Genomic DNA, 72,089 nt, shown 5'->3' on the forward strand with positions numbered 1-72,089 from the left:
CGCTTTGTTTGACTGCAGCCAATTTGGCTCCCGCCACTGTTTTTCATATGGCCTATTGTTGTACTCTCTCTGAGAAAAAGAGTCACCAGCGTTTGATTTATAAGGTGTACGATCGCATCAGTGTGATTACATTTTTGAGAGCTTGACATTGTAATGATGAGTGAATGGGTCATTGCATTTATATAGCACTTTCGTAGACACTCAAAGCGGTTTATAATGATGATGTGAACATGGCTGCGCGTCATTGAAAGACATTGCATTCTAGAATATTTTGTTTTCACTTGCGCCCACATTTAAATACGTGGAATGCTTACCAGGGAGGGACACAAAATGGCCACACTGCAAAATGATTGCAGAGGGTATTGTGACATCACAAAAGGTAAACTTCTACCTTAGTGCAGCATAGCTAAGAAGCATAGCCATTAAAGGAACACGGCAACATTATGGGAAATGCGCTTACCGTCTTCTCCAGAGTCAGACAAGAAGATAGATACCGATTTCCTCTCTGTGCATTCAGTAGAAAGCTATCTGGCTGCAAGCTAGCCTAGCTTAGCACAAATGAATGGGAGTAGATACGGACCAGCTAGCCTAGCTGTTGGCCAAAAACACCTCTTTAAAGCTAGGCTAGTGGTCCGTATCCGCTTCCAATAATCTGTGCTAAGCTAGGCTATCTTGCACCCGGATAGCTTTCTACTGAACTCACAGGAGGAAATCGGTATCTTCTTGTCTGACTCCGGACAATGTCATAATGTTGGCATGTTCCGTTAACACTTAAAGAAAATCATTAGCAAAAAAAACACGAGGGGAAAAGACTTCTTGGCAGCAAGAAGACAGTAACTGCATTTTAAAACCCACTTTATTGACAGCTGCTTGCCCTCAATACAATGCAATGCAACAAGATTTGAGGTGCTGAGCAGAGGAATAGATACGGCAATAAATACAGTACTGACTCGCCTTACTGGCCATCTTAATTCACACCCACTGTAGCCCCCAGGTGAACCCTCAAACACACCAACCAAGAAGACATTGAAGACAACATGGAGCCAAGGTGTTCTTGTCCACCTTAAAACTTAAATAAAGTTATTATTATTATTATTATAAATCATAACCGTCATGGATCACCGTGGACCGATATGCACGGCACTTGAATATTGTTTGAAGAAAATCGAAGCCATTCCTTCCAGAAAATGTATACAACATCTGTCATCCTTTTTTGTCAAGGTCTGATCCTCCCGCCTGGTGACTTGAGAGAAAGGGAGAGTCTGGAAGCGGAGCGTTTCACATGTTTTTTTCTTTTTTTTTTAGAAAAGATGACAGTTAAATCTGCCTCGCCGTTCAACCGCTAAAACCACAATGACACCCGTCAGCTGCCGAGGATGACCGCATAGTTGGGGAGGGAGCGAATTGTAAGAGTCCGCAAATGATCCATGGCCGACCACAATGCAAGAATGACATCTTAGTTTGACAATGAAATGCATCGCCGTTATGTAGACTTCAGTTTTACAAATGAAACTCGAAGGATAATCAAAAAAATATATCTAATCAAGATTTACTCTTCCTTTTCCCCTCAAAAACTCGAATTATTATTAGGAATAATCTGTTGCAATGTGATACCTACAGTACAAACAGAAGAAGTTCTTGTTTACATACGTATATACTGTACTGCAAATGTCTGACTGTGAGCCCATTTCAAGTAAAAGAGGTACTGTATTTTAATGACCCCCCCCCCCCCCTGAAAAAAAGTTTAAATAAAAACATCATGAACATTCACAGACAGAGCATCTGACTGGATCGTCTGGCAGACTGAGATAAATGCTACACCACACAACCACATCGTAATATGCAACTGCAAGACAATGTATTATTTTCTTTAGGACCTACTGTTTAATCGCATTCACAATGTATTTACCTCTTATGTATGTCTTTCAGATTACCGCAAGGATTTTTGCCTCTTTAGCTATAATATTCTTTTACAGCAAATAGTTAGTCCCTCACACCATGTACAGTAGGAAGATGATTAGTAAACCAATGGCTGTCCTTCAGTAGAATAAGCACATGAAATAAAAACATGTTGAGAAATGGATATGTTCAAAACCAACATCTCTACTTACACTTCTGAGGATATTTACATATTTATATGTAATTCACAAACACACACTCACACACTCTCACACGTTCTGTCATTCTTCCGTGTACGCACGCATGCACAAAAACAAAGGGAGGGGAAGAGAGAGAGGAAGAGAGAGAGAGAGAGAGAGGAAGAGAGACAGTTTGAGAGAAGAGAGAGACAGAGAGAGATAGATGGACAAAGAAGTGTGAGAGAGAGAGAGAGAGAGAGAGAGAGAGAGAGAGAGAGAGAGAGAGAGAGAGAGAGAGAGAGAGAGAGAGAGAGAGAGAGGAGTGAGAGACAAAGAGAAAGAGAGAGAGAGTAATCTGTGATTAAGGCAGTCTCATAAATATTGCAGAGAGGTTTTTGGCCCCTGTTTAGGAGCCAGACTGCAACAACAACAGTCTTCAGTTCCCGGCTCTTATTAACTGCTGCTTCCCTTTGCTTCCCCACAGATGAACGGAGCAGACGGACGGATATGAATAGAGATGGCAACAGAAAATGTGAGAAACGCTGCCACGACGTCAGATACATGGATTTAATATCCTGTCAAAAAAAACAACAACACCAAGCAGTAATCCTCTTTGGAAGAAAAGGTCATATTTGGTTTGTGTTCCAGTCCTCCACACAATGAATAATCTTTTGCAGGGACCCCTGAAAAAAATAAAAAGAAAGGTACGGCTTGAGGGTAAGTTAATTAAGAAAGTAAAGAAGTAGGCCTATATCTAATTTGTCCACTGAAGTTTAGCGCTTAGGGGGCTTTTCTTTTTTAAGGGGCGTGCAGAGACGAGGATAGACTACGGTCCCACTCAGCTTAACTCTGTCTCGCTTAATTGAGTTCATTCCAAGATACAGAAGTAAAGTCAAAGCAGACACACATACATATTAGTTGGAACTCAAGGGCCGTGGCTCCTCGCCAGCTCAGGTGGAGCTTTCTTGAAAGGTTCACTTCACTCAACTTTGCATGTCAACGGGGGGCCGAACACAGAGTTTCTTTTTTTTTCTTCTTTTTAATCACCGGCCAAAACACGGCAGCCCTGATGTACCGCACTCTTCACCGCACCCCCGACGTACAGTACGCCAGGCTTCAGACAAACGCCAACACCGCGACAGGAGCTCGGCAGACCCTCCCCCACACGGTGCAGCGGTCACACCCACTCCTGCATGGAGCGCTTGCAGTACAGTATGTGTCTCTGCGTGCTCTTCCGTCTGAACTGGAACACCGTGTAGAGCAGGACCATCATGCACAGCGCCAGGACGCAGGGGATGGCGATGGCCACCGCCTTCTCCGTGCCCCCGGCGCTGTCCAGCTTGATGACTATGTCCACGTCGCCGCTGTCATAGTGGCGCTCCTCGGCCTCCGGGGGGCTCCAGTCCCAGTCGGGGTCGGCGGGCAGGCCGTCGCAGCCCATGAAGTCCCTCAGGATGGACCTGGGGTAGCCGGGCTCCACCCTCAGGAGCTGGTTGTTGAACTTCCAGTACTCCTTCCCCTTGTAGAAGTAGGTATAGCCTGGGTGGTGGTGGTGGGTGGGTGGGGCAGAGGGAGACATGGCGGATTTCACGTGAACACCTTTCATTCGTGGTCACATGACAAAGGTATTCAAAGTAGTCACACTAGTTCAGAGTGCTGGAGTGTACCATGTAACGCTTTACGTATACAAATAACTACCTTAGAACTAATGAGGAGCCGTGTTAATAAGCTGTTTGTTAACCACCAGTTGCTGTGTAGCACTTAACGAATAAAGAATGGTAACACACTTCAACCAATCATCGCCTTAGTTACCTTTCAGAAGGTAGAAAACATGGATTTGAGTGTAAAATGGGTGGTTGCTTATTAGTGAATGTCATTGTGTATCATTCTGGACTGGTTTCCCCATATAGCCACTGAGACATTATCAAGTCATTCTGGAAGGGTTTCCCACACAGCCACTGAGACATATCAAGTCAGAGACTTCAAGTAGGCTATGTATCCAGACTGAGCAATAAAACATATCAAATAGGTCACTAAAAACATAAATCAGTCGGGGACAGATGGTTTTCTACGGAGGCAGAGTTAATCAGGAACTAAAAGGGCTCATGGTCAACTTTTGGCTTGTTATCTTGCTACTCAATTTGTTATTGCTAACATTTATAGTTCTTTCTTTGTTCCTAAGCAATATACAGTAACTACAAAGAACGGTTGCAACAGCTTACTAACATACAGACAGTATATCCAATATTTTGAAGTTATATATAAGGTCATACTGTACCAATACCATTGGCCTTGTCGACAAAGGCCCCCTGAGGAGAGTCAGGGATGCCCTTCCACACGTTGATGGGTTTGGGATAGCCAGGGTCCATGGTCCTCATGTCCTCATTGTACCTCCAGTATCTACAGGCAGGTTAGATGGACAGAAATACAATGGTCAACATGGAGGTATAATGCACACGCACACGAGAGAAACATACATTTTGAATGTTTTATTTCAATCAAAATGGTCCAGGGGCAATTAACCTGTGTGCGCGCACACACACACACACACACACACACACACACACACACACACACACACACACACACACACACACACACACACACACACACACACACACACACACACACACACACACACACACACACACACACACACACACAATATACAGGGAAGGTTGTAAAGAGTGCAATGCTCCTGTCTCTCAGATCTCCCAACACGTTCACATGGTCACACAGGACCAGAATCATCATCACTTAAACAGTAACACAACAGTGCCTGGATTTCCTCAGGGTGGCTGGGGGAGATTTGGTTTGCCAAGCCTAACTCGTGTGAACCTTCATCACCGCACAGTGAAAATTACTCTGACAGCTCCCGTCACTGTCTAGTGTGACCATTCCACCTCACTGGACCACAAAACGTTCATTAACCCTTTCACTGCTACACTACCAAACAGTTAACCCTTTCACTGCGACAATACACAGAAGGTTAACCCTTTTCACTACCACACAACAGCAGGCTAACCCTTTCACTGTCACACTACAGAAGGTTAACCCTTTACTATCACACTACCGACGGTAACCGTCGGAAGGGTTAACCTTCTGTAGTGTGGCAGTGAAAGGGTTAAACAGACAGAAGTGCACAAAATAAATCAACTGGCACTAAGCTCCCTTCCATTAAGGACATTTACAGTTGCCGCTGCCAGCTCCGCTGGGCCCATACCATCAGATTCAAAGATAGTTGTTACCCTCAGGCGTTCTACATTCCCAACAGCTACTGACATTTTAAGTGGGATTAGCATAAATGGACTATTATCGTGCACTTCAATTAACACCGCTGTGTCGATCCAGAGCACAGATTTGATGTGAATGTTGTTGTTGTTGTTGTAGATAAGCTGCTGTGTTACCCGTGAGCGGAATAATTGTTACGCAGTGCCTGTTTTTAAACATGACAAATGTAGGTGTGCCTACCTAGTACACAAACACACACGCACACACACACACACACGCGCACACGCACACACACACACACACACACACACACACACACACACACACACACACACACACACACACACACACACACACACACACACACACACACACACACACACACACACACACACACACTGATTTTACAATCTGCCACACATATCTTTTTGGTTCTAATAAAAAAAACATCCTGTCAGACAAAAACAGATGAAATCAGTTTTTTTTCTTTACAATGGACAGAAAGTCCTGTTTGTGATGATGTGCAACAGCAGGCTGAGGGATGACAGTATCATGACAAAGCACTTTATTCTGCCCTCGCCACACGGTCCCACAGCCCCATAGGATATGATTTATGATGACAGCTGAACAAACATTCCAGTCGCACTGGCATTCTCTCAGAATCTAAGGCCCATGCAACACACATAATATTAATTTGACCAACTTAAAGGACAATAGCCACCAATCAGATACATTCTTTCTGTGTCACAGGACACTTCAGTCAATGTGTGACATACAGTACACTCATTAATTAATTAATTCATTCATCCAATCTTTACTTAGTCTCAAAAAGATCATTGAGAGTGAACTCTCATTTATTTCCAATGATCTCAAGAAAATACAGCAACACATTAAATATCAAAATAAAAACAAGAAAATAAATCAATAAAAACAACTGCAGACTGGGGTAGACAACAAGGGCATTGGTCCTCATTCACCAACGAGAAAAGTTATGAGCAAATTTCATCGTAACTCCACTCACAAGCTTGTCGGGCGATTTTGATTCGCTTACAAGATACAAGTTTCAAGTTTCAAGTTTCTTTAATAGTTGTCATACAGAAGTACAGAATACTTTTATACAAAATGCTTCTTACTGTTGCGCTCCAGAGACTGTGCAAGACAAGATAAGTATGAAATAAAATAACATAGTAAAATTAGAAGTAAAAAAAATGAGGTCACAGTGTTCAGTTTAGACATATGTACAATGTTCGATGCAGAATAGACGTAGTTACCATACAATATACAATACTGTGCAGTGTACTAATATACAATACTATATAGTGCAAGGCAGAAATGGAGAAATGGGACGAGGTGCAATTTAGGTACAATTCACAGTAGGTGTACGAGTTGTAGTGCAAATCCTTTATCAATAAATATAAAGTGTAAGTGTGTTTGTGTGATCTAAAGTGTGGAGAGTGGGTGCTGCAGTGTGTTGTTTGTTTGAGTGAGTGTGTGCGTGTGGGTGTGTGTGCTGTGTGCATTTGATGGTTGTTGCATAGTGATTATTGTTCGTTTAGCAGCCTGATGGCCTGGGGATAGAAGCTTCTTCTGAGTCTTTCTGTGCTCGCCTTAAGACTCCGGTATCGCTTGCCTGACCGCAGCAGTTCAAAGAGGCAGTTGTTCGGGTGGCTCGAGTCCTTAATAATTCTCTTAGCCTTCCCCTTGCACCGCTTGTTGTAAATGTTCTGGAGGGTGGGAAGCCCCCCTCCAATTGTGCGTTCGGCTGAACGTGTCACTCTTTGTAGTCTGCTACGGTCTTGTGCAGTGCTATTCCCAAACCAGGAGGTGATGTTGCCGGTCAGGATGCTCTCTATTGTACATGAGTAGAAGTTCCTAAGGATCTTCTGACTGACTTGGAACTTCCTTAGGCGCCTGAGGAAGTAGAGGCGTTGTCGTGCCTTCTTCACAACACTGTCAATGTGTGTGGTCCATGTCAAGTCCTCGGATATGTGGGCTCCGAGGTACTTGAAACTGTTCACTCTCTCAACCGGTGCCCCGTCGATGCTGAGGGGGCTGTAGTCCTTGACCCCCGACCTCCTGAAGTCCACAATCATCTCTTTTGTTTTGCTGACGTTCAGGGAGAGGCAGTTCTCCTGACACCACTGTGACAGGTTCTCTACCTCTTCCAGGTAGGCCCTTTCGTCGTTGGCAGAGATCAGGCCCACCACTACTGTGTCATCAGCAAATTTGATGATGGTGTTGTTGTTCCGCTGTGCTACGCAGTCATGTGTGTACAGGGAGTAGAGGAGGGGGCTCAGAACACAGCCCTGGGGGGCCCCTATGTTGAGCGTGATGGATGAGGAGGTGCAGTTGCCGGCTCTTACCACCTGGGGTCTGCCCGTCAGGAAGTCCAAGACCCACTGACAAGATACAAGATTCCTTTATTGCCACACAACCAGGTTGGTGGTATTCTTGATCGGTACAGAGTGTGATAAGCTCTATAATACATAAAACTGGAACATAACAAACGGATACATAATACAACACAACATGACACAATAAATACATAAATACAGCACAGCACGACACAGCACAACATAAACACACAGAAGAGTCTAGTCCAGGGGTGGCCAACCAGTCAGAGACTAAGAGCCACAAAAATTACTGTGGTACCACAAAGAGCCACACCATATACCAGCGTTTCTCAACAATTTTTTTCAGTCACGGCACCCTTCATGTGTTTATAGGTCTCACCCTCTGGCCTCTGAAGTTGCTAATGTCTTTTTTATTTGGGCCTCACAGGGTTAAAAGTACCCTGTGAGACCCACGGTTGCAAAATTACAGAATCACTTTTAGCCATTTAAAAAAAATTATGTTTATTTAAAAAAATTTAAGCACATGTATAGTCAATTGGTCCTGTTGTTCAGCCTCACAATGCTATTTGATAGTAAATGTGTTTATATGTCCCACCCTCTGGCCTCTGAAGTTGCTAATGTCTTTTTAATTTGGGCCTCACAGGGTTAACCTCTTAAGCCCGAGATATACAGTAAAAGTGTATATTTTCAGCATTACGTTTGTTTACCAATTATTTTAACTGTTATTAGTGAAATATAAGATTATAGAAATCTCAGGGCATTGAGTCGGAAACTGGCGCATATTGACAGGAGGAAGTGGCACAGCCAAAAGTGAGTGTAGTCTTTTGAAGGAAGAGACTCAGGGCTTTCGAATTTCGAAAAACTACCCTACCCAGCTCACACCAGCCCCTGTCAATCATCTGACTTCTGGATTTACTTTTTTATTTATCTTATTTTTTGGGATTATCTCCCACAAACCTGAATGTTATTGCCATAAAACAGAACGCAGTTAGTTTCTCTACCTTTCTGTGAACGTCTTGCAAAAAACGGTGTTGCAATACGATGAAAAATGGTGGAGAAATGTACATTATAAAAAAGAATTCAGTACTGTATCTACAAAACCTTCTGTTTAATCATCTTCCCTTTATTCATTTGCTTTTCAGGTCTGGTCAATTTTAGCATGGTGCTATTCACAGTCAAAGATAATTTTAAATATTTTTTTATATAATTGATATTCTCCTTTGGTTCATTACAATTTACTCAAGCCTAGTAACAGACACACTATTTATGACACTGATCCATATATGTCCCTAGATTCAGATACCAAGAACATGCAAATGGACCATTAAAAAAAAAATTGGAAATGTTTATTCTACGTCCTTATGGAATGAGTGACACATTTTTTATTATTATTTCTTTTTATGGATGGAAGAGCCGCACATTGACGGGCAAAGAGCCGCATGCGGCTTGCGAGCCGCGGGTTCAAGTTTCAAGTTTCTTTAATAGTTGTCATACAGAAGTACAGAATACTTTTGTACAAAATGCTTCTTACTGTTGCGCTCCAGAGACTGTGCATGACAAGATAAGTATGAAATAAAAACATAGTAAAAATTAGAAGTAAAAAAAGAGGTCACAGTGTTCAGTTTAGACATATGTACAATGTTCGTAGACGTAGTTACCATACAATATACAATACTGTGCAGTGTACTAATATACAATGCTATATAGTGCAAGGCATAAATGGACGAGGTGCAGTTTAGGTACAATTCACAGTAGGTGTACGAGTTGTAGTGCAAATCCTTTATCAATAAATATAAAGTGTAAGTGTGTTTGTGTGATCTAAAGTGTGGAGAGTGGGTGCTGCAGTGTGTTGTTTGTTTGAGTGAGTGTGTGCGTGTGGGTGTGTGTGCTGTGTGCATTTGATGGTTGTTGCATAGTGATTATTGTTCGTTTAGCGATTATTGTTCGTTTAGCAGCCTGATGGCCTGGGGATAGAAGCTCCTTCTGAGTCTTTCTGTGCTCGCCATAAGACTCCGGTATCGCTTGCCTGACGGCAGCAGTTCAAAGAGGCAGTTGTTCGGGTGGCTCGAGTCCTTAATAATTCTCTTAGCCTTCCCCTTGCACCGCTTGTTGTAAATGTTCTGGAGGGTGGGAAGCCCCCCTCTAATTGTGCGTTCGGCTGAACGTGTCACTCTTTGTAGTCTGCTACGGTCTTGTGCAGTGCTATTCCCAAACCAGGAGGTGATGTTGCCGGTCAGGATGCTCTCTATTGTACATGAGTAGAAGTTCCTAAGGATCTTCTGACTGACTTGGAACTTCCTTAGGCGCCTGAGGAAGTAGAGGCGTTGTCGTGCCTTCTTCACAACACTGTCAATGTGTGTGGTCCATGTCAAGTCCTCGGATATGTGGGCTCCGAGGTACTTGAAACTGTGGCCACCCCTGGTCTAGTCCATCAGGTCAGGAGCTTGGTTAGTGTAAGGGGGGAGGGGGAGAGGGGGGCCAAGGGAGTTCAGGGTCCGAATGGCGGTTGGGAAGAAGCTGTCCTTGAAGCGGGTGGTTTTTGAGAGGATGGACTTGAAGCGCCTACCTGAGGGCATGGGCTGAAACAGGGGGTGTGCTGGGTGTGAGGGGTCCTTAGCAATTTTTCCGGCGCGGGTGGTTGTGCGGGAGGTGAAGATGGAGTCCAGGGAGGGAAGGTCACATCCTGTGATTTTGGAGGCCTTATTAATGACGCGCTGAAGTTTTTGAATGGAGAGTTTTTGTGCAGAACCGTACCAGACTGTGATTGAAGAGGTGAGTATGCTTTGTATGATGGCGGTATAGAATTGGACCAGCAGGTGGCGTTTGACCCTGTACTTCCTCAGTTGCCTGAGGAAGTACAGGCGCTGCTGGGCCTTTTTTGTGATGGAGGTGATGTTGGTGTCCCATTTTAAGTTATTGATGATGTGGGTGCCAAGGAATTTGATTGAGTCCGTCAGAGTTATGGATTGGTCAGAGATTGATAGTGGGAGTTTGTGTTTTTTTGGCAGATCTGAAATCGATGGCTATTTCTGTAGTTTTGGAGGTGTTGAACAGGAGGTTGTTGATGGAGCACCATCTCGCCGGTATGAGGTCTCGTCGTTGTCTATGATCAGGCCGAGGATGGTGGTGTCGTCTGCATATTTAAATTTTTTTACTGAGCTGTCCAGGGAGATGAGTTGGTTGGTGTAGAGGGAGAAGAGCCAGGGGGAAAGGACGCAGCCCTGAGGGGCACCAGCAAGGGGCTTGTAGCAAAGAGTGAATGAATGAATGAATGAATGAATGAATGAATGAATGAATGAATGAATGAATGAATGAATGAATGAATGAATGAATGAATGAATGAATGAATGAATGAATAAATGAAAACTTTATTTAACAGATTGCAGAATGGGTACAATACAGTACGGCTCAATACACACAATTGTTAAGGGGATGCAGACCAGAGAAAGACGTTTGTCTTGTTTACATCAGGGTCCCCCATTTTCAATTCATATTGACATTTATGACATACACAACATACATGACATTTATGGCATAGGGACATACAGGTATTTAGTACTGATACATTTGTGACATAAACGGTATTCAAATATACAGTACTGTTACCCATAGATCCTGACAGAGTATATACATATGATGGGGAGGGGACTGTACATTAGGAGGGGGTGGGTGGGTGGGAGAGAAATATACATACGGTGGGGAGGAGACTGTACATTTGGAGGGGGTGGGTGGGTGGGAGAGAAATATACATACGGCGGAGAGAGAATATATACATGCGGTGGGGAGGAGACTGTCTATTAGGAGGGGGTGGGGGGTTTGGACATTTACGGTGGCCAGTTTCGAATTGCAGCCTCCCGTAGGTGCTCTTTAAGAGCGGTTTTGAATGTGGGTAGGGATTCACATTCCTTTACAGCTTTGGGTAGGGCGTTCCACATTGATGTGGCATAATTGCGAAACGTGTTTAGTCCCTTGTTTGAGCCGAATCTGGGTTTAACATGATTTGTTGAGCTTCCTCTGGTGTTGTGGTTGTGGTATTCACTGACCTTTGGGAAGTATTTTGACATGTACATGGGTACCTTAGTCGTATAGTGTATCTTGTAGACCAGGCCCATTGCAAGTTGCTGTACTCTGTCGTCTGCCATCCTAGGTTGTCAAAGTGGGCAGGGGTGAGGTGGGTTCTAGGAGTAAGGTCAAGCAGTAGTCTGACCAGTTTGTTTTGAGATGTTTGTAATTTTGTTTTTAGCGCCTTTGAGGTGCTTTGGTACCATGAGGTGCAAGCATAGTCGTAGTACCCTTGAATGAGTGCTCCTGCCAGAGTCTTCAGGGTGTTCTTGTTTACCAGAGAGGAGATCCGGTACAAGAATCTAGTTCGTTGGTTGACTTTTTGTTATTACATTGGATGCCATTTTGTCACAGGAAAGATTTGCCTCTAGGATGGAACCCAGGTAGGTAATTTCATCTTTCCTTGTGACAATATTGTCACCCACTGTAACTGAGAAGCCGTCGGTCTTGCTGAGTTTGTTATTTGAAACGAAGAGAATGGACTCTGTTTTGCCCATGTGTAATGATAGTTTGTTATCAGCGAGCCATATGCAGATTTTGCCTAGTTCCGAGCTAAGGGTTTTTTCAACCTGCAACTTGTTCTTGTCAGAGACCAGCAGGGCTGAGTCGTCCGCAAACAGGAACAAGTTGCAGTCACAAGCTGACGACATGTCATTTGCATAAATTAGGAACAGTAGCGGTATGTAGCAGGATCTGACTTTATCAGAGTTAAAGCGGTTCTAGTATGCTTCCTCGTGGAGGATTTACAAGCACGCAAAGGTCGTAGTTGGACAGACTGGTGTGCGCCGTGTTCTTAACTTCATTTAGGAGAAATCATGGTGATTGTGTTCACGTTGATTCTACAGACATCCTCGGAATTAAATAATATTTCTTTTATCTACTTTTTCTTCCCATTTTTCAATTTTTTCTCCCGTCCCCAATTTCGCATTGTCCAATTCTACCCTCCCCTGTCTCGAACGTTGTTAGGCCATGCCTCCCACAAGCCGGCTGCAATGTGGACGAAGCCTTGCATCACGTGTCCCCTCCGGTACTCGAGGAGGCAGCCGTCACATCTTTTCACCTGCACAGCGCGATCTCTCAGCGGCGAGGGTCTGCGTGGGAGGGACACGCCGCCCCTCGTCACTTCCTGATTCTACTGCTCAGGCGCACCAACCGACCTGTAGGAGTCGCTGTCCACAACGTCCGATCCCCACCCCCTAATACTGCCAATTGTATTAGTATGAACGACCAGCCAAGCTTTGATTTGATTTTATTACGGATCCCCATTAGCTGGTGCCATGGCAACCAGCTAGTCTTCCTGGGGTCCACACAAAAAAACATACAAAAACAATTATTGCAAAACAGAATGATTAAAAGCCAGTACTCAACATACAATACTCAATGAAACTAACAATTAAGATGGCTAAAATTACATGCAAGCAAATAAACAGAAAACAAAAAAACAAAACAAAACAAAATACAAAATACAAAATACAGTGTTAAATACAATTTAAGATTGTTTTTAAAATTTAATATTTTTAAGAATTGCTTTTAGAATGCTCATCAATGTTTCTAAAACATCAATTTCACCATACCTTTAAAAAGAAAAGAAAAAACACAAAGTAATCAGAAGAAGTTTTGGATAACATGGCTGCAGCTACGCCGAGAGCTGGGCTCGAACCCAGTGGCGAGCGCCTTGCCCACTGGGCCACCTAGCCGCCCAGGAAATTAAATAATTATAATAATAATAAATACAACAATATTTGTATCATAAAAAATTACGTTTTGCATTTATAGTCATGCCTCAATGAGGCATTGTGATGTCCGAAAATAAATAAAAGCCCTACAAACACTGCAAATGATAGTGAATAAATACATAAATAAATAAATAAGAACTTAACTCAATTGCGCGGATATAACTATATTGGGATAGAATGGACACATCTACATTCTGCTCTCAGCACACCCCATTCCTTTCATGTAGGCCAGTGGTTCCCAAACTGTGGTGCGCGCACCCCTTGTGGTGCGCGAGCGCCCTCTAGGTGGTGCATGACATGAAAAGCCTAATGGTGGTAAAAAAATATTTTTTTTTTTATTTATTATACTTTTTTTTACAATAAAATTTCATAAAAATCTTAGTCAAACTTTTGGTATTATGGATATTAAACATGCTGGCAGAGTACATGCATCCATGTTGTCGTGAACATTTTAATTAAATAAAGAAATTCCCTATCCATAGTCGCCGTGGGAAGAGATAAAATAAAAAATAAAATAAATTCCTTACCTACTCATGGCCTTAACTGACAACCAACAGGAACCAAACAATATTTTTTTTTATGCCTAATAAATATAACTAATATACATTATTTCAAATGGGGATTTTCACTGTGTAAATCATGAAATTCAAGAAACGTTTTAATAAAAAACGTACGTTTTAATAATAATAATAAACAATAATGTCTCGGGCGTGTCTGACACAGGTGTGCTTCATCTGTGCACAGAGACCAGCAACCATTTTTTCGAACAGAAACCCATTGGGGGGTGCGTCAGCTAGGTCGGGAGGTGACAGGGGGGTTTGGGAACCGCTGATGTAGGCTATATATTTTATAATATATATTATAAATCTATAGTTTATTAGCAACGACGCACTAACGTACGTTACATACGTTGTATTGTACTTGTGCTGTATAATAATAAATGACAATACATTTTAATCTAATCTAATCTAATTTTGATCAGTCGCAAATCTCTACCTGTTGAATATGGGGGTCAGCACAACCGAGGTTCAATGCTTAGCCGTTTCTGTATGCAAATTCGGGTGTACGAGAACAAGCTTTCAGTTTAAGAATAAGTGACGTTCTTCATTCAGTTGTGATCATTTTGGCCACTTATGAGCACCTCTCCACGCATTCAGGAATCCGGAGGAGGACTATCGACTATTTACGAGGAAACTTACGAGAATGTTAGTGAATGAGGTCCATTGACTTTATGGAGCCATAAAATATTATATTGAGTTTTCACATCCAAATGATGATTATATTCCAATATTCTATGCAGCAGCCTCAGATTTGACATCCAGGAGACGTTACACATTTGAGGGTTTTCTCTCTGGGCCCTGTTTCTTGTACCTGGATAACTGAGTTAGCCGGATAACTTTAACTGGATAACTGAGTTAGCCGGACTTTCCGGTTCCATGTACGTGGATTTTCCAAATCACCATGACAACAGATCCAAAAGTTTGAGCCTGGTCGAAAGCAGAGTTCAAGTTCAAGTTAGCCGGATCACGCAGAGCCACGCCCCCGCAAAGAAAGTGACAGCTCGTTTCCTGAAATTATTCCCACAGCCTAGGATCTGCGTTATACCATTCTGAATTACGTTTTTGTGCTCCATTCTTCCAGAGGGGGCTTTTGAAATGTAAAATAGACCCAAAATGCTGATACTAAATTCACTTTGTCCTAAATAATGCACGTTATATATACCGTGGCGACGGTGGCGCTCGCTCGTGCGATGTACACATTATGTGGTTATTTTAATTGTAACTGGGATTAAGATGTCTGATGAGATGCGCTGTTTGACGGATTTGAGAAATTGAATGAGCCGTTGACGTCACATTAATGAATGAGGATAAAGAGATAAACTTCATTCAAAACAAAGGATATTCTAAACACGGGTCTCTCGTTCATTAATGTATAAACAATGAATATATCCCACCTGCACAGTGGTGCAGCGGTAGTGCTCAAGCCTGCCAACCCAGCGACCGGGGTTCAAAACCCGGTGTTTCCAATATGATTTTTTTGAATATAATATTAATGATTATACGCCAAAGTAGCCTGGTTTTAAGTTAAAATATTATAAATCTACATGCATTGAGGATGTCATTCTTTATATAGCTCTCAACGTGCACCAAATTGAATTATTCCTATATTGCAAAAAGAAGGAGACGACTAGGGTCTCGAACCCCGGTCGTCTGTGTGAAAGTCAAAAGAACAACCCGTTAGACCACATTGGAGATAAGTTAAAGATTGACTATACATCAATCAATGGGTAAGAGAGCCGTATCGTAATTCTGTATAACAGTTAACTAATTATTTTCGCTAGCAAGATCTCATTTGATTATTCAATCCAGCAGGCAAGTTTAAAGAAATATAATCTGATTGATTGAGGTAATGAGGGACTTAAAATTAGCCTATAGATAACGCATTTAACTTGTCGGCGAGGCGATTGAGCCGTATTGCAATCTGTCAATAAAGTCTTAAATCAATTAATCAATCAATGCCGTTAGAGAATCAGGATCTCTGCCATCGATACGTGCTGGCTTTTCACCTAAAGCGGCCGCGCGCATTTAGCCTGAGTCGCAAGTCTGGCTTGAGTTAACGAGACTGAATCCACCTTCGTGGAACAGGAAAATCCCGGCTTCAAACATCGGGTTAACTGAAGCTGGATAATGACATCTTGATCGACTTAGTTGAACCACGTACAAGAAACAGGGCCCTGATGTCTAGCTTTAGGAGAGTGGTGCATGTTCACAAATACTGACTAAACCGTGCTGGGTGCACTTTTACTTTCAAATGCAACATTGTACTGGGTAGATGACAGAAACAAGAATTGTCGATATTGCCAATCTCAACAGACTCATTATGGCTACAGGCTATAAATATGGTGGTGCTAGAAGAAAAGTCACCAAAATCAACATGTTATTTATTTTCTCTAGGGGTCATGACTATTCACAGCAGATTTTGTGATTGTACAACTAACATGTCAAGAAAAATGTTTATTTGAATATGGAATGTTTGGCCTGATGGTGGTGCTGAAGGAAAGGCCATGAGGTCACCAAAACCAATAGACTTCTTCCTCCTTGGTTCATGAATTTGCACAGCAAATTTCATAGCAATCCGGCCATTACTTGTCGATGATGCATAGAAAAACACACACACACACACACACACACACACACACGCACGCACGCACGCACGCACGTACACACACACACACACACAAACAAACAAACAAACACACACACACACAGAGTAAGGGGCAAAAACATAACCTCCTTTGCTGAGGTAATGAATTAATCTACCACACTATAATGCAGAATAGATTTACCAGTCCACATAATAACTTAATACAAAAAACATTCTCCAGCCTCCAGCCTTCTGGGGTCAACATAACAGTGATCTGATTAACTCTGATAAAGTCAGATCCTGTTTTGAATTACTACTCAAAAGACTGCTATTTAAAGGGGCACTTCACTGAGAAACAATGCCGATTTATCCCAAGGCTCTAAACTGTTTCACACACATTAATTTAGTTTGATAGTTATTGAGCGTAAATTAGTTTGAATATGTCCTCCAGTGATGTCATCAGAGGACACTGGATCATTGTGTTGCATTAATGACAGCTCAATAAAATGATGTAGGTGAAGAAAAATAGAGATAAGGATTGCAATAGATTGCTATTTTTCCATCTACATCATTTCATTAAGCTGTAATTAGCTGGGCAGTTCCAAACGGCGTATTTTCCATCTAGAGATCAAACTCCTCCAGAATGTATGGGGATATAACCCACAGGTCCAAGTAATCACAGATTGGGACTTTAAAATACACACAATACAGGGTCCGGTTCCGGGTTGAGGATGGAGTAGTCGCTCATTGCCACGATGTGATTGCCTCTTTTTATATTTTCAACTCGGTTAAACCTTTTTGTATATACCCCCTTTATGTTTCTACCTATTTATTTTGGCTGCAAGAACCATAATGGCGACGAGACAACTGAGAAATGAATCCAAGAAGGACGACGCTCCCGCTGATATAACCGCCATTGCTAAGAGCTAAGGCAGTCCTTAACCAACTAAATCAGAGCGTCCGCTGCCTCGCTCGAATCCAAACTTGACAGCCTCTGGACGTCGGTTAATGACCATGCCGAGCGTCTGACCTCCGTGGAAGACGGCTTGAATACTTGGACTGACAGGGTGGACGAGCTAGAGGCTAGGTGTACGGCGCTAGAAGAGAGCAATGACAAGCTAAAGGCTAAGCTAACCAACGTTGAGTCCCGGAGCCGCCGGTCTAATATACGCATATTGGGATTGGATGAGTCCGTTCATAGCGACCGGCCCAGCGACTTTTTTGCGGAGGTACTGGTTGAAATTCTGGGGAATTTGGGACCGGTGTCACAGGGCCCTTACTGCCAAGCCAGCACCCGGTTCCAGGCCTAGAGCGGTTATTGCTCGCCTACATCACTATCGAATAAAAGAGAGGATTATCTGGGAGGCACGGAAGAGGAGGGGAACGCTGAAATACAGAGGGAAACCAGTCCTAATCTTTGAAGACTACTGCCCCGAAGTCGTGGAGCAGCGTTCCTGCTACAAAGACGTCATGGCCCCCCTCTACAAGCTAGGACTCAAGCCGTCTCTTCAATTCCCTGCAAGACTTATCATCATGAACGAAGACGGGGCGAGAAAACATCTTTCATCGCCTGAGGACGCCGTGGACTTCTTGAAGACCCGGCGTAGAGGGGCCACAACACCGGCCTCACCAGTACCAAACGCGGTAGTAGCTTAATTTTGGGCCGCTAGCACTTCGCTATGGCTAACGCGCCAAGCGTCATATCACTCTATATTTCTTCGTTCTTATAAATATGGTTGACTGTGTGACGTTAGGTGTCGCATGGATGCTTTATTTTTCTCGGCGTCTTGACTTAAGGGGGGGTTGGCCTGGTCTGTTTTGTATAACTATTACATAATGCCACTTTATTTTTTCGTTTGTTTTTTACATCCACTATATGCCGGGGAGCTAAGCGCTAGCTTTGTTTAAATGACCTAGGACTTCTATGCGTGTCACTTACGCCTCGTCACGACCTGGCCTAATGCCTCCGTGATGCTTTTTTTTTCTTCTTTTTTTAGTGTGTGTGCACATATTTTTTCGGACTGGGGTCTCATGGATTCATCAGCCACGCTCTTCCAGCTACATTCTGCCAGCCACACACATGGCAAATGGTCGCGTCTGCGGCGAGAGGCGTCATCATCTGCTGTTGACCTGCTAGGCCACTAAAATGTCAGACGAACTTTTGCACAGCGCCCTCTCCTGACACGGCGGCCTAATTGCGCTATGACAAGGCAGCAAGCTACTCTGTGTGAACCATAGGAAACAACGGACCTGTCAGCAGAGTATCGCCCTCTTCCGGCCTGGTGGACGTACTGCACACGTTCATAGGCGCCCACTTAACGGAGCAGACGATGCACGTGCTCCAGGACTATTGAACTTGGGGGAGCAAGCTTGTCTCTTTGCTCCCTCACTTTTTGATCATATCATATGATATAAATATCCCCCCCCAATATATAAATCTTATCGAACCATAACTACGTAATTTCAATCAAATTAATAATACGCAATGACACTTAATAGCAAGTTTTTAAGTTTCCAAAGATGGTTTGATCCAGTGCCCACGGGCCACGGTTCGTCGGCATGACGTATACGACATGTTGGGGGAGGCGGCTTTTTCGAAAGCCCTTGAAAAATTCAGGCTGGATATTGGATAACATTGTGACTCGTGAGGATTATTCTTCTGCGTTTACATCAAAATGGAGCAAATCATCACGTAAGTCGAACACTGTGACTGTATACTAAATGCGCAAACAGATTGAAACTGAATATTTCTCGTATGGTGAGCCTCGGCGCTGCACCGAGTGAATCCAGAGATACAGGATGGTGCGCAGGCGCTGTGATCACCCAACGGCGGAAATAATGCCGCTTTGAGCAGTTTATAAAAAAATATTAAAAATATTTATTAGCAACGCCGAGCTTTCAAACCATCCCGTATCTCTGTGCGAACCCCTCGTGCAACTGTGAGCACCTTTGTAATGTCTCTGTGATACTTGTATAACGAACGGTTCGGCCAGAACCAGTCCTTCATGGTAAATCTAGGTTGGTTTCCCATTGAGGAGCAAGTGACTGTGGATTCACTCGGTGCAGCACAGTCACGAAAGGGGACCCTGATGTAAACAAGACAAACGTCTTTCTCTGGTCTGCATCCCCTTAACAATTGTGTGTATTGAGCCGTACTGTATTGTACCCATTCTGCAATCTGTTAAATAAAGTTTTCATTCATTCAGCCGCCGCGCTCACTGGGGCTATTGATAGCGTCAATTAGTTGTTGTTGTTGTTGTTGGTGCTGCGGATGTGAACGGGGCTGGAGGGGCTTTGGGAGGATGGGAAAGTTATTATTATTATTATTATAATAGTAATTGGCTATCATACGTGCCTAGCTAGCGTTAGCTAAAAGAGCCCTCGCAATGAAGTTATTATTATTATAGCTATCATACTGCAATATAAACTGAGTTTTATAGTGAAAAGAGCAGCTTTATTTTGGTCAAGATTGAAGGCTCTATATTGCAGGAAATTGCACATACAGGTGTTCATTAAATGTAAAAAAATCTGCCGTGGAGGGGGTCGTGCCGGACCCCCTCCAAACCACCCCTTGCAAAAAAATTAAAAATAAAATGTAAAAAAAAAAAAAAAATAAAAAAAAAACTTGCACCCCCACTTTCAACTATAACTAGGCGGCCATGCACACGTTTATCAGGCAGCACACAGGTTATTTACCCCCCCCCCCATTTTTCTCTTGCTATGGTTCCTGTTCTAGGTGTCTTGCTTAAACCTAGCCATGTTCTTATAAGGTTTAATGTGAACTTGTCCATTTACGTTTTGAGGCTTTTTCTTTTCTTTTTTTTTGTTTATGTTTGGGAGTGTGGCAAGCAGCCATTGAGAGAGTAATCTACTTATGGTAGGTTTGAGGGTTTTAGGCCCTATGGTGAGTCCCTGTGTTGTTGGGGAAAGGCCCACCGGTCCCGCACCTTTATATGTTTTTTATGTATGTTTTATGTATGGCTCAGGCCACATGTCTACTACTGAAAATATTTGTTTTATGTATGGCTCTAGGTACATATGCTTAGTGGTTAAAATAGGTGAATTTGGTGTGCCCACAGGCCTTTTTAGGTCTGCCCTGTCTACACACCCCCTAATATTCTATGGCTACGGCTAACTCTGAGAGCTTTAAGCTCTGCTCCTGGAATGTTCGAGGTATTCAGAAACTAGCGAAAAGGAAGGCGATTCTGACCTTTTTAAAGAAGGAGAATGTCTCTATTGCTTTATTACAAGAAACCCATATGGGACCCAACGACACCGCTAAACTCCAAAAGAGTTGGGTGAGACAGGTCTTCGCCACAAACTATTTTTTTTTTTTTTTTTTTTTTTTTTTTTTTTTTTCATTTTCCTCCGATTTTTCTCCCATCCCAATGCTAGTCGCATGCCAATTTCCCAGTCCCTTCCTGGTCGCTGCGCACCCACCCCCCACAGTCAGATCATCTGGGAGAGTGGAGGCCACCACGTGCTTCCTCCGACACACGTCCAGCCAATCACCGCTTCTTTTCACCTGGCAGCGCGGATTCTCATCGAGAGGGCGTAGCGTGTGGGAGGATCACACTATCCCCCTCAAGTCCTATCCACGCTTAGCAGGCGCCCCGACCGAACTGTAGGAGTCGCTGTTTACACCGACCCGGACCCACCCCGCCAGCTTCTCCCACCCTCTAATACAGCCAATTGTATTAGTGCAGACGGCCAGCCAAGCTGGTGACAACCCCGGAGCTGTGAGCTGGATTCGAACAGGCGAATCCAGCTCACAGCTCCGGGGTTGGTGACGAACACAATCTCCGCTCGGCCACCTAACCGCCTACCGCCACAAACTATTCTACATTTAGTAGGGGAGTGGCCATACTGATCAATAAAAATCTCCCCTTTAGACTCATAACTTCCTTTAGATAGCCAAGGTCGCTATGTGATTATCAAAGGGGTTCTTAAGGGTAAATAAATGACATTTATGAATGTATACTGTCCCCCAGGCTACTCCCCTGACTTTCTATCCAAAGTATTTACTGAATTTAATGGCCGGGCCTCTGAGAATGCTTTTGTGGGCGGAGACTTTAACTGTCACCTTATACCGTCTCTTGACAAACTCCCACCCAATGCTCTCCTCCCTATGTACAGACATCGGATTCTCAGATGTCTGGAGAACCCTTTGCCCATCCGAACTGAAGTTCACCTTTTTTAGCGGCCCACATAAGAGCAACAGTAGAATAAATTATTTCTTCATCCCTTCCTCTAAGCTATTTCTAGTATCGTCCTGCACAATCGGAAGTATTGTTTTATCGGATCATGCCCCTATATATCTGGTCTACTCCTTGTCAGAAGAGAGGGCGCTGTCGAGACGTTGGCGTCTTAACCCATACCTCCTCAAGGATGATAGGTTTGTCTCCTATTTCGAATCAGAATTTAAAATGTTCTACTCAATTAACTCACATTCTACGGATAAACCGTCTCTGCTCTGGGAAACATCCAAGGTCTTTTCTTGCGGATTGATTATGTCTTACGTATCATCCAAGAAACGCAAGAAAAATGAACAATGCAAACTTCTTGAATCCAAACTAGCCGACCTTGAGAATCAACATGTTTCAAACCCAGCCCCGGCTGTGCTTATAGAGCTTACGGCCACCAGAACTGCGTTAAACACTCTTCTGATCCAGGACGCCGAATACTCTCTTAAATTTGCCAGACAGAGAATGTACGAACACGGTGACAAGCCTGGCAGGTGCCTAGCTAACTTGGCAAAAAAAGAGGGCTGACACCCAAGTAATAGCCTCAATCTCGGACTCAAACGGGGTCAGGTCCTTTGACACCAAAACTATTAATAAAGAGTTTGCCTCTTTCTATGCCCAACTCTATAGGACTGAACGACCCGATGGTGCTCTCTCTGACATGCAAGCTTTTTTCGCTGACTTGCACCTCCCTAAGGTATCGAAAGATCAGAACTTGCTCCTTAACGCCCCAATTACGAAGGAAGAAGCTCTGTGCGCCCTTAAGGGTATGCCATCTGGTAAGGCTCTGGGCCCGGAAGGTTTCGGATGCAAATTCTATAAGGAATTCGGTCATATTCTCTTGGATCCCCTGCTGGCAATGCTTAATCATTCCTCTGAGGTTGGGATATTACCCCAGTCCCTACGGGAGGCTAATATTTGCCTTCTCCTTAAAAAGGGTAAATGGCCTGAAAAGTGTGCCTCCTATAGGCCTATAGCCCTACTTAATTCTGACCAAAAATTGCTCTCCAAGACCCTGTCCATGCGCCTAGAAAAAGTGCTCCCTTTCATTATTAACAAAGATCAGACTGGTTTTATTAAGGGTAGGAACTCTACCGACAACATGAGACGGCTCCTTAATATCATCCAAATGACTCGTGAGATAGACCACCCCGCGGTGGTTCTGTCTCTCGACGCAGAGAAGGCATTCGACCATGTAGAATGGCCGTATTTGTTTCTAACCCTCGCTGAATTTGGCCTAGGAAACACTTTTATTGACTGGGTCAAGGTTCTTTACAACTCATGGATGATGGCGGTTCTGACTAACGGGCTTAGGTCTAACAACTTCCCTCTACAACGGGGGAACCCCCAGGGGGACCCTCTTAGCCCTTTACTATTTGACATGGCCATAGAACCACTCGCTCAGGCCATAAGGCAGCCGCGATCTCAGGTATTAGGGTGGGCGAGAGGGAGCACAAGATCACTCTTTATGCGGACGACGTACTGATCTTTATATCTAAACCTGACTCTTCCATTCCATGTCTAACCCGCATGATTTCCACATTCGGAACCTTCTCGGGGTACAAAATTAACTTTTCCAAATCCGAAGCAATGCCACTTTGGACACTTAAATCCATTCCGATCCTGCCCGAGCCCTTCCCATTTCGCTGGTCGCCCTCCGGCTTTGTTTACTTAGGAGTATTTGTGACACCCACCTATGATACATTGTTTAAGGCCAACTTTCCCCCCTTTTTAGACACCATAAGGGCAGACTTAGTTAGATGGTCCCCTTTACCAATCTCCTGGCTGGGTAGAATAGCCCTCGTCAAAATGAACGTACTCCCCAGACTATTATACCCTCTCCAAATGATTCCAGTGCTGCTGACAAACAAGGTTATCAAGGTGCTAGAAGGCTGGCTATGTCTGAAACCCAGTCTGAAAATGGCCAAATTACAGATGGATGGTGAAGATGGGGGTCTAGACCTACCTAATATAAGACACTACCAACTAGCAGCACACCTTAGGGTGCTTGTCGGTTGGTTCAGATCAGACCCACTATCAATCTGGCTAGACATTGAATCCTCGCAATCTAAGTCCCCCCTGTGGAACCTACTGTTTATCAAAGACTTTAAGTCTGTTAGGAAAATATGCTCTAACCCCATCACACTATACTCCGTCAAGGCCTGGAAGACTGTCCGTAAGGTGGAGGGCCGAGCTAAGCTGACCTCTCCTTTTACCCCGATCATAGGCAATCCTGACTTTAAGCCAGACCAAATTGGCGGCGGCTTCAAGACCTGGCATACGCAGGGCATAACTAATCTTGGCCACTTGTTTGATGGCCAGACCCTAATGTCCTTTCTACAGCTGCAGCAGCGGTATGGCCTATTGAAAATGGAATTGTTTAAATACTTACAAATTAGGCAGTTTATCACCAAGGACACCTCACTGTTAATTAACAGTTCCACCTTGCAGGTGGAGAAAGCCCTCTCCTTGCAGATTCCTAAAAAACAAATATCTATTTTCTATAGTACTCTAAACCTTAATTCATTTTTATCTTCCCTTGTCACTAAACAGTCCTGGGAAAAAGACTTAGACATAGAGATCACGGACGAGGACTGGCAGGATGCATGGACCTACGCAAAAGAAATCTCTGTTTGCAACCGCACAAAGCCTATCCAAGTTAGAATATTACACCGCATTCATATTACCCCTGCCCTCAAGAGTAAAATGGATCCCAATGCATCCCCACTCTGCTTTAAATGCAAGATAGAGACTGGAAACCACGTCCACTGCTTTTGGTCCTGTGTAAAGCTCCAGAGCTATTGGTTCGACATCGTAGAGGAACTATCTGATATAATCCAGACCCCCATCGAACTGGATCCCCTCTGCCTCTTACTAGGCCTCCCAGATATTCATATTGCCAATGTCAAACATAGGAGACTGTTCAATTTGTTGACATTTGCTGCTAGGAAAAACATTCTGTTGTTCTGGATCAAGGACGAGGTCCCATCAAAGAGGTCATGGCACAACATTATTATGGACTGTATTCCTTGTGAATACATCACGTGTATGCTGCACTCCAAGTTGGACACTTTTTATGAAATATGGGACCCATATCTATCTCATATTGGACTTGCGCTATCCACCACTGTACTCGCCGGATTTCCCCATTACTCTTAGCCTCCCTAGAGATCACTAATGTCTTGTATGTAGGTGCTCTGTGTCGTTCCAGAAGGTATCATAATGTATTTAAAAGTACAGTACATGCCTATTCGCACACACATACACACACACACACACACACACATACACACACGTGCACTCACACATATAAAACATGCACACATAAAACAGATATAAAACACACATATACAAAATAAAACGTACACACTCCACACACACAGTCTGTATCAGTCCACTGGGTGCTATCATTGGCCAGGAGCCGACTCCCTAATCGCCACTATTGCTATATATACATTGTATAACATATGAAGCCATCTGAGCCATGTTTTTGTTGTTTGTCCTTGTCTGTTAATGTACTTTTATAGTTTATATTATGTCTTTATTATGCTTATTGTCATTATTGTTGTTATTGTTGTTAGTGCTAGTGTTGTTAGTGTCTTTGTTATTAAGTCTACTGTATTGTGATGTCTTGTTCTATGTGTTTTGAAAAAGGAAAATAAAACATTTATAAAAAAATTTAAAAAATTAAAAAGAATACACACAATACAAGATACCGGTAGTTAACCCCACCGGAGAGACACAGACAGACAGACAGACAGACAGACAGACAGACAGACAGACAGACAGACAGACAGACAGACAGACAGACAGACAGACAGACAGACAGACAGACAGACAGACAGACAGACAGACAGACAGACAGACAGACCTGTCTCCTTTGAAGAAGTAGGTCTTGGCGACGTCCTCCCACCAGACGGCCGTCTCGATGCTCTGTGTGGGCATGCCGCTCCCGAACAGGGAGATGTCCTGAGGGTAAGTAGGCTGCAGCGTCGTATCCTTAAACACCCAGAAACGGTTGCCTGAGAGACAAAGGCAAGAAGATCAGAGGCTGTGGGACAAAGTGGAATCAGAACACAGGGGAGGAAAAGCACACTCAGAGAGAGATGGAGAGAGAGAGAGAGCGAAAGAGAGAGAGAAAGAGAGAGAGATGGAGAGAGAGAGAAAGGGAGATAGAGAGAGAGGGAGAGAGAAAGATAGAGAGAGAGAGTGCCGCCGGCTCTGTGTACAAGCATTCTGCCAGTGGTGTTCTGTTACAGTGTCACTGATTTGAAGGGCTGGTAATTTAATCTACAAAATATTGCTGTGAGTCTTTGCAATGTTATCTATTCAAACAAAATCACACAAAAGGGAGTACCGTGCTTCTACAGTATGGAGCATGTATTGTATATAGCACCGGGGGTTGCTGAGGGGGTTCTAGAGGGGCCCCAGCAAAGTTGTTTAATTTCACAAATATTTTCTTCACTAGAAGTTAGTACAGTGAAAGAATGTGTAGCAATTACTATTCTGATCATAGGTTTCATTCTCTGTTATCTCCCCACCTACAGTATAGATAGACAGATATAGAATTCTGGACTAAATCGTATGCAATGACAGATATCTTCCTAGATGGGGGTCTCTGGGACGAGAGCTTACGGAGTGGGGTTTCCCTGGCATATTACATATCAACTTGGGCGTCCTTGACCAGGTTTCAGAACCCATGGCATTGAGTTTTATATTGTTTTTGTACTATAGTTATACTATAAGGTTTTTATCAAGGAAATTAAATTACATTCAAATACGGTGTTATTAATTCAATATATTCAACAACAAATGTAATTATTGACGCTGTCACATGTTGCTAATCAACAGTAGACAAAGCAAATAGTCAGGTGTATACATATACAACGATGTAGTGCAAACAAAAGTTCCAGCTAAAAGTTCCATTGCTGTTATGCTCTACATGTACTGTATATACTGTATATCACCAACTCGTGGAATGCCTCTTGTCCAATCAGACTGTTTGATCAGAAGCAACTGTAGTATAAAATACAATATAAATCAAGACAATGCTCTGAAGGTAATTCCACTGAGACTCGCAACTGTGTGCTTTATTAAGGCTGTTGCATTTAATTCAGTTTGATCACATGGGCCTCAGGCAGAGAGCGAAGAGCTATTGTGGTGTTGTGGTTGCAGTAACTCCACACACACACACACACACACACACACACACACACACACACACACACACACACACACACACACACACACACACACACACACACACACACACACACACACACACACACACACACACACACACACACACACACACACACACACACACACACACACACACACACACACACACACACACACACAGTCACCTCCCTCATGAGTGAGTAAATAAATAAAGCATGAGTCGCTCTCTGATCCCACTGGGTGACAGATGTCATGTTAATCTGGCCTGACCCGTTCTGTTAGCATACAGTACACACACACAACCTCAAAATCACCCGTTCTGTTAGCATACAGTACACACACACAACCTCAAAATCACCCGTTCTGTTAGCATACAGTACACACACACAACCTCAAAATCACCCGTTCTGTTAGCATACAGTACACACACACAACCTCAAAATCACCCGTTCTGTTAGCATACAGTACACACACACAACCTCAAAATCACCCGTTCTGTTAGCATACAGTACACACACACACACACACACACACACACACACACACACACACACACACACACACACACACACACACACACACACACACACACACACACACACACACACACACACACAAACAAGAATACCTTGAAGACTCTAACAGGAGCACTCATTCAAGGGTTCTACGACTATGCTTGCAACTCATGGTACCAAAGCACCTCAAAGGCCTTAAAAACAAGGATACAAACATCATAAAACAAACTGGTCAGGCTACTGCTTGGCCTTACTCCTAAAACCCACCTTACCCCTGCCCATTTTGACAATCTAGGATGGCTTAGAGTAGATGACAGAGTACAGCAACTTGCAATGGGCCTGGTCTACAAGATACACTACACCACTAAGGTACCCATCCCTGTCGAAATACTTCCCAAAGGTCAGTGAATTCCACGACCACAACACCAGAGGGAGTTCCACTAATCACGTGCAACCCAGATTCGGCTCAAACAAGGGACTAAACACATTTCGCAATTATGCCACAATAATGTGGAACGCCCTACACACAGCCGTCAAGGAATGTGAATCCCTACCCTCCTTCAAAACCGCTCTCAAAGAGCACCTACAAGAGGCTGCAATTAGAAAATGTCAAAATCCCCCCCCCCCCCCCCAGCCCCCCCCCCCCCCCCCCGCCCCCCCCCCCCCCGCCCCCACCCCCTCCAATGTAGTTTCTTCCCCTTCGGATGTATATATTTTTTTATTGTCTCGTTTTCTTACACAGTACCGTATATTTGTATGTCTTGTATGTCATAAATGTCTCGATGAATTGAAAATGGAGGACCCTTGTTATGTAAACAAGACGAAAGTATTTTTATGGTCTTCATCCTCTTATAGTTGTTAGTATTGAGCTGTACTGCATTGTACCCATTCTGCAATCTGTTAATAAAGTTTTCAATCAATCAATCAACCTCAAAATCACCCGTTCTCAAAGTCAAAGTCAAAGTCAAAGTTACATTTATTGTAATTTTTCCATTGACATGGAAGCACAAGATACAGCACTCAGGTCTCAGTTACAGCCATGTGACGCTAGATATACACTAAACAAATAAATAAAATACAATCAATAAAATACAATCAAATACAATCAATAAAAACAGTGAATTGATTCAGTAGCAAACTAATCCAAAATAAGAAACCTAGTCTAATTCAGTAAAACTGATCCAATTCAATAACACAAATAGATTCACTGATTAAAAGATTTAAAGAGATAGGTGCCATAAGGTGCTACGGTGCAGTGTGCAGAGGCATGGCAGTGATGAGCTGTGATGAACTGTTCAGTCGTCTCACAGCATCCGGGAAGAAGCTATTATTTTTTTTTTATCTACTTTTTCTCCCATTTTCTATTTTTATCCCATCCCAATTTCGTATCGTCCAATTCTACCCTCCCCTGTCTCGAACGTTGTTAGACCATGCCTCCCACAAGCCGGCTGCAATGTGGATGAAGCCTTGCATCACGTGTCCCCTCCGGTACTCGAGGAGGCAGCCGTCGCATCTTTTCACCTGCACAGCGCGATCTATCAACGTCGGGGGTCTGCGTGGGAGGGCACGCCGCCCCCGTCGCTTCCTGATTCTGCTGCGCAGGCGCACCAACCGACCTGTAGGAGTCGCTGTCCACAACGTCCGATCCCCACCCATCAGCTTCCCACCCCCTAATACTGCCAATTGTATTAGTATGAACGACCAGCCAAGCTGATAGCAATGCGGAGAGCTGGGCTCGAACCAAGCGTCTCCTGCATTGGTGGTGGGAAGAAGCTATTCTTCAGCCTTGTGGTTCTTACCCGGATGCTGTTAGCATACAGACTAGGGGTGTAAAGGTACACGTATCCATACCGAACTGTTTCAGTGTGTACCGTACCGTACCGAACGGCTGTGTACAGAACGAATACAACGGTATGTTAACCACTAACAACCGCCCACGGGGGGCTGTTTTTTTCACAATCTAATATAATTATTATTATAATTTAAAGAAATATTACAAGTCGATTATTCATTTCAATATATAATATTCGTTGACAGCCCTACAAGTACAATTAGTTACTGCACACTACATCACCCCTGTACCGAAAACCCGTACCGAACCTTGACTTCAAAACCGAGGTACGTACCGAACCGTGGTTTTTGTGTACCGTTACACCCCTAATACAGACACACACACAACCTCAAAATGACTCGTTCTGTTAGCATACAGTACACACACACAGCCTCAAAATCACCCGTTCTGTTAGCATACAGACACACACAACCTCAAAATCACCCGTTCTGTTAGCATACAGACACACACAACCTCAAAATCACCCGTTCTGTTAGCATACAGTACACACACACAACCTCAAAATCACCCGTTCTGTTAGCATACAGTACACACACACAACCTCAAAATCACCCGTTCTGTTAGCATACAGACACACACACAACCTCAAAATCACCCGATCTGTTAGCATACAGACACACACACAACCTCACAGTCGCCTGTTCTGTTAGCATACAGTACACACCCACACACACACACACACACACACACACACACACACACACACACACACACACACACACACACACACACACACACACACACACACACACACACACACACACACACACACACACACACACACACACACACACACACACACACACACACACACACACACACACACACACACACACACACACACACACACACACACTCACACACACTCGATGGTAGTGCCCAGAAGTTATGGAAATTCCATGATACATGTACTCTTTTCACCCATTAGCATCAAATAACAGAGGCGTTCCTGTTCACTTGTACTTGCAGTAGACGACAAAAACGATCACATCTTTATTTATTTGATTTTCTAATCCCCCTTTCTAATGTCAATGATAAACAGTGTCTTCCTCTTTGTGACTTACCTTTGAAAAACACAAACTTCCCTTCACTGTTTTCATAGACAGCATCTATTTTGGCAGGCAGGCCTCTCCAGAAGTAGTTGATCTGCATGGGGTATCCAGGGACCACTGAGTTATCGCGGACCCTCCAGAACCACTGGTCCTATAGAAATGGACAAGACTTCATGACTGAAGGAACCCTTTAAGTAGTAATTTTGTATTTTTTGCGAGTCCAAGTCAAGTCTCAAGTCTTTGAGGGGCAAGTCCAAGACAATGTTCTACCTTGCCTATATTACTACCTATGCGAATATTATGTCTATACTACTAAGTATGCACTCAAGACTGTAGCACTCAAGTTCAACACTGTTCAACTGAGGAACAGTTGCCAGAGTTGTACCCTTCCTGCTGACCTGTTGTACAGAACTTGTAAGTCACTTTGGATAAAAGCTAAATGACTAAATGTAAAATGTAAAGACAAGTCTCAAGTATTTGGTCACAAGTCCAAGTCAAGTCTCAAGTCTCTTATGGTTGTAATGAGCGTTCTATCAGGCCATATCAATATTTTCTTCTGAATATAGAGAAGGTGGCAAACAAATGTATAGCCTATAGTATATAGACTAGTGTTACTTAGGGTAACAGGAAAATATTGCTAACATTATTAGGCATGTGATAACTGTAACAACCGTATTGTATAATTACACTGGGTCTCCAACTAATGGCAACTTATAATCTACTGTAACACATCCCTCTAGCCCAGGGGTGTCAAACTCATTTTCACAGAGGGCCACATCAGCATTATGGTTGCCCTCAAAGGGCCAAAGACCGTATAAATGTTAATGTAATGTAAAATAAATGTAGCTACACATTTACATATTGTTAAACATGGTGTTTCTGTATTTATTACTTATTCAAGTTATACATATTGCATATTAATTTGCATAAATGTAAAAATATATGTTAGCTTATGTTATTTTAACAAATAATTTTAGTTTATCAGAACCCCATATTACTCCACCAATCAATGATCAAACCATTCAAGTAAAAAAACAAAGAAGAATATCATCAAATACAAGCTATGACATTAAGTTTGTTCAAAACCTTTTTGTCACAGTCAAGAGGGGCAGAACTAACAACTGTGAGCTGCAAAGAACACGTGGGACAGATGTAGCAGATGTTACAAAAACAAATGGCTGCACACAACCTTGCAGAGACCATACATCCAACTAATGGAAGATAGTTTAATTAACAGATTGCAGAATGGGTACAGTACAGTACAGCTCAATACACACAATTGTTAAGGGGATGCAGACCAGAGAAAGACTTTCGACTTGTTTACATCAGGGTCCCCCATTTTCAATTCGTAATGGAATTGCTATTATGTGTCTGCATGAACACACAACTGTAACTGTACTCAAAAATAACAAAATAAGGGTTGTCTCAGTTCACAACTATATTGGTCAAGTTTTGGGTGGGACTTGTTTGCGTCCCTACAGCTTCTTATTCAATTGAGCGAGATGCTCGGTTATGTCACACAGCCAGTTTGCATCTGACAGTTCAGACAATATTTCTTCAACCCTTTGTTACCTATTCCGCCTGGATCTTTTTTGTATTTTGAGCTGTAAAATTGTCAAAGAATGTCTGAGGAGTAAGTGCTTTTGGCTTTTTTCCTTTGTTACCTCAGATGTTCAACATACATGTATGTGTAAGAATGTGTAATAACTAAGGCTGTCAAAGTTAAAGCTTTATTAACGCATTAACCCACAATTATTTTAACACTTTTTTTTTTTTTTTTTTTTACCTGAGCTCTTGGGGGGCCACATCAAATGACGTGGCGGGCCGGATTTGGCCCGCGGGCCGTGAGTTTGACACCTATGCTCTAGCCTCTCAAATCCAATGTAATGGCAACATAAGCCATAACATGTGGTCAACAATAAACCAATAACCTGCCTGTAGCCCATGTTAATAATTAACGTGGTCTTTCTTTTGGTTTAATGTTAGCCAGCAGATGGTGGCAGCGGAAAGTGGATGATTACCCTGCCATTTTTATAGTCATGGCAAAGCCAGCACTCTATGTGAACAAGTGTGGAAAGCAAACAAACACTCACTCATCTTTTGTAAATATTCTGTGAAAACCAATCTAATCAAGTTAACCTCCCTTAGCTACAAAGCTAACGTTAGATAGCTGATGACCTATCCGGATGCATTTTCAGGTGCCTGATAACGTTTGATGTGGTCGATCCAATCCTGGTCAATCCAGCATCATTTATTTTGATACCACAGACGTTTCATTTAGTGATTATTTTGTTTGGGCCTTTTGTTAAGTTATTATAGCTAGGGATGTCCCGATCGCATTTCTTTGCTCCCGATCCGATCCCGATCATGTGATTTTGAGTATCTGCCGATACCGATCTTTCCCGATCCGATCTTTCACATTAGTAACCAATTTGACGCATTTTTGTCAGAAACTGGCGAAGCGAGACAAGCCCCTCTGTTGCCTGAACTTGCCTCAATAGCCCCAGTCGAGTGCGGCGGCTCACATTTCATTCACCATACGAGAAATATTCAAAGTTTCAATCGGTTTGCCCATTAGTATACATTCACAGTGTTCAACTTATGTAATGATTTGCTCCATTTTGGTCTGAAACGCAGACGAATAATCCTCACAAAGCAAATGTTGACATTATCCAGGTGAACGTTCTTCATTCAAGCGAGGCATTGCAATCGATACAGCTGTTTGGCAAAGCACCAGCCGCCGAATGTTGACGTTATCCAGGTGAACGTTCTTCATTCAAGCGAGGCATTGCAATCGATACAGTTATACAGCTGTTTGGCAAAGCACCAGCGCCGAGTCCCCCATTCCTTTGCTCGCTCTAGTCACATAACGTAACGTTTTGGTTGTGTTGAATGCACACGGAACGTCCGTCTTGCAAACATTGCAACTGGCTATTGGACTGGCTTCGGTTTCAATTTTAAAATGCTTCCAAACTTCTGATATTTTGTCTAGCTGCTCCGAATCATCAGGTGGACATAACCTGCCGGTGTTTACTTGCGGGAGCGACGCGTTGTGAGGTCTGCTATTTTCGGCATACGTCACTGTCGTGCGACGGTGTAAATAAAAGGAAATGCGTTTGTTTTGGCAAATTCTTCTGCTCTGTGTGACAATAAATAAATGAATGATGATATGTAATTTAAAACCAAAACTAAGGCTTCAGTATGAGTTTAAGATGTGAACATGGTCATGTTTGTTAAAAAAAAATTTAAATCCCGATCTTCTGAAAATCACGTGATCGGCCCGATCCCGATCACGTGATCGGATCGGGACATCCCTAATTACAGAGGTGTAAAAAGTACCCAGAAATTATACTTAAGTGAAAGTATGGGTATCGTTTCAAAATCTTACTCAAGTAAAAGTCAGAGTATCTGGCTGAAAACACACTTGAGTAAAAGTCAAAAAGTTTCTACTTTTAAATGTACTAAAAAGTTAAAGTAAAAACCTTTTTTTATTCCGGGGCAATGAAATGTTCTGTTTCGTCCTCTTCATCACATGCACAAGGACCAATCAGCATGGGTGTGTTCATTTTCCATTGATGGGGATTTGATTGGCTGTTTTTAAATAAAGCGTGGCCGCAGGATTAATAACGTTAATGTTAGTTCGGCCAGAGAAACAAATATACTAATTAAAATGGTTGGACCTGGGAGATTTGTACTTTGTACTTTGTAGGTCTGCATTTTAAATGTAAGGAGTAAAAAGTATGTTTTTTTTCTCAGAAATGTAATTGAGTAAAAGTACAAGTATACAAACCTAATAATACTCGAGTAAAGTACAAATCCCAAAAAACAGTACTTAAGTATTGAGTACAATTACTCAAGTACTTTACACCCCTGCCTAATTATAGCCAAAGGTTATGATGAATGATACAGTAGCTGCTGTGTGATCGCCATGGCACAGGATTTCAGCACCACTCTCCACTGGACAGCTCCCTCCAATCATGATGTTATTGTTGCAGCTTACAGTCATCTGTGGCCCAGATGCATAAGGTTATGCATAATAATAAGGGGGGAATGACATTCAGCTCGTCAGACATTTCCTTAACCCTTTCACTACCACACTACAAAAGGTTCACCCTTTCACTACCACACTACAGAAGGTTAACTTTTCACTACCACACTACAGATGGTTAACCCTTTCACTACCACACTACAAAGGGTTAACCTTTCACTACCACACTACAGACGGTTAACTACAGACAGTGAAAGGTTAACCTTCTTTAGTATGGTAGTGAAAGGGTTCATGTTAATGCCGCGATGTTATTTCTTATTTTTTTTTATATATATTTATAAAGATTGTTCACAAGTCCAAATCAAGTTTCAAGTCACTGTATGTGCGACTCGAGTCCAAGTTGCAGACTCAAGTCCCCATCTCTGGAACCCTGTATATAGCCACAATAGGATGAGGTGATGTCATCTTCACAACCATCATCATCATAAACATTGCCACTGTCATTATCCTTCTGCTCTCCAGCATAATAGTCATGCAAACCAGGTCAATAGCATATACGTCTCCAAGCACCTCTCCTCACAGTGACAACCTACTGTATTAACCTCTTAAAGCCCTAGCCATATTTTCAAAAAATTCGCCTAAAAGTACATACCCAAGTAAATGGAAGATTGCTCCACTTCTACAAGGTCCATTTGCATGTTCTTGGTATCTAGGGACATCTATGGACCTCTGGGAATGTATTCCCAGTCACGTGTCAGAGATATTGTGTCTGTTACTATGCTTGAGTAACTTGTAATGAACCAAAGGAGAATATAAATTATTATTATTATAATTATTTTGAATGCTAACATTGACCAGACGTGAAAAAGCTCATTCAGCTCCTTCTTGAGATCAAGTGTACAAAAAATCTAAGCAAATTAATAAAGGGCAGATGATTTTCGTGAGACAAGCTACTGTATTAAGAGTATCCTGGTCAACATAGTGACAAGCTACTGTATTAAGAGTATCCTGGTCAACATAGTGACAAGCTACTGTATTAAGAGTATCCTGGTCAACATAGTGACAAGCTACTGTATTAAGAGTATCCTGGTCAACATAGTGACAAGCTACTGTATTAAGAGTATCCTGGTCAACATAGTGACAAGCTACTGTATTAAGAGTATCCTGGTCAACATAGTGACAAGCTACTGTATTAAGAGTATCCTGGTCAACATAGTGACAAGCTACTGTATTAAGAGTATCCTGGTCAACGTACCTTGAATACAAACAGCTCCTGTCTAAGGATGGCCAGGGTGTTGAAGCCCCCGTCACAGATGTTGGGTTTGGAGTTGGGGTTGGAGGGCTTAGCCCCCTGAGGAGGGCGGTGGGGGCGGACCTGGCGGTCATGCTTGCGGGGGTCCGAGGGAGGGTGGAATCGAGGAGGAGGGGCCGTGGGTGGGGGCCTTGTAGGCTGGGGGGCTCTGTCTGGCGGACCTGAAGACAATACATTTACATTTAGCTACAGCGGATAAGGACATTGAGGAGAAAACATCAAGCAAATCAATCACAGGCTTCCCAATACACCCGTTCTCCTCTTTTTTATTGCAGCGTTACACGTAATTTTAAGAGTGCCTTATTTCTTGACTTGACTTGACTTGACTTGATTTCAACATGGAACTAAAACCTAGACAGTTTCTTATTTGTGAAGTAAGAGGATTACCATAGATTTTCTGGATGCCCTGAAGGTCGTCGTGAGGTAGTTTGAAGTTCTCTGTGTCCATGTACTGGTAGAAGGGGGCCATTATAGCAGTGGGATCGTTGGAGTGCTCCAGGCCCAGGGCGTGGCCCAGCTCGTGAACGGCCACCAGGAACAGGTCGTTGCCTGGGAAGAGAAGGAGAGCCAGGATGAGAGAAGCACATGCTGCATATTTGCTTCTATTCAATCATGTGCAGCCACATGGATGCAAACGTGTGTGTGGCTGTGTGCACATGAGTATGAGTGAAGAGCCTATGGAGCCTACTGGCACGAAAACCAACATTTTAGTTAACTGAAATAAAGATTTTAACTCAAACTAAACTGAAACTATATTGTGTATAAAACGGGGGGGGGGATCTTAATCTTAAATCTTGCCTTTGACAAATACCCTGTTTAAAGTTTTATTTTTTTTGACCCACTTTTTTCTCCCATTTTCTATATTTTCTCCCATCCCAATTTCGTAACATCCAATTCAACCCTCCCCTGTCACAAACGCTGTTTCTTGCCTCCCACAAGCCGGCTGCAATGTGGACTAAGTCATACATAGCACAAGTCCCCTCCGGTACTTGAGGTAACAGCAGTCGCATCTTTTCACCTGCGCAGCTCGATCTCTCAGTGGCGAGGAGTAACGCGTGGGAGGCTCACGCTGCCCCCGACACTTCCTGATTCTACTGCGCAGGCGCACCAACCGACCTGTAGGAGTCGCTGTCCACAACGCCCGATCCCCACCCATCAGTTTCCCACCCCCTAATACGGCCAATGTGTATTAGTACGGACGACCAGCTAAACTGAAAGCAAATGTGGAGCGCTGGGCTCGAACAGGCAAGCCCAGCGTCTCCAGATTTTGTGGCGAGCGCCTTGCCCACTACGCCACGTAGCCGCCCCCCCTGTTTAAAGTTTTTAAAACAATACAGATAAAAAAAATATATATATATAAATAAAAATAAAATAAATTAAAACTAAACATGAAAAGAATAAAGATTATAATAATAAACTAGCAAACCTGCTCTGGAAAGTAACTGAAACTACACTACACTGAAATGAAAACAAAAATGTATAAATAAATAAAGAATAAAAACAAATGAAAAATATAATACCATAATAACCCTGACTGGCAGGCACATCGCACACACACACACACACACTGACACACACACACATGCACGCACACAAATATACACACACACACACACACACACACACACACACACACACACACACACACACACACACACACACACACACACTGTAGCATGAGAAACGAGCATACAGAAACAAAAATAGATACAATCAAATGTTTCCACATTTAATTTGGCAATTTTTTGGAAATGTACAAATATATATCTCTATGGAAATGACACTGCTGACAACTAAGCTATAATGTATGTTTTTATTTATTTATTTATTTTCTATTTTGCCACCGTGTTCGTTGTTGCTGTTGTACTACAGAAAGCAGTTTTACTACCATGTTTAACCACCACAGCCCCAGTGGGAACCATTATTCAGCCTGGGAGATGGGAAGTGAGGATATGCCACTGGGAGACGGGAAGGGGAGATAATAGGACCCACGCAGTTCTTGTGGAGCAGAGGGACACTGTAGAGTCATGTCACCGCCGGAGGGTATAGGGATCAAATTAAACACACACATGAAGACACACATTCCTGCAAGGCCTTCCAAATACACACAGTATGCACGTACTGTAAGCTTATGTTGTACACACCTTTAATTCATACTCGCATGTACACACACACACACACACACACACACTCCACGTCATTCTCCAGTCAGGATGGAGTTGATAGTGTCAGGTTGATTTAGTGAGGAGTACACACCGTTTTTATACAGCGTGTGACTGGAGACGGCCTCAGGAGACGGCTGCCCTTTAACACATGATATCTACTCCCGCCTGCAGCACCGCGCACAACAACCACTGGCCCTCTGCCAGCAGCAGAGAGGGCACACGGCACCCGCCCAGGCCAATATCATACAATACAATAACGGTAACGCCTGCTACCCACTAACCAAAAGGATGTGATAACAACACCCTGGGGGGGGGGGGGCCGGGCCGCCGTTAGCACACAAGTCAACATGCAACATTTACAATTACGCCGCTATTAAATCGAAAAGTCAAGATAGACTGCGCTCACAAATTATAACACTGGGTGCTGAAATCCCGTCGAGTATAATAGAAAAAGAAAGCAATACGCTTGGACCAGCACTCACAGATTTTGGTATATTTAATGGCAGCCTGAAACAAACATGTTTCGGAACGATTATGTTCCTTCCTCAGAGGCTAGCCATCAACACTGAGGAAGGAACATAATCGTTCCGAAACATGTTTGTTTCAGGCTGCCATTAAATATACCAAAATCTGTGAGTGCTGGTCCAAGCGTATTGCTTTCTTTTTCAATTACGCCGCTATGAAAAGCCATTAAAGGCTGCGCACATACACTGAGACAAGGGCTTCTTTTTCTTTCTTTCTTTCAGAATTAGCCCCTGAACTCTGCGCGGGATACCAGGCAGGGCGGACAATGCACACAGGGTGAACAGAGAGAGAGAGAGAGAGAGAGAGAGAGAGAGAGAGAGAGAGAGAGAGAGAGAGAGAGAGAGAGAGAGAGAGAGAGAGATAGAGAGAGAGGGAGAGGGAGAGGGAGAGGAGAGGGAGAGGGAGAGGGAGAGGGAGAGGGAGAGGGAGAGGGAGAGGGAGTGGGAGGGAGGGAATTGATAGGGGGGCCGGAGGACAAAAGGCGACTGAAAACAAACAAACACTCGCTAGCTATTAACCATCTAGCGCTGACAGGCAGAGGGAAATATGCAGCAGTTGGGGGCTTCAGCGGGGCTTGTGGTCTCGGCGGCGGGGGGGGGGGTTGAACAGCCTGATGGTGCCCTGACAGGCGTCCAGCACGCAGGGTAATTAAAGTGCCTGTCGATGGAGAAGAACTCAGCACTGCTGCTCCGCCTAGCCTGCATCCACCTTCCTCCAGTAACAGTAGAGACAGCAAACATCTCCCTGCAGCACAGCACAGACGAGCTTACACTCTTAGTAACACATACAGATGTGTTGAAAAACAACTAGGACCAGACAGATATATCAGATATATCAGTCAGCCGATATTCGCCTTTTACTGATATTGTTATTGGCAAAGGTGACACAGATGTATTTGTGTTCCATGTTGATATATCGTTCATAAGGCTATTTATATTTGCGTGAGACAGAAAAGTGTTTTGCTGAAATAATTTTAAAAAGAGGGATATTCACAAGGAAAGGTTGATAGATTAGTCTTATATCAGAAATATGAATATTGGAAGGTGCATTGGTTGAAAGAATTTAAGCAAATAAAATTGTATATCCGTCCTAAAAACAACTTTAAACCAAGTTAACCTGTGTGTGTTGAGGTAGAACAACAGATCCTGTGATATTTCCTTATTAAGAGTATACTAGTGTAGCATAGCATGGGGCGACAGGGGCTCAGGAGGTAGAGCTGTCGTCTCGTTATTGGTTTCGCGGTTCGATTCCGGCTCCTCCCAGTAATCGAAGTCGAAGTGTCCTTGAGCAAGACACTTATCCCCTAACTGCTCCTGATGAGCAGGTTGGCACCTTGCATGGTCGCCTCCGCCGTGAATGTGTGAGTGAATGGGTGAATGTGAGGCATAAGTGGTAAAATGGATAAAACGTGCTACACTGTATAAATTGTGTACTGTATGACATTTAGCAGAACAACACAGCACAGGGATGTGCTCTCTCACTGAAGACAAGAGTGTAGAGCTAGGTATCCAACACAGATATTATGGACTTAAGCACTGTGACAATGGAATTTGGGGTAAATAATGGTACGGACATTTATGCAGAATGACCGAAAACCAGAATGGCCGACAACAAAATCATTAAAGCCCACCATAAACAGGGTAGCCATAGCAATTACCGCTTAAAACAAAAGGTCATCTCAAGTGCTCATTGTGCACAAAACAAACCCATCAGAATGTGATAGATGGGCGGTGATGCTGTGCAGCCAGAACCTGATGATCGAATAGATTCTTTGTTGTTTTCTTTCTTCTTGGTTCAATGTGCCTCCTACCCTGACCTGCTCTCCTCTCTGTCACGTTGCCCCTTTGCCTCTTCATCTTCCGTCCCACTGTTTGGTTTCGGTCCCCGTCTTCCTCATTTTCACTTTCATTTCCCATCTTATTGAATGAATATACCTTTTCTGTGTGTGTGTGTGTCTCTCTCTGTCTCTCTCTCTCTCCCCCCTATCTCTCTCTCCCCCCTATCTCTCTCTCTCTCTCTCTCTCTCTCTTTCTCTCTCTCTTCTCTCACTCCTCCCCCACCATTTTCTCTTTATATTCTTTCTCACCTTTCTGGACCCCCCCCCCCCCATTCCCTCACCCCCCTCCTTTCTCCATCAATCTCCATTCTGTTTGGTTCTAAACTCCCTCCCTCCCCCCCTCCCTCCCTCCCTCTCACCCTACATCTAATTTTTTCAACTCCTTCTCTCACCCACCCTCTTCTCTCTCCATCACTCTCTCTTCGTTCAGAGTGCTGTTGTCTTTTTCTCCTCCAACCATCCATTGCTCCTTCTCCCCCCCCCCCCCCCCTACACCCTCTCTCTCTCTGTCACTCACCATCGTGGTTGGGGTTCCCCAGGGTCCAGGGTTCGTCAGAGTCAAAGTGTGTGTCCCCTCCTATCCCCGGGCCGGGGAAGTAGGCGTGGGCGAGGAAGCCCCCCTCCCCGTCGAAGGGTGAACTGTCGCCGTGGAAACCCGAGGCGAAGATGATGGTGATGTCCACGTCGCGCCTGCCACTCTCCAGGGCACTGTACGGAACGGCCTCGAACCGCAGCGGAGTCACACCTTGCCACACGTCAAAGGCCCGCCGGATGGCGTCGTGGGTCTCCCGGGAGCCCACCTTGGGCGTTATGTTTTTTATGCTGTTAGGTAAACATGATAACAGAAGGGGGTAAAGGTCCTGAATGCTGTTACTGTAGCAGTCGGTACCATCAGGAAACTCTATGTCAGTGTTTCTCAAACTCAGGTCCGGGGACCTGTGTCGGTTCCCTGGGATGTTGATGAGCGGTCCCTGGGCTAGTTGTCTGCAATAGAAATAGTCTGTTTTCTAGTATTGGTTTTAATGAACGCCGGCCTTGAATGTGGTAATAGTGTTGCTTGCTGGAGCTCTAGTTGAAAAAAGACTATTTAGCATTAGAGTAGAGAATATTCAAAATGGGGGAAATGTATTATATGTTGTATATATTAAACTTGGATGATGGTCTACATACACGCACACACCATTTCACCATACTGAGTACCAGGCCATGCATATGCAGGGAGACAAAACACCTTTCAATACCACACAGTACAATATTCTTCCCAATGTCAATGTGTCCTCCTCCTCATCATATTAATTGTGAGAGAACTTTTGCTTCAAAATGAGGAGCTAAAAAAGGCGTACAGTACTTAAAAAAAATTAAAATACTCCCAGCCTAGCAGCTTTTGCTGAACTTTTAACACAGCAGTCGTTATCTGCCCGTGGCAGGCGGTGAGGAATGGGAAATCTCTCTCTCTCTCTCTCTCTCTCTCTCTCTCTCTCTCTCTCTCTCTCTCTCTCTCTCTCTCTCTCTCTCTCTCTCTCTCTCTCTCTCTCTCTCTCCTTCTCTTCCTCCTCTCTCTCATTCCACTCATTTTCATGGATGGAGTGCAGTCAGCGGCGGCTGCGGCCGCCAGCGCTGATTGACGTTCCATTAGGAGAGGTGGCTCATCAATTCAAATTCAGGAACGGGAGGACGGATTTGAATAAATTGACAGTGTTATCGCCCATTACGGCTGTAACCTGTCCATTTCCAAGTCGGGCCCAGGATCCTTTATCGCTCTTCCTCAGAACCCATTAGGAGGTGCAACGTAATCACGCGTGATAAAATGAGAATTTGAATATTTCCGCTAAGATTATGAACGATTTTACATTCGCCAGGTTTTGTCCCAGTTTGTATATGGGAGAGGAAAATCTTTCTTTCTCTTGGTGGGAGCTGTTTATATATATTTTTTCCAAATACGCAAAAGAAGGTTGAATAGCAAATGGATGCAACATAAACATTGCTTGACTTCATAGTCCTTTTGCCCACAAGCTGTTCACATTTTAAACAAACAATAAACACATCCATGCACAGCTAGACACTACTTGAATGGGAATCTTCATTGTGTGCAAGAGAAAGAGAAGCAAAGCACCTGTTTCCGGTCTCTCACCTGTAGGTGATGTGTGTTCGCTGCCATTTCTGGCCCGTCAGCGCATACCTGCGCTTGCGCGACCTCGAGACACCTTTAAGCTTGTCTGGGACTCCACACCGCGGCCTTTGCATCCAACTAAAAGAGTGGAAGGAGGAGGAGGAGGAGAAGAAGAGAGGAGAAGAGACAAGAGGAGAGGTGAGAAGAAAAGAGAAGAGAATAGACGAGATGAGGAGAGGAGAGAAGAGAAGAGGAGACAAGAGGAGAGGAGAGAATAGGAGAGGAGAGGAGAGGAGAAGAGAGGAGAGGAGAAGAGAAGAGAAGAGAAGAGAAGAGAAGAGAAGAAAAGAAAAGAAAAGAAAAGAAAAGAAAAGAAAAGAAAAGAAAAGAAAAGAAAAGAAAAGAAAAGAAAAGAAAAGAAAAGAAAAGAAAAGAAAAGAAAAGAAAAGAAAGGAGAAGAGAAGAAAAGAAAAGAAAGGAGAAGAGAAGAGGAGAGGAGAGGAGTGAAGATGAGAGAAGAGGAGAGGGGACAAGAGGAGAGGAGTGAAGATGAGAGAAGGGGAGAGGAGAGAAGGGGAGAGGAGAGAAGAGGGGACAAGAGGAGAGGAGTGAAGATGAAAGAAGAGGAGAAGAGGGGGCAAGAGGAGAGGAGAGAAGAGGAGAAGAGAATAGGGGACAAGAGGGGTGGAGTGAAGATGAGAGAAGAGAGGAGAGAAGAGGAGCGAAGAGAAGAGTAGAGAAGAGATGATAAGAGAAGAGAAGAGAAGAGAAGAGAAGAGAAGAGAAGAGAAGAGAAGAGAAGAGAAGAGAAGAGAAGAGAAGAGAAGAGAAGAGAAGAGAAGAGAAGAGAAGAGAAGAGAAGAGAAAATGGCAGATTGGTGACACAACTCCACTGACACAACGTTTCACCGACAAGACATTTGTACATTTTACAGCTGAAAACCACCAAGCCACAACATGAAACACACTCAAGTGAAAGAGGTAGCTCTCTCCTCATGGCCTGAACCAAGAGAACCACAGCCGCAGAGTGAGGGAGTGTGGTGCGGCTAAAACTCCTCAATTCTACAGCACTGTCACCGTCAATTACACACAGAAGGAAGCCCGGCTCTGTACTGGAAGGGTGGATCGAGAGACAAAAGGTCTTCGAAAAAAAGTCTTAGAAGTGGCGCATAACGTCATGGGGTTCCCATTCGTATCATAATCACACACACCACACATAGAGAACACACAGGAGATTGATATGATATGAACATAGACTCTCACCTTAGTGTGATATCGCTACATCATTAGGCAGAAAGGAGAAACAGGGAGAATGTTAAGACCTTCACTGTGGGTCTCTTCAGTATAGCTACGGGTGGTGGTGGTGGTGGTGGTGGTGGTGGTGGTGGTGGTGGTGGTGGTGGTGGTGGTGGTGGTGGTGGTGGTGGTGATGGTGGTGGTGGTGGTTGTAAGGATGTTATTCAGGTGAATATAGGTGATATATGCAATCTATTTCCATAGACGGGTGTCTTGTAAATACAATGTGTTCGAGCCAATCAGCAATACCTGCTGAATCATGTGACTGAGTTGCCCCCACCTGCGTTGAGCTGCGGCACTAGAAAAGTGCAACGGGGCTCTATGGAGACTAAAAGTTGTTTCTAACAGAAATTACTGGATGTAATTTTGCCAAATCAGCATGGCTGTGAGTGTGAGTCTCTGACCTTTTACATATCTAGCTTTGGCTTGGATTGATTGTTTAGATCGCTAGCATGGCTGACAAATGCAAATATATTGTAGTCTGCCCCATTGTTCTGACCAGGATTCATGTTCCTTTTTGCCTCCTTGATGCACGCGCACACTGAGTCTGACGTGGACGAGGGACCCGTCTATTCTCCTGTTTACTTAAATATTCAGTGCAATTCCTTTTGCATTTTAAATGAATAAGCTGAGGTACTACATGCATGGTGTCATGTCGCCTGACGGCTCAGACAATGGAACACTATACGCAAGTGGGACTTGGGGCCTCAGGTAATATCAATGTGTGTGTGTGTGTGTGTGTGTGTGTGTGTGTGTGTGTGTGTGTGTGTGTGTGTGTGTGTGTGTGTGTGTGTGTGTGTGTGTGTGTGTGTGTGTGTGTATGTGTGTGTGTGTGTGTGTGTGTGTGTGTGTGTGTTCATGTCCATGCATGTGTTCATATATACAGTACTACTGCATCTACCCTCGTGAATGTGTGCACATTCCACATCCAAGCATGTCCGTGCATGTGCTTGTGTGAGTGCAGCACGTGTGTACGGTGTACTCACTCCTTGGTACTCTCATCCAGTGTCCCTGTGACATTGAGACCATAGATGCGCTGCATGGCAGCGATGGCCGAATGCATGGTTTGGGCTGAGCGCAGGACAGACATTCTGGGGTCTGTGTGGGGAAGGTAGCCATACTTCTGTAGCCATTTCTGTTCAAAGAAAAGAGGGGGAAGGATTGTTATTAAATCAGTGAGAGATTAGTATGACTACTGTACTATGTTGACCAATGAAAAGTGCCTTGTGAATATTTATATATGCAAATAGACCATTGAGCTGCTGCTATTATAAATTAACATGGGCGCAGTGTGATGTGTATGAGTGCAGTGTGATGTGTATGAGTGCAGTGTGATGTGTATGAGTGCAGTGTGATGTGTATGAGTGCAGTGTGATTTGTATGAGTGCAGTGTGATGTGTATGAGTGCAGTGAGATGTGTATGAGTGCAGTGTGATGTGTATGAGTGCAGTGAGATGTGTATGAGTGCAGTGTGATGTGTATGAGTGCAGTGAGATGTGTATGAGTGCAGTGTGATGTGTATGAGTGCAGTGTGATGTGTATGAGTGTAGTGTGATGTGTATGGGTGCAGTGTGATGTGTATGAGTGCAGTGTGATGTGTATGAGTGCAGTGTGATGTGTATGAGTGCAGTGTGATGTGTATGATGAGTGCAGTGTGATGTGCATGAGTGCAGTGTGATGTGTATGATGAGTGCAGTGAGATGTGCATGATGAGTGCAGTGTGATGTGTATGATGAGTGCAGTGAGATGTGCATGATGAGTGCAGTGTGATGTGTATGATTAGTGCAGTGTGATGTGTATGAGTGCAGTGTGATGTGTATGATTAGTGCAGTGTGATGTGTATGAGTGCAGTGAGATGTGTATGGGTGCAGTGTGATGTGTATGATGAGTGCAGTGAGATGTGTATGAGTGCAGTGTGATGTGCATGAGTGCAGTGAGATGTGTATGAGTGCAGTGAGATGTGCATGAGTGCAGTGAGATGTGTATGAGTGCAGTGTGATGTGTATGAGTGCAGTGAGATGTGTATGAGTGCAGTGTGATGTGTATGAGTGCAGTGAGATGTGCATGAGTGCAGTGAGATGTGCATGAGTGCAGTGAGATGTGTATGCGTGCAGTGTGATGTGTATGAGTGCAGTGTGATGTGTATGAGTGCAGTGTGATGTGTATGAGTGCAGTGTGATGTGTATGAGTGCAGTGTGATGTGTATGAGTGCAGTGAGATGTGCATGAGTGCAGTGAGATGTGCATGAGTGCAGTGAGATGTGCATGAGTGCAGTGAGATGTGTATGAGTGCAGTGTGATGTGTATGCGTGCAGTGTGATGTGTATGAGTGCAGTGTGATGTGTATGAGTGCAATGTGATGTGTATGAGTGCAGTGTGATGTGTATGAGTGCAGTGTGATGTGTATGAGTGCAGTGTGATGTGTATGAGTGTAGTGTGATGTGTATGAGTGCAGTGTGATGTGTATGCGTGCAGTGTGATGTGTATGAGTGCAGTGAGATGTGTATGAGTGCAGTGAGATGTGTATGAGTGCAGTGTGATGTGTATGAGTGCAGTGTGATGTGTATGAGTGCAGTGTGATGTGTATGAGTGCAGTGTGATGTGTATGAGTGCAGTGTGATGTGTATGAGTGCAGTGTGATGTGTATGAGTGCAGTGTGATGTGTATGAGTGCAGTGTGATGTGTATGAGTGCAGTGTGATGTGTATGAATGCAGTGTGATGTGTATGAGTGCAGTGTGAGGTGTATGAGTGCAGTGTGATGTGTATGAGTGCAGTGTGATGTGTATGAGTGTAGTGTGATGTGTATGAGTGCAGTGTGATGTGTATGCGTGCAGTGTGATGTGTATGAGTGCAGTGAGATGTGTATGAGTGCAGTGAGATGTGTATGAGTGCAGTGTGATGTGTATGAGTGCAGTGTGATGTGTATGAGTGCAGTGTGATGTGTATGAGTGCAGTGTGATGTGTATGAGTGCAGTGTGATGTGTATGAGTGCAGTGTGATGTGTATGAGTGCAGTGTGATGTGTATGAGTGCAGTGTGATGTGTATGAATGCAGTGTGATGTGTATGAGTGCAGTGTGAGGTGTATGAGTGCAGTGTGATGTGTATGAGTGCAGTGAGATGTGCATGAGTGCAGTGTGATGTGTATGATGAGTGCAGTGTGATGTGTATGATGAGTGCAGTGTGATGTGTATGATGAGTGCAGTGAGATGTGCATGAGTGCAGTGAGATGTGTATGAGTGCAATGTGATGTGTATGAGTGCAGTGTAGTGTGTATGAGTGCAGTGTGATGTGTATGAGTGTAGTGTGATGTGTATGAGTGCAGTGTGAGGTGTATGAGTGCAGTGTGATGTGTATGAGTGCAGTGTGATGTGTATGAGTGCAGTGTGATGTGTATGAGTGCAGTGTGATGTGTATGAGTGCAGTGTGATGTGTATGAGTGCAGTGTGATGTGTATGAGTGCAGTGTGATGTGTATGAGTGTAGTGTGATGTGTATGAGTGCAGTGTGATGTGTATGAGTGCAGTGTGATGTGTATGAGTGCAGTGTGATGTGTATGAGTGCAGTGAGATGTGTATGAGTACAGTGTGATGTGCATGAGTGCAGTGAGATGTGTATGAGTGCAGTGTGATGTGCATGAGTGCAGTGAGATGTGTATGAGTGCAGTGTGATGTGTATGAGTGCAGTGTGATGTGTATGAGTGCAGTGATATGTGCATGAGTGCAGTGTGATGTGTATGAGTGCAGTGTGATGTGCATGAGTGCAGTGTGATGTGTATGATGAGTGCAGTGTGATGTACATGATCAGTGCAGTGTGATGTGTATGATGAGTGCAGTGAGATGTGTATGATGAGTGCAGTGTGATGTGCATGAGTGCAGTGAGATGTGCATGGGTGCTAGGGCTGTCAACTAATATTCTATATTCAAATTAATAATACATTCGTAAAAAGAAATACATACATCCGATTGTGAAAATGTATATTGTAAAAGAAATAAAATGGCGGTCTTCTTCTCCACTTCTCACATCGGCCTGAATAATTGGTGGCATGATGGCAGAGATTTCAGAACCAAACTCGGCCGCGAAGAGTGATTTGCACTCCGAGCTCAATCTAAAAAGCCCTGTTTGGAAATACATAGGCAAGAAAATTAAGGCAAACTTGTGGAACCTGAGTTGAGTTATTTTTGTATGTTAACGCTAGTGTTTTGGGAGTTCTAGTGTCAAGAATGTAGTCTACTTTTCAGTTTTTTAATATAATTTTATTGTAAATCAACCCAAAATATTTGGCCAATTTTGACAGCCCTAATAGGCACAGTGTGCATTGTGATATATGGGTACAGTGTGATATATGGGTACAGTGTGATGCATGGGTACAGTGTGATGCATGGGTACAGTGTGATATATGGGTACAGTGTGATATATGGGTACAGTGTGATGCATGGGTATAGTGTGATATATGGGCATAGTGTGATATATGGGTACAGTGTGATGCATGGGTACAGTGTGATGCATGGGTACAGTGTGATATATGGGTATAGTGTGATGCATGGGTACAGTGTGATATATGGGTACAGTGTGATATATGGGTGCAGTGTGATATATGGGTATAGTGTGATGCATGGGTACAGTGTGATATATGGGTATAGTGTGATGCATGGGTACAGTGTGATGCATTGGTACAGTGTGATATATGGGTATAGTGTGATATATGGGTATAGTGTGATGCATGGGTACAGTGTGATATATGGGTACAGTGTGATATATGGGTGCAGTGTGATATATGGGTACAGTGTGATGCATGGGTACAGTGTGATGCATGGGCACAGTGTGATGTATGGGTACAGTGTGATGCATGGGTATAGTGTGATGCATGGGTACAGTGTGATGCATGGGTATAGTGTGATGCATGGGTGCAGTGTGATGCATGGGTATAGTGTGATGCATGGGTACAGTGTGATGCATGGGTATAGTGTGATGCATGGGTACAGTGTGATGCATGGGTACAGTGTGATGCATGGGCACAGTGTGATGTATGGGTACAGTGTGATGCATGGGTATAGTGTGATGCATGGGTACAGTGTGATGCATGGGTATAGTGTGATGCATGGGTGCAGTGTGATGCATGGGTATAGTGTGATGCATGGGTACAGTGTGATGCATGGGTATAGTGTGATGCATGGGTGCAGTGTGATGCATGGGTACAGTGTGATGCATGGGTGCAGTGTGATGTGAATGGGCACAGTGTAATATATGGGTATAGTGTGATATATGGGTACAGTGTGATGCATGGTCACAGTGTGATGCATGGGTGCAGTGTGATGCATGGGTGCAGTGTGATACATGGGTATAGTGTGATGCATGGGTATAGTGTGATGCATGGTCACAGTGTGATGCATGGGTGCAGTGTGATGTGACTTGTATAAAGTGTTTGATTCTAATAGAAAGAGAGAAAGAAGTCCATGCTTCATGTTTGGTCTAGTTAGAGACAGATACAGAGCACACTTATTCATCTATGACACATGCCTTCCCATTACGTGCAGCTATAATTAGGCTACATGAGTTATTAGTCTACTATGTGTGCTGGAGTAGATGGATTTGGTCATAATCATCAACTCTAGGAGGTACTGTAAGAGATGAAGCTACGGCCGTGCTGCTTTATTCATACAACATCTTACATCTAGCAGGAGGTTGTTGCACAATGGCTTGCTGATAAAACCATCATGACAAGACTTTTTCATTGTTGCAAGAGAACAAATTGCCTGTGATTGCTGTGCAAGCGCGAAATGTGAGCAAACAGACTGGGCTTCTAGATGATGCTAGACTTTAGATCTCTGCACAAATCACACTGAGTGAAGTAGTCATTCACTGGATACTTAACGGGACACAAATATTGATGGAATTAATTTGTCTCCTTGTCTACCATATACCCCAGATGCTGGCTGGGGTTCAGGTATATGTTTGGCTTTTTGTGCTTTTGATGAGGAGTCCTTTGAATAGAGGTTCAGCATTTGCACCTGACCATCTGAACCCTATCTCTCCTCCTAGTAAGGTTCACTGTAGACCGTTCCTTGCTGCTGCTGCTGCCCGGCAATATGCTCCAAGCTGCTCGCCTCTCTCGTCTCCCACACAAAGGGAGAGTGCAGCTCGATGCTGAGTAAAGTGAGGTTGAGTGTTGTCCAGGGGTCATCGCTTGACCCAATCCTGGCAACGAGAGCCACGAGGCGGCCACGCTATATACACAGCTGTCCGCGCGCCAACCAGCTGCCTCCCCATCATTACACAGCCTACAAGATGCTCCAGCTAGCTAATCTGACTACCTCTCCTCTCTCTCTCTCTCTCTCTCCAACCCTCCCCCTTTTCCTCTATCCCTATTTCTGCTGAGCTAAACGGCTTGTTTATCCCTGCCTCTCTCTCTGAGTGGGTGTGTTTCCTGTGTGTTGTGTTTGTTTGTTTGTTCAAAAGGAGCGATTTCATTGAGCCGTGAAATTGAATAACGATGTGTAACAGTCACTTCCTTCCACCATGTCATTTGGTGAGAGTGATGGGGAGGGCGGTGATGTTGTGACTATGGTGAGGGTGAATATGACAACAAGGTACAAGACATTAAAATCCTATTATGCAACTTGGGTCTCTACATGTTTAATGTCCTTCAACCGTACGCCATAATGCTGCTGCCAAAGATACAAGCAAGTGTGACTCGATCCTCTGGTTTGTGTATACTGTATGTGTGGCTTATCTTGAAGTAGCCTACAAGCTATCTCGTTAAAAACAAAATGATAGGCCATACTCATGTATAAGAACCATTGTAGTAGAGTTAGAGTGCTATATCTGGATTAGGCTCCTATAGGGATCATGATGCTGGATCATTTCGGCTCGTGAACCCACGGTGTTAATAACCACACATGACATGAGCATCCTTCTGACTCTGTTCTTATTGTATACATTTGCAAAAAAGAAAAGAAAAAACACACGATATTCTTGATATTCAACGCGTACTCGCTCGTATAGGCCTGCAATGTATCCATGTTATGCGCTAGGGTGGTTATGTGGCCTCGAGAGCGCGTCTACAGTCAGTGTTGTTTTGTTTCCACGCGGAGGATGATGCTGAGCGGAGAGCGGTCATGATGCTGAGCGGAGAGCGGTCATGATGCTGAGCGCTGAAGGCCGTGTCTCTTACCTCTACGCTGAAAGGGTGCTGCTGCTCTTCCCCGGACACCGCGCATAAGATCCAAAGCAAAAAATGCAAGCAGAACGCTGCTGCGTAAAAACAATCCGATGGCTTTCTTTTACTGGAGGATACTAAGGTCATAATGACCCGTTTTTCCCCCAAGTGTTTATTAGAAGAACCGCCCGTCTGATTTGGCTCTTGTTGTGTCAAATGAAAACCATCGGGCGAGCTGTCAAGGCAAATATCATCAGAGACCCGCAGAAAACGACTCCCGTCTTGTAATTTTCCGATGGCATATATTTTCCTGGCATCAATCGGAGGTAACGCGGCATTTTGCATCCACCACCCTCGCCATTTTTATATACATCAGGGGCTACATCTACCCAGCAGCATCAATAGCCATGTACTGTACAGTAGTCTGCGCAAGATATACCTCCCGACTCGACGCCTGCGCTTTGATTTCTCGCACGCAGCGCAACGCTCCTTGGCCGCGTCATGAGTGCTATAGATATAGAAGATGAGGTAGCCTGAGATGGTTGAAACTATATTCAGCAGCCATATCAATGAATGTAATACCATGCACAATTATTACCACACATTGAATATAATATATATTTGATTATACATTCTCGATTCAGCTCCACAATATTATATCAGATCATCCAGCGACTGGAAGGCACGCCGCACGCTGCTGCACGCATAATTATGTTTTAGGCTTCTTGTAATATATCAATTCTACCAAAACACCTTGAGAATACTGGCGCTACATGCTTCAAAATGGCAGGAATGGGAACATGCTATACACTGAGCATGGACCACAACATAATTTCGTTAATCGGTGATTGGTTATTTAATTAAATAATTTATCAACCAATCACCAAATTATCATCCCTATACTGAATCATCCATCTAAACACAATCATACTCTTATGGACTGGTTACGAGGTTGCTGTAATTATACTCAGGACCTACTGTGGGGGTTATTTATGGCTTATTATGACAATAACTGCCTCCTAATGTACTGTTTCGTGGGACCTGTGCTCTCAAGGTGGTCAAGAGGATACGTTAAGGGATCAGCCCCCTCAGTTGGATAATGTGTGTGTAGCGAATGTGGACTTGACTTTGAGAACAAGTGTACAATGCTGTTTTTACAGTAACACATGCTGAAAGCATACCACAAGGAGGCAGTGTTTCACTGGGGGACCAGACCACCACAACAATATTGTTGGCCTCACACACAAAACATTATGCACACAAACCTTGATTGACCTGCACAAACTAATCTCTCCACCTGCATTTAAACAGATGTCGTTTTTTTGTGGCAAGGATCAAGAACGTAACACATGATTCAATTCTGCATCATCTCCACGGGGGCCCTGTTCACACCACTGTCATTGGAGAGTATGTTCACTCAGCTGCATTTACCTCCAGAATTGAGGTGCATGTATGGCACTGTACTATTTTACTGGAGTATTTCCATTTTAGGGAACTTAATGGCCTATACTTGTACTCTACTACATCTCAAGAGAAATACCTTACTTTTTACCTTACTAAAGTATTCCTATTTTATTTACTCCACTACATCTGAATCCTGCAGTCACTATAGTTATTTGGAAGAAAGAGGTTTTGCACACAATGATAAGTTGATTGACTTTATTTAATAGGTTAAAACCTACCAGCTTTAGGAAACAAGACCAGACAAGCCTAGTTAAGCCGGACCCGGCCACGGCACTCAGGCACGCATGTTTCAACATTGGGGAGGCAGCCAGCCAGCCAGCCAGCCAGTCAGTCAGTCAGTCAGTCAGTCAGTCAGTCAGTCAGTCAGTCAGTCAGTCAGTCAGTCAGTCAGTCAGTCAGTCAGTCAGTCAGCCAGCCAGCCAGCCAGCCAGCCAGTCAGTCAGTCAGTCAGTCAGTCAGTCAGTCAGTCAGTCAGTCAGTCAGTCAGTCAGTCAGTCAGTCAGTCAATCAGTCAGTCAGCCAGCCAGCCAGCCAGCCAGCCAGCCAGCCAGCTAGCCAGCCAGCCAGTCAGTCAGTCAGTCAGTCAGTCAGTCAGTCAGTCAGTCAGTCAGTCAGTCGCCAGTCAGCCAGCCAGCCAGCCAGTCAGCCAGTCAGCCAGTCAGTCAGTCAGTCAGTAAGCGACATTGCCTCGTATTAGATTAGATTAGATTCAATGTATTGTCATTGCACAAGTAGAAGTACAGAGTACAACCAAATGAAGTTGGTGTAACAAGTGCCTTGTTGCCTTGTATAGATAATTACACCCCATCACAAAATACACTTTAATACATTCCACTAATACTCCTAAACGTTTTATTTTATTGATTTAAGTTGATTTCATTCCTTTCGTTTTGTTTTATTGCACTTTTGGGAGTTAAGGCTTTTATTTTGACATCGACACACTTACATTTCCGGTCCTCCGGGACACGCATCTTGCCTGCTTTCCGGTGGTGAGTTAGTCCCACCTGGAACTCCGTGAGGTGAGCACTAATTATTATGTTCAGTGAAAGACTTCGGTCTAAAAGTTGTTAAATATTGTATGTTGCATTCCTAAAACTGTGAAACGAGTTTGTAAATGTAACTACTGTTGTTAATATGTACCTGTGCAGTTGTTATGTGGGAGGTTTGACTGGGTAAAATGCACTTTAATAGCATGTAGGAAGTTTGCACACACGTGCGCTGCTGTTAACATGTAGTTAATGCAGTCACGTCTTTTCTCAACCATAGCTCACGTGCTGCAGTGCAGATGACTATTCCTAATGCTGGTGCATTGTGTTGCCTTTGTAACCTAACAGGTATGTGTGTACAGTAGCTCCCATGTGTCCGTTTTGTATTCAATTGTGTATATTTTTCCAATGTAATTGTATATTAAAATGTGTCATTCTTATGAGCCAGTCCCACCTGGAACTCCGTGAGCTCACGTGCTGCAGTGCAGATGACTATTCCTAATGCTGGTGCATTGTGTTGCCTTTGTAACCTAACAGGAGGGAAATAAAGTCCGTCAACAGTCATCCATGTCTGTCGTCCTTAACACAACGCCGTCAGAGAGTACACCCGACTACACCGGTCACACGTGGTGCCGTTTGACCTCGGACAACGGACAACGCTCGCCTGTCCACCGGGGACGCTGTCTGCACGCCGCTTCTTCATTCAACTGGCTGTGCTGAGTACAACGTCGAACGTTAACGTGTGCGCATAGGATAAGCGCATATGTGATATTGGTTGTTTTTGTTTGATAATAATATGCTATTGATTGTAATTGTAAATATTATTGTAATGATACAGTAATTGGAGACGACACTAGTTGTACAAGACCATTGTATTTTTTTTCTTTTTCTTTCATCTGTTATGTATTGTGAATAGATAGCCTATGGTCTAATGTTCAAAGTTTGAGCAGTAACAAGCGTTGCTATCTAACACATGCCCACTGTAAATATAATTAGGAACTAATTTGTTTATATGGTTGGCTGGTAATGAGATATATATATATATATATATATATTTTTCCCCCCCCCCACCTGTTCTGGTAAATTGTGAATGGATAGCCATACAGTAGCCTACATGTATTCGTGTGTAGTCTAGTGTTTAAAGTCTGAGCAGTAACAAGCGGCCATTTAACACATTCACACATACTTTTCTTTTGTTTATAGCCCTCTAAAGCATTTTTATTTTTAATTCTTGAACATGTCTGAAGCAGGACCACCAGATCTGGAGATGGTGGGTATGATGCCTGTATATGGCAGGGGTCAGTCAGCTCTTATGTGTGGGAGGGGAAGACCTGTGGAACTGAGTCAGTCTACAGTTCGCCAGTCAGTGTTTGAAGCAGTGGGGCCAGTGGCCACATCTACTCCAATCACGCATGGCAATGATGCAGCCCCGCAACTCGCTAGGTCAGAGGATTTAAGCAGCCTCGTCACAGACCTTGCCATACAGATAGGAGAACAAATTGCATCTACTCTGCATGCCATGCACCAGACCAGTTATCAGCCCCAGGTCCCCGTCCCTGAGCCCCAGGTCCCCGCCCCTGAGCCCAAGGTCCCCGCACCCCAACCACAATGTTTTTCTGGGTGTGCAGACATGTCAAGGATGAAAGTGATAGTGCAGGCGGAGACTAAACCACCTCCGTTCTTCAGAGGTGATCGCACTGAGCCAGTCTCCATACATGAGTGGGAAGACATGATGCTAGTGTATCTGTCTAGAGCGAGTTGTAAAACCGACAGAGAATTGTGTGATCTAGTGATGGGCAGGTTGACTGGTAAAGCTAGAGACATAGTGAAGGTGTCACTGCGTAGCCGGCCTGAGTTGTCTGCCAATATGACCCCTGCAGCTGTGTTTGACATTTTAAAGCGTAACTTCAGCGAGCTGACATACTCCAGTATGCCCATGGCCGACTTCTATGCCATGGTTCCCAGGCCTAGTGAGGGAGTGATGGATTACTGGGTCCGGCTGAATAAAGCAATCGATGTTGCAGATGAGTGTCTACGTCGCCGGGGTCGGTGTGTTGATGATGCGAGCGCCGAGGTCGTGATGATGTTGATCACGCACTGCCCAGATCCCAGTCTAGCTATGTCCTTCCAGCTGAAGCCTGTGGAGCAGTGGACTGCAGCTGAGGTCCAGGAGCGTCTAGATGGTTACCAGAGAGACCAAAGGAGATCCAGTTCACGGGCACAGCAGATTAACATCTCGGCATGCAGTCAGAGCCCCATGGCTGGTGGCCCATCCCCTCCTGTCCTGTATGGTGGGGCCCAGCAGTCTTCTGTTGTTGTGCAGTCACAGCAGCCTCCCTCCTTTGGCTCTTTTCATGAACAGCTTGGTGAGCCCCACAGGGTCTTAGCCGCAACGCAGGCCCTCAGCCCTCCTACACCCATCTTAATGACTCCTGCCCCGGCGAGTCCCCCCTCTGTAGACCCTGGCCTTCATCAGGTGGTTGACTTGTTAGACCGTGTGCTCTCACTGTGTTCGGCCTCGCTGGCCCCAGCAGTACAGGCTCAGCCTGGTCAGCCGTCTCGCTCCCACATCCAGCCAAGTAATGGGCAGACGTACCACTCACGCAACCAGGCCAGACCGAGTCAGCAGAGTTACTCGCGCAACCAGGCCAGACCAAGTCAGCAGGGTTATTCGCGCAACCAGGCCAGACCGAATCAGCAGAGTTACCCGCACAACCAGCACGACCCATGCGAAGTGTGTCAAGACAGCAGGCATAACACTTATCAACACTGTATGCTCTATCGGCTGTGCCACCGCTGTTTCCGCCCTGGTCACTATGAGGACTCATGCCCTGGCATCTTCCAGCCATCAGCTGGATCAGCATCTCCCTCCAACAGACCCGCTCAGACCCATCCTGTCAATGCTGCCCCTTTAAACTAGCCAGCCCATGCAATGAGAGGGATAGTATGGGCAAAGTGAATGAAACCCTCGAGAGAGAACCAGACTTAGAAGCCATCTATGTAAACAGCTGCAGATTACTTCCAGAAAACGAAACAGCCATCTTTGTTGGGTCACAGAGAGTGAACGGAGCTAGTGAACTGTTTTATGCTCCAGTGTTAGTCAGTGACAAGTACACATTGAGGGGGATGTTGGATTCTGGTAGTATGTCATGCACGCTCAGTGAGGAAGGTGAACAAAAGTTACAAACCGCTGGTGTTCTCCCTCGTGTCCAGCCGGCACCTGTGAATGTGGTGCTGGTTGGTTGTGGTGGCTTGACTACTCGACCAAAGTGTGTCTATGATTTGGAGATTGAAGTTTGTGGGTCAAAGTTTGTGGTTCCTACGTTGGTTGTGCCAGGTCAGAGAGACGAGTTTATAATTGGCACTAATGTAATCAAGTCCGTTCTCCAAAGGCTGAAGTCGACTGAAAAGTACTGGGAGCTTGTGTCCTGCAGAAACAGAGACCCTGAGTGTGAGAAGTTCCTTGAGCTCTTAAGCTGCACCTCCCGCTGGTCGGGCCCAGACCCGCCCGGGGTGATAGGCACAGTGAAGCTATGCCAGGCGGTTACCCTCCTCCCTCAGCAGGAGTATCTAGTGTGGGGGAAGCTACCAGCCAGTGCACATGTGTCTCCTGGGAGTACAGTCATTGTGGAGCCCACCTCAGCGAGGTCGGCCCCTCGCAACATCATAGTGGGGAGAGTGGTGACTCCCATGTGGGGCGACCGCTGGGTCCCCATGAAGGTCTTGAACCCGACACAGAGCCCCATCACACTCCGTCGTAATGCCAAACTGGCTGATGTCTCACCTTGTCTTGCTGTTGAAGATCTGTCCATCACTCAGGGCCTGTGTCAGCAGCAGTCTGGTGTCTCCAGCTCCTCCGCCTCTCCTGGCTCTTCGTTAGATGCTGAGCAGATGTTGGCCGACTGTGGACTGGAGGACGTGAACATCAAGTCATGTGATGTGTCTCCTGATGGGAAGAAGAGGCTAGCTGACCTACTGGTGACGTATCAAGATGTCTTCTCCAAGGACAAGCTGGACTGTGGAAAGGTCAAAGACTTTGTGCACCGTATCCACCTCTCGGACGACCGTCCGTTCCGCCTGCCCTTTAGGCGTGTCCCCCCAGCTGACTATCACAAACTGAGAGAGGTGTTGACTGAGATGGAGGTGAAGGGGATAATCTCCAAGTCGATGAGCGAGTATGCCTCACCTCTGGTCATGGTGTGGAAGAAGAATGGAGACCTCAGGATCTGTACGGATTTCCGCTGGCTCAACGCAAAGACCGTCAAAGATGCTCATCCGTTGCCCCATCAGTCCGACTGCCTTGCTGCCCTTGGTGGGAACGCTTTCTTTAGCACCATGGATCTGACCTCAGGGTTCTACAACGTCCCTCTCCATGTGTCTGACCGGCGGTACACTGCCTTCACAACACCACTGGGCTTGTACGAGTACAACAGACTCCCGCAAGGCCTGTGCAACAGTCCGGCATCTTTCATGCGTATGATGCTCGGCATCTTTGGCGACCTCAACTACTCCAGCCTCTTGTGCTACTTGGACGACCTGCTGGTGTTTGCGCCGTCTGAGGAGGAGGCGTTGAAGCGATTGGAGGTGGTCTTCTGCAGACTCAGAGTGAACAACCTCAAGCTCTCGCAGAAGAAATGTAACTTCTTACAGAGGTCGGTCAGGTTCCTGGGTCATGTGGTCGATGCCAGTGGAGTCTCTGTCGACCAAGAGAAGGTCTCCGTCATCTCTGGCTTCCAGAGAGAGGATCTGATGGAGTCGGATGGCCGCACTCCCGCTCCGAAGAGAGTGAGATCCTTCCTCGGCATGGTGTTGTATTACCAAAATTTCATACATGGCTGCTCCAGTATAGCCAAGCCCCTCTTTGCCTTGACAGCTGGCCAGAAGAGAAAAGGGAAGACCAGTGCTGGTCGTACGAGAGCCGGTACGTTCCGGAAGCTGACTCCTGAGGACTGGACTCCCGCCTGTGAGACGGCGTTTGAGGAGCTCAAGAGGGCGCTCGTCGAATGTGTAGTGCTGGCTCACCCAGACTTTGAGAGGCCGTTCATCCTCTCCACTGACGCGTCGTTGGACGGTATTGGAGCAGTGCTCTCTCAAGTCCCTGTCGGGGAGGAGAAGGCCAGACCAATCGCCTTTGCGAGCAAGTCGCTCAGCCGCAGTCAAGCGAACTATCCTGCCCACAGACTGGAGTTCCTGGCCCTCAAATGGTCAGTGTGTGACAAATTCAGTCACTGGCTCAAGGGTCACAAGTTCACTGTGTGGACTGATAATAATCCACTCACGTACATCATGACCAAGCCTAAACTTGACGCATGCGAGCAGCGCTGGGTGTCCAAGCTGGCCCCTTACTGCTTCGACATCAAGCATGTGCCTGGGAGGCTGAATACAGTGGCCGATGCGCTGAGCAGAGATCCCTTCGTGAGGCCGCTCAGCCGGCGTCTCTTGACCGAGCCTTACTCCGCTCTTCTGGAGCAGGTGTGTGATGTGGAGAACAGGGGGGTGCAGGATATCTTCCGTCTGACATGCCAGCCCCAAGCTCTAGTGACCCCTTCTGGATGTGCGGTTGCTGATGTGTCCATGTCGGCGGATGAGACCTCCACGGTGCTTTCCTCCCAGGAAGACTGGGACTCTGCGCCAAGACACAGGGCAGTATCTATGGCGGGTCACCTGTCCACTGTTGTCACTGCCGACCACGACGCAGTCTCCTCCTTGTCGTTGGCCGATCTGCAGGCCCGCCAGCGAAAAGACGCCACCGTCTCCAGAGTCATCTTTTACGTTGAAAGGGGCCGCAGACCCTCCAGACGCGAGCGCTGCTATGAAGATCAGCCCGCCTTGAGGATGCTGAAGCAGTGGGAGAGGCTCGCTATGCAGAACGGCATATTGTACAGGGTTACGAAGGACCACATGACCAGGCACAAGAGGTTCCAGTATGTTCTGCCTGAGTCCTTGAAGTCGGAGGCGCTGTCTGGAGTGCATGACTTGGCTGGTCACCAAGGTCAACCTAGAACGCTGTCTCTCGTACGTCAGCGTTTCTACTGGTATGACATGGAGAAGGATGTGCGGGGCCATGTGAGGAACTGTCCCAGATGCGTACTCAGCAAGACTCCAGAGCCGGCGGCCAGAGCCCCTCTGGAGAGCATAATAACCTCTGCACCACTGGAGCTGGTGTGCATCGACTTCTGGTCAGCTGAAGATAATAACAACAAGTCTGTGGATGTTCTGGTCATAACTGACCACTTTACAAAGCTGGCCCACGCCTTCCCCTGCAAAGACCAAACCGCGAAGAAGGTTGCTAAAAAGCTGTGGGACAACTATTTCTGTGTGTATGGCTTCCCACAGCGCCTGCATTCGGACCAAGGAGCGAACTTCCAGAGTGAGTTGATGGCGGAGCTGCTGGAGTTAGCAGGGGTCACGCAGTCCCGGACCACTCCGTATCACCCTATGGGGAATGGTGGCACTGAGAGATTCAATCGGACCCTGGGTGGAATGCTGCGCTCCCTGCCATCGGAGTCTAAGCACAGATGGCCCCAGATGGTCCAGAGCCTGACCTTCGCCTACAATTGTACACAGCATGAGACGACTGGCTTTGCCCCCTTTTACCTGATGTTCGGGAGGGTCCCGCGTCTGCCAGTTGATCTGCTGTTTAAGAATGTGCTCCAGGACGAGGTGGTCTGTGACTATGATGCCTATGTGAAGTCCCTGGCGGCCGATCTCCAGTCTGCTATGCTGTTGGCCCAGAGGCACACCTCAGTGGAACAGGGGCATCAGGCTGACCAGTACAACAAAAAGATGAAGGGCTTGCCCCTCTCGGTGGGTGATCGGGTCCTGGTGGCGAACAAGGGCGCCAGAGGGAAGCGGAAGCTGGCGGACAAATGGGAGCCGGACGTCTACACCGTCATCGCTTCCAGACCACAGTGCCACATATATCGGATCAGAGACCGGACTGGGCGGGAGAAGACAGTCCACAGAAACCTCCTGCTTCAGGTCAACTTCCTCCCCTTGGACGGGTCATTTGATGAGGGTCTAGCCGCGGACAGCGACACCTGTGCGCCTGGTGAAGCCTCCCTCTCAGTCATGCCTGAAGCTAGTGCCTCAGACGCGGACGGTGTGGCGGCTGAGCCTTCCATGGGAGATGGACCTGATGGGGGTCGCACCGCATCATGGGTGCAAGAGGGAGCCTCCCTCTCAGTCATGCCTGAAGCTAGCGCCTCAGACGTGGACAGTGTGGCAGCAGAGCCTTCCATGGGAGATGGGGATCGCACCGCATCATGGGTGCAAGAGCAGTCTTCAGTGGAGAGTGAGGATGACGGGCTATGTCCGTATTCCCCCCAGGGGATGTCCCCTGCTCTGAGTGAGCTTCCAGTGGCAAGTGCCGCCAGTCCCCCACTGTTGCTTGCTCCACCGAGTTCCCCCCCTGCTGTAGTCCAGCATGATGACAGTGTTGTGTCCACACAACCAGGGCGTACTCCTGAGCTAATGAGTGTCAGTGTGCCTGGTCGGAGCCAGGGTCCACAGACCACTGAACACTACACGTCCAGGTTCGGTAGGGTCATCAAGCCAGTCTTTCGGCTGATAGAGACAATGGTCCAACTTGAGAGTTTGATGGGCTTCGAGCCGCAAGCCTCTATCAAACGTGTGTGAGGTTAGCTGCAGTGTTGTGTATGGCGCTTACGGCCTGATACAGTGTCCTTTGTGGTGATAAGGAGTAACAGTTTTATTTATGTGTATGTGCCCTCGTCATGGTATGGTCAAGTGTAGCTGGATGGTGTATAAGGCACCGTCGTTATCCCTGGAGGTATGGTGGGAGTTGGCCACTCCTGGTGCCCTCCTGGCCTTTTATTAGGTGACAGGTATCGTTGGATTGTTCCGCAGTGTGTGGTTCTCATAGTAAGCTTGTGACTAGTGTGACACGAGGTAGGCACAGTTTTTTTATTCGATGTAGGTGTAATTCTGTGGGGTGAATGTAACAAGTGCCTTGTTGCCTTGTATAGATAATTACACCCCATCACAAAATACACTTTAATACATTCCACTAATACTCCTAAACGTTTTATTTTATTGATTTAAGTTGATTTCATTCCTTTCGTTTTGTTTTATTGCACTTTTGGGAGTTAAGGCTTTTATTTTGACATCGACACACTTACATTTCCGGTCCTCCGGGACACGCATCTTGCCTGCTTTCCGGTGGTGAGTTAGTCCCACCTGGAACTCCGTGAGGTGAGCACTAATTATTATGTTCAGTGAAAGACTTCGGTCTAAAAGTTGTTAAATATTGTATGTTGCATTCCTAAAACTGTGAAACGAGTTTGTAAATGTAACTACTGTTGTTAATATGTACCTGTGCAGTTGTTATGTGGGAGGTTTGACTGGGTAAAATGCACTTTAATAGCATGTAGGAAGTTTGCACACACGTGCGCTGCTGTTAACATGTAGTTAATGCAGTCACGTCTTTTCTCAACCATAGCTCACGTGCTGCAGTGCAGATGACTATTCCTAATGCTGGTGCATTGTGTTGCCTTTGTAACCTAACAGGTATGTGTGTACAGTAGCTCCCATGTGTCCGTTTTGTATTCAATTGTGTATATTTTTCCAATGTAATTGTATATTAAAATGTGTCATTCTTATGAGCCAGTCCCACCTGGAACTCCGTGAGCTCACGTGCTGCAGTGCAGATGACTATTCCTAATGCTGGTGCATTGTGTTGCCTTTGTAACCTAACAGGAGGGAAATAAAGTCCGTCAACAGTCATCCATGTCTGTCGTCCTTAACACAACGCCGTCAGAGAGTACACCCGACTACACCGGTCACATTGGCATCTAAGGAGTGCAAAGGAGCAGTAGAGTACATTGCTGTATACAGTATAACATGTGAATATGTGGAGTATATATGACAAAGCTACGGAGTAAATATGCTAAACAAATGTGTACAGTATTACATACAGAGTGATACGAGTATATATATTGTAGTATCCTCAAGAATATGTGCATAATCTTGTGTAATTCTTGCAATTGTACATATCTAATTTACATGATTAGAAGAATTATGACAAACTTTATATTACCAGCTATACGTTAATATAATGAACCAAGTTCACATTGACTGTGAGATGGAGAATTGATTAGACAGGAAGTTAAGAGCGGAACCATGTAGTTCAGGTGATGCGCCAGGTCCCCCTATAGGTGACGGTTTCCGCCCTCTCACATTAGAGGAGTCTTGGAGTTACTGTACAGTAAACTGAGCAACATGTGTCTTCATTTCTATTGATCATATCCTATGCTTTCAGGTCAGTACACTGCAACTTGTTCCTGTTTGCGGACGACTCAGCCCTGCTGGTCTCTGACAAGAACAAGTTACAGGTTGAAAAAACCCTCAGCTCGGAACTAGGCAAAATCTGCATATGGCTCGCTGATAACAAACTATCATTACACATGGGCAAAACAGAGTCCATTCTCTTCGGTTCAAATAACAAACTCAGCAAGACCGACGGCTTCTCAGTTACAGTGGGTGACAATATTGTCACAATGAAAGAAGATATTACCTACCTGGGTTCAATCCTAGAGGCAAATCTTTCCTGTGACAAAATGGCATCCAATGTAATAAAAAAAGTCAACCAACGAACTCGATTCTTGTACCGGATCTCCTCACTGGTAAACAAGAATACCCTGAAGACTCTGGCAGGAGCACTCATTCAAGGGTACTACGACTATGCTTGCACCTCATGGTACCAAAGCACCTCAAAGGCGCTAAAAACAAAATTACAAACATCTCAAAACAAACTGGTCAGACTACTGCTTGACCTTACTCCTAGAACCCACCTCACCCCTGCCCACTTTGACAACCTAGGATGGCTTAGAGTAGACGACAGAGTACAGCAACTTGCAATGGGCCTGGTCTACAAGATACACTACACGACCAAGGTACCCATGTACATGGCAAAATACTTCCCAAAGGTCAGTGAATACCACGATCACAACACCAGAGGGAGCTCCACAAATCATGTTAAACCCAGATTCGGCTCAAACAAGGGACTAAACACGTTTCGCAATTATGCCACATCAATGTGGAACGCACTACCCAAAGCTGTAAAGGAATGTGAATCACTACCCACTTTCAAAAACACTCTCAAAAAACACCTACGGGAGACTGCAATTCGAAACTGGCCCCTGTAAATGTCCTAACACAACCCCCTCCAATGTACAGTAAAAATGACCAAGTATGGTCTTGTCAATATTCCAATGTACAGTGTTGCTTGTACAGTTGTACAGTGTCCCCCACCCACCCCTCCTACCCAACCTCCCCCCACTCCTACCCAACCTCCCCCCCACCCACCCAACCACCTCCAATGTACAGTTTCTACGTCAAATGTATATACTTCTTTTCTGGACTCTTTTCGTATCACAAACAGTAATGTATTTGCAAATCTGGTATGTCATAAATGTATAGATGTAGCAGTACTGTCTATCTGTATGTCATATTATGTTACGATGAATTGAAAATGGGGGACCCTGATGTAAACAAGACGAAAGTCTTTCTCTGGTCTGCATCCCCTTAATAATTGTATGTATTGAGCTGTACTGTACTGTACCCATTCTGCAATCTGTTAATAAAGTTTTCAATCAATCAATCAATCAATCAATCAAAAGTACCGAAAACACTATCGTTTAACGTTAGGTGAAATGAGTAACAAGAATTGTGAAATGAGTTGAATGTTTAACAACGTCAGTAAGAATATAAAATATGTTATGTGCACGCACATTTTGCCAGTGTTAGCGAAGATAATGGAGAAAATAGTGTTTACACAAATTCAGAGTTACTTCAATGACAATGAATTGAATACTGATTTTCAGCATGCCTATAGGGATGGTTACTCAACAGCGACAGCGTTGACACAGCTAGTAGATGATTGTCTAATGGATATTGATAGAAAGAAATTAGCAGGATCAGTGATGTTAGACTTCAGTGCAGCATTTGATGTTATGGATCATGAAATACTACTGGAGAAACTTAAAGACTATGGCTTTGCTTCATCGTCAGTTTCATGGATAACTAGCTACTTATACAGTAGAAAACAGAGTATTTTTTAACGGAAGCCTATCTGAAGCGAAAAATGTTAAGTATGGAATTCCGCAGGGAAGCTGCCTTGGACCTCTGTTATTCACCATTTATACAAATGATTTGCCGTTAATTTTAGAGAAAGCAAAGGTGGCTATATATGCGGATGATACAACCCTGTACATGGCATCCTCCTCTGTGGAAGATCTGGGTGTGACACTAAATAAAGAGCTACAAAAAGTAGAAGAGTGGATTAGAGCAAATAGAATGGTTTTAAACATAGCAACAAAGTGTATTTTAATGGGTTCACACCATATGCTAATTGCTAATCCAAAATTAAAAATAATAATGGGGGGAACTGAAATTGAACAGGTAGAAGAAGCAAAGCTACTAGGTATAACATTGGACAGTCATCTGAACTGGTCAACGCATATAAATAACATAACAAAAAAGATGGGGAGAGGGCTGGTTTTAATTAGAAGATGTGCAGAATTCCTAACTCCAGAGTCGGTGATCCATATTATCCAGGCTCTGATCCTTTCACATCTGGATTACTGTCCGGGGATCTGGGGAAGTTGTGAGGATTCGCCGTTTCCCTGGACCTTTATTCCCTGTCTCCTCACCTCACCAGCCCCCACCCTTGTGAGAACTTTTGCCTGCCTCCTACTCTTCACCAGCCCCCACCCTTGGACATTCTGTTCCTCTACCTTCACGCACCTGTTGGGAGTTTGCAATCACCTCGGGAGAGTACATAGGTTGCAGACTCCCCTCCAGTCCTTGTCGGGTCGTTCTTGTTACTACAATCTACTGCCGCGTCTCCGGCGTGAGACGTCGTGCCACCCCTGTACATCACCACCTGTCGCCGTTTGCCTGGAGTGGGACGCCGTCTTCGCTCTCTAATTCTCTACGGGAGGTTTTCCAGTGTTCCCACTCCAGACGTCAAGGCGGCTCGCCATCGCTCCCGATTCCACGGGAGGACGGCATGTTCCCATCCCGGTCCCCCTTTGTTCTGCGCTGCCCGTCTGCAGCATCCGAGGAGGATCCCGTGCCAGGCCTCCGCCGTCGGGCCCCTGTTACCGTGCCAGGCCTCCGCCGTCGGAACCCTGTCCTCATCCCTGTAAGCAGCTCTGGCCCTCGCCCTGTCCAAGGCCTTAACCCTGTTCTCTGTCCCTGTCTCCAGCCCGCCTCTCCGGGCCTCTGTCCCTGTCCCCCTCTCCAGTGCCCCTGGTCCTGGCTCTGACACTTAGCCCTGGTCCTTAGCCCTGGCCCTTAGCCTTAGTCCCTTAGCCTGTTCGCCTCTTAAAGGCACAGTGCCGCATTTTCCATATTTCCTTTACTCTAGTGTTTTTGTGTTCTCCCTTAAAGGGACTGTGCCGCTTTTTGTTATGTAAGAAATAAATGCCCTGTTTTGGCTTACTCTCATACCTGTCTAGTGTTGTGCGATTGGGGTCGGTTACAAACCATAACAGTACGACCCGACCCGTCGACGACCCCAGCCAGCACAGACAGTGTATGTGAGTTAGCCCCTGTTAGTTCCCTCTAACCCACTCTAGCTCCCTCTAGCTCCCCCTAGTTCCCCTGTTAGTTCCCCTGTTAGTTCCCCTGTTGACTCCCCTGTTAGCTCCCCTGTTAGCCTCGTTAGCTCCCCTGTTAGCTACCCTGTTCCCCACAGCTAGGACTGTCCTTCCAGCTAGCTTGTTCTCCTTTGCTAGTCCAGCCCTGTCTGCTAGCCTAGCTCCGGCAGCTAGCGCAGCCTCTATGCTAATGTAGCAGTACAGCTAGCATAGGCCCTGTAGCTAGCAATGCTCTGGCAGCTACCCTGTCCCTCTGCTAGCCCCACTTTAGGTGTACAGTAGCTTCCCCTGCTAGCATGGCCCATTTTTTTTTGTTTGTTTGTTTTGTCTTGTCCCCTGCCCCGCTGTCTGGTTTTTTGGTCGCCCGGTGGCTCCCGTGGAGGGGGAGGTACTGTGAGGATTCGCCGTTTCCCTGGACCTTTATTCCCTGTCTCCTCACCTCACCAGCCCCCACCCTTGTGAGAACTTTTGCCTGCCTCCTACTCTTCACCAGCCCCCACCCTTGGACATTCTGTTCCTCTACCTTCACGCACCTGTTGGGAGTTTGCAATCACCTCGGGAGAGTACATAGGTTGCAGACTCCCCTCCAGTCCTTGTCGGGTCGTTCTTGTTACTACAATCTACTGCCGCGTCTCCGGCGTAAGACGTCGTGCCACCCCTGTACATCACCACCTGTCGCCGTTTGCCTGGAGTGGGACGCCGTCTTCGCTCTCTAATTCTCTACGGGAGGTTTTCCAGTGTTCCCACTCCAGACGTCAAGGCGGTTCGCCATCGCTCCCGATTCCACGGGAGGAAGGCGTCTCTTCGTGATCCTCGTTCCTGGGGTGAGGCTCGTCGTCGCTCCCTAGTATTCCACGGGAGGACGGCGTGTTCCCATCCCGGTCCCCTGGGACCCCTTTGTTCTGCGCTGCCCGTCTGCAGCATCCGAGGAGGATCCCGTGCCAGGCCTCCGCCGTCGGGCCCCTGTTCCCGTGCCAGGCCTCCGCCGTCGGAACCCTGTCCTCATCCCTGTAAGCAGCTCTGGCCCTCGCCCTGTACAAGGCCTTAACCCTGTTCTCTGTCCCTGTCTCCAGCCCGCCTCTCCGGGCCTCTGTCCCTGTCCCCCTCTCCAGTGCCCCTGGTCCTGGCCCTGACACTTAGCCCTGGTCCTTAGCCCTGGCCCTTAGCCTTAGTCCCTTAGCCTGTTCGCCTCTTAAAGGCACAGTGCCGCATTTTCCATATTTCCTTTACTCTAGTGTTTTTGTGTTCTCCCTTAAAGGGACTGTGCCGCTTTTTGTTATGTAAGAAATAAATGCCCTGTTTTGGCTTACTCTCATACCTGTCTTGTGTTGTGCGATTGGGGTCGGTTACAAACCATAACAGAAGTGCTGGAATAGAAAAACTGGGAAAACTACAAATGACACAGAACAAAGCAGCACACCTTGCTCTGAATTGTAGGAAAAGGTCAAACATAGTAAGCATGCATGAAAAACTGTCATGGTTAATGGTAGAACAAAGACTAAATGTAAATATCATAATGTTTTTTAGAAATATATATAAGAACAAAAAACCTGCTTGTCTATATGATGAGATACAATTCACAATCAACAGACACAGTTACTCCACCAGGCATGTGTCAATGGAAAGATGTACTGTAAAGATGCCAAGAACAAATGCAATGAAAAGGACTGTGATGTATAGAGCCATGACTGCATGGAATTCCTTACCACCTGCACTAACTAGGGTTGAAGACAAACAGACATTTAAAAAACACCTTAAACATCATATAAGAAAGAGTGGTACTGTCAGTTAAGTAAACATAGTGGGTGATTGAGAAGATGGGTATGGGTGATTGTTGAACTTAGATTTTTAATATATTTGTATATTGTATTGAGATGTATTGTTGTGCTTTAAGTGAACATATATGCCTTGAAACATGATTGAGTAGATGGTGATGATGTGTGATTGGTGAACTTAGATATTTTATTATATAATATTTTTAGGTGTTATTGAGGTGTATTGTATTGTTTTATTGTATTGTATTGTATTAATTGTATTGTATTGATTTTATTGTATTGTATTGATTTGTGTGGACCCCAGTAATAGTAGCCTATGCCTGTGGCAATGGCTAATGGGGATCCGAATAAACTAAACTAAACCATTTGGACGGACCATAAGAACTTGACGTACATCCGTGCATCCAAGCGCCTCAACGGCCGGCAGGCAAGGTGGGCCAGCTTCCTCAGTCGGTTCGACTTCTCGTTGACTTTTCGCCCTGGGTCCCGCAACACGAAGGCCGACTCTCTGTCCCGGTTACACTCCAAGGGGGCTCCAACCACTGAGGATCCGACTCCCATCCTCCCAGAGGTCAGGGTGGTGGGAGTGGTCACCTTGGGCATCGAGACCGTGGTCAGGCGTGCCCTACGTTTCCATCCCGCTCCCAGCAACGTACCTGTTCGTCGCCTCTTCGTCCCCGACTCAGTCCGGTCCCGGGTTCTCCAATGGGGCCATACCAGCCGGTTTGCCTGCCACCCCGGCGTTCACCGCACTTTCTCCTTCCTGGCTCGTCGATTCTGGTGGCCCACCATGAGGAACGACGTCAAGGAGTTTGTTCTGGCCTGCACGGTCTGCGCCCGCAGCAAGGCCTCCCACCAGGCACCCTCCGGTCTATTACAGCCACTTCCCATTCCGAGCCGCCCTTGGTCCCATGTGGCGTTGGACTTCGTCACGGGTCTTCCACCGTCCCAGGGAAACAGTCCTTCTGACTGTGGTGGACCGGTTCAGCAAGGGGGTCCACCTTGTGGCCCTTCCCAAGCTTCCCTCAGCTTCCGAGACAGCGGACCTCCTGACAAGCCACGTGTTCCGCCTCCATGGTTTCCCCCAGGACGTCGTCTCGGACCGGGGTCCCCAGTTCACTTCCCAGGTATGGCGGGCCTTTTGCAAGGGATTGGGGGCAACTGTTAGTCTTTCGTCTGGTTACCATCCCCAGACTAACGGACAAACAGAGAGGATGAACCAGAGCGTGGAGTCTGCTCTCCGTTGTGTTGCCGCCGAGAGACCTGCTTCCTGGAGCCGGTTCCTCCCCTGGGTCGAGTACGCCATCAACTCCCTGTTCAGTTTCGCCACCGGCCTCTCGCCATTCGAGGTATCCCTGGGCTACCAACCCCCTCTTTTCCCTGCACAGGAGTCGGAAGTGGCAGTTCCCTCCGTGCAGGAGCATCTCGACCGGTGTCGTCAAGTCTGGGAGATCACCAGGACAGCGCTGCTCCGGGCATCGGAGCGCGCCAGTCGGGGAGCTAACCGACGCCGGATCCCTGCGCTGACGTACCAACCTGGGCAGAGGGTATGGTTGTCCTCCAAGGATCTTCCGCTTCGATCCACGGCCAAGAAGCTTAACCCCCGGTTCGTCGGTCCTTTTGAGATCCAGAAGGTGCTCAGTCCCACGGTGGTGAGTCTTAAGCTTCCTGCGTCCATGCGCATTCATCCCGTTTTTCATGTGTCCCGGGTTAAGCACGTCTCTCTCAGTCCCCTGATGCCTCCTGCTCCAGATCCGCCTCCTCCCGAGATGGTGGACGGACACCCCCAATGGAAGGTCCGTCAGCTCATGGACGTCCGACGGCGGGGACGGGGGTTCCAGTACCTGGTGGACTGGGAGGGATACGGTCCGGAGGAACGGAGCTGGGTCTCCCGCTAGCTCATCATGGACCCCGCCCTGGTCACCGACTTCCATCGGTCCCATCCGGGGAAGCCGAGGCCGGGCGGGTCGCCGGGTGGCTCCCGTGGAGGGAGGGGTACTGTGAGGATTGGTCCAATACTGCACGCTTCCAGGTACCAATTGCACTCACGCACCTGAAGTGAGTTTCAAATCAGCTTGGTGGAGCCCTTATATACTCTGGGGTTCTGTACGTTCTGTGTCGGGTCGTTTTGGCTTACCACTAGCTGCTGCTTGTTTCCTCCCGTGTTGTTCCCCGTCTGTTCTCCAGAACGTCTTTGGAAGTCGCCGCTGTTTGCTCCTCTCTGCCATCCGTTGGATCTGTGCCTCGTAGCCCGCTTTGCGCAATTGCGCCTTGGTGAGTTTTTGGAAACGTACTTTTTTGGGATGCTCTGTTTTTTCCTCGCATTTTCCGGGACATAGCAAGATGGCGCCGCTATGCCCGGTCGCCTGTCTGTTCGCTCCGTCGAGATTGTGCTTACTTTTGTTAATATTTATAGTTTTAAGAGTTTTGTCTGTACCAACAGTAGGTGCATTTAATGTGTATGACCGTCAGTCACTTATAGACATCGGATTACGGGAAACTTACCGATTGGATTACTCCCTGAATCAGCTTTCCGAACCGCAGCAATGGCCTTTGGAGATTCTCAAAACAATGGGACCAGATCCTGATCCCAGGAACAAAGGAATCACCAGGCGGCGAGGGAAGAGAGCTGGGATCCGTAACAGGCTGAGATCCAGACGACACCGAACACCACTACCCAGTATATTGCTAGCCAATGTACAATCAATTGACAATAAACTGGATGACATCCGAGCAAGGATTCAATACCAAAGAGACGTTAGAGACTGTAACGTTCTCTGCTTCACCGAGACGTGGTTGACGCCGGACGTCCCAGACCACGCCATACAACCGGCCGAACACTTCTTCATCCACCGCAAGGACAGATCAGCATTGTCCAGCAAACAATGTGGAGGAGGTATTGCCTTCATGTTTAACAACAATTGGAGCGATCCAGCTAACGTGAAGGAATTATCGAACCACTGCTGCCCAGACCTGGAATATATAACCATCAAGTGTCGTCCTTTCTTCCTCCCGAGGGAGTTAACGGCGATCATCCTTGTAGGAGTGTATATTCCACCGCAAGCCAGCAATAGTGCCGCGCTCTCCAGGCTTCACGACGAGGTAAACAAACTCCAGGCAGCGAACGCTAATGCCGCCATCATAGTGGTGGGTGATTTCAATAGCGCCAATCTGAGAAAGGTATTACCTGACTTCTATCAGCATGTGACTTGTAACACCAGAGGCGGTAACATCCGAGATCACTGTTACACGCAATTCAAAGGTGGATACAAGGCTCATTCTGCTAGTGGCTTTGGTAAATCAGATCACGCGTCCATTTTCCTTTCACCAAAGTACAAACAAAGAATCAAAAGCACTCCCGTAGTCTCGCGAGAGGTGCAGAAATGGGATTTGACGTCAGAGGAGACGCTACAGGCTGCGTTTGACTGCACAGACTGGAGCGTGTTCCGCGACACAGATAACATTCATGTCTACACGGAGACAGTGCTGGACTATGTTCGTACTATGGTGGAAGAAACAATCCCCACTACCAAAATGAGAGTTTACCCAAATCAAAAACCCTGGGTAGACAAATCCGTCCGTGAAGCTCTGAGAGCGCGCACCAAAGCATACAACGACGGCCTAGTGGCAGGCAACATGAATGACCACAAGGTGGCGCGATACAACGTAAGGAGGACAGTGACAGAGGCCAAACGACGCTACAAGGATAAAATTGAACTCCAGTTTGAACAGGCTGACTCTAGAGCTATGTGGCAGGGGCTCAAAACGATGACAGACTACAAAGGCGCCTCCCTCAAACTGAACAGTGACATCTCCTTAGCAAATGACCTCAATACCTTCTATGCGAGGTTTGATGCTGGTAATAACAACACCAGCCCACAAGCCACGGCAATGGGGGGGGGGGGGTCGGCTGCTGATGGAGACGCAGTGTTCAGGGTAACAGAGCATGAGGTGAGGCGGACCTTTAAAAAAGTGAATATCAGGAAGGCAGCAGGTCCGGACGGCATCCCCGGCCGCGTCCTAAAAGTCTGTGCCGACCAACTGGCCCCAGTATTCACTGACATATTTAACCTGTCCTTAGAACAGGCTGTCATCCCCACCTGCCTGAAGAAGTCCACTATTATCCCTGTACCCAAAAAATCCAAGCCTGCTTGCCTCAACGACTACCGCCCTGTAGCTCTCACCTCCATAGCCATGAAGTGCTTTGAGAAGCTAGTAAAGGGCTACATCTGCTCCTCCCTCCCCATCAACATGGACCCCCTGCAATTTGCATACCGCCCCAACAGGTCCACGGAGGACGCCATAGCCCATGTGCTGCACACAGCAGCATCACACCTGGACAAGAGGCAGGGGAACTATGTGAGAATGCTATTCATCGACTACAGCTCGGCATTCAATACCATA

The 72,089-nt window shown here is 45.5% G+C and overlaps 1 protein-coding gene across 1 annotated transcript; it reads right to left on the reverse strand.

Annotated features, from left to right (window-relative positions):
• Nucleotides 1-3,255: 3,255 nt before the first annotated feature.
• mmp16b (matrix metallopeptidase 16b (membrane-inserted)) lies at nt 3,256-50,984 on the reverse strand (the record flags this gene model as incomplete). Its single annotated transcript, XM_084327509.1, has 10 exons — nt 3,256-3,617; nt 4,363-4,478; nt 25,720-25,870; nt 30,461-30,599; nt 35,692-35,909; nt 36,136-36,297; nt 40,793-41,097; nt 42,407-42,523; nt 44,668-44,816; nt 50,853-50,984. 10 exons carry the CDS (start codon nt 50,982-50,984, stop codon nt 3,256-3,258), a joined length of 1,851 nt encoding a protein of 616 aa, XP_084183635.1.
• Between the last annotated feature and the right edge of the window lie 21,105 nt (nt 50,985-72,089).

Source organism: Notolepis coatsorum (genome assembly GCF_963971535.1).
Source record: "Notolepis coatsorum genome assembly, chromosome: 13".
NCBI lineage: Eukaryota > Metazoa > Chordata > Actinopteri > Aulopiformes > Paralepididae > Notolepis > Notolepis coatsorum.